This window comes from Chenopodium quinoa, unplaced genomic scaffold (assembly GCF_001683475.1).
Source record: "Chenopodium quinoa cultivar QQ74 unplaced genomic scaffold, ASM168347v1, whole genome shotgun sequence".
Taxonomy (NCBI): domain Eukaryota; kingdom Viridiplantae; phylum Streptophyta; class Magnoliopsida; order Caryophyllales; family Amaranthaceae; genus Chenopodium; species Chenopodium quinoa.
The window spans coordinates 3,515,917-3,576,864 of record NW_018745170.1 but is presented as its reverse complement, the minus strand read 5'-3'; the positions used below and the strand labels follow the sequence as shown (position 1 = coordinate 3,576,864).

The following is a 60,948-nucleotide window of genomic DNA, read 5'->3' as shown; positions in this document are numbered from 1 at the left end:
TTATTTGTTTGTTTGTTTTTTTTTTGTTTGTTTGTTTTGTTTTTGTTTTTTTTTTGATTTGTTTGTTTGTTTTTTTTTTGTTTGGTTTTGTTTTGTTTTTGTTTTTTTTTTTTGATTTGTTTTGTTTTTTTTGTTTATTTGTTTTGATTTGTTTTTGATTTTTTTTTGCTTGTGGTGTTTTATTTTGTTTTGTTTTTTTTTTGGAATTTTTTTGTTTTTGTTTGCTTGTGTTGTTTTATTTCGTTTTAATTTTTTTTGGAGGGAATTAATTTTTTTTTTTAATTAAGTTTTTTTAATGCATCTTTTATTTTGTGTTTGTTTTTGTTTTATTTTGTTTTATTTTGTTTTATTTTGTTTTGTATTTGTTTATTTTTTTTTATTATGGTTTTTTTTGTTTGTTTATTTATGTTTGATAAATTTGAAATGAAATGTGTGTTATTATTTTGTTTTTTAAATGTATTATGCGTTAAATATAAAAATGATATTTAGAAATTTAAAATTTAGAAATTGCGTTTGTGATAATTTTGTGTTAAGTGTATTAATTTAATCTTAATGTAATTATATTTATACGTTATATGTTATTGTTACAGGATTATGGTGGAGACGAAAATGATTACAGTGGGATTTTTGTACATGATGGCCTGTTCGAAGATGCTCAACAAGCGATTGATTGGGCAAAACAGGTTGCAATTAGATCAGGCTTTTGTTTAGTAGTAGCAACTCATAAATCTCAACGGGATGGTAGAATGGATCGCATTTTGAGATGCGACCGTTATCGCAAAAGAGAAGAACGAGATTTCAGTAAAGCGATTCGGTTTGACTCAAAGCGGAAAGGTTGTGGGTGTCAGTTCCGAGTTAAGGTTCGACAACATCAAAGGCGTGACGGTTGGGAAGTGAAGGGTTACGGCAAATGGGGATATCACAACCATGAGCTGATAGCATACAAAGTGGGGCATCGGTGGGGAGGGGGACCTTGCGATCAAAATCATTGGTTCGATGCGCCACTTGATCTCTTTGCCGTTGCAAACATCTACAAGTGTGCAGTCATGCATTTCGGCCTTGGTTTACATAGTCGAGCCTATTATCCATGTACAACGGTTCTGCCCTGGTGTTCGCGCGAGACCGTCACCAGACCGGTAAGGGACGTTGCTATTGGATTTCTTGGGCCGTCATACAGACATTTTATCCGATTAGACATGTCACCCGATTTTCCGGTCCCACATATCATACCGAAGTGGTATGAAATTCGTAGAGCAAGCGTGGAGGGTTGGGATGCTTTGTACCATGCTCGCGTGCAACAGTGGAACAATTTAATTGCCATGTAGTTTTTGTTGATGTACACCTACCTTTTACTATGAGGCCTTGTATTGTCAATACTATGTCATTTCTATGTGTTCATTTTTAAAAGATAATGTTTCATTTTAAAAACTAACAACAATAATTTCACAATATTACAAACTAAAAAGATAATATTGAATTTTAAAAACTAAGAACAATAATTTCAAATATTACAAACTAAAAAGATAATGTCTAATTTCAAATATCAGTAATCCCTCTGTGACGCCCACTGCCACTGCTCAAGAGTCCGTTCCAGATCGTCAATAACAGCTCTGCCTGATGCACTCGTCATGCAGTCCCTTTCCTCAAAAAGTCGGTGTCCCAACTGCATAATCTTGCCCATCCACTACACAAAACAAAAAACATGAAACGACGTATTATACATATATATATTAAAATAAGAGAACAACAAATAAAAGATGAGACGTACCGCATAAGAGGCAGTGGCAGGTGGCACATCGTCATCATCTGCGTCGTCGATGTCTTTGATCAACCTCGGGTGCGAGTGCCGGATGTACCATTCCATGTAGTGCTGGTCACACATGGCAGTCACCCCACTTGGCGGCCGCTGCAGCTCCGCCGTCCATAGGCGGGCAACCATCGGAAACTGCTCCCACATGGATATCATGTTTGCCGGCCATTGGACGACGTACTCCTTCGACGACGCAGATCGTACCGCCTTACTGGGCCATGCCGGTGGAGGTGGGACAACTTGGACAAATCCAAGCTGGCGAAGACAGCGCTGCGGCATGTACGCCTCTACGATCTCGCGATACTGAATCAGTCCGGTGTAGAGGGTCCTGGGTACCCTATTACTAGGGTTCTGGCCGAAAGGCATCCAGTTCACCTGCACATTATTTAAAATCAGTAACAGTCATAAAATAAAGCATCAGATTGTAAAAGTAGAAATAATTTAATGGGAACCGGGTCGCGGTGTGGTCGAAACGCAGGAAAATACTCGTATATCCAGGTCTGTAACAACGTCAGACATCCAGTGATACCTGCTGCATCAGCCCGGCTCGAGAATCCTAACTGGCGATACAGATACGCCAGCGTAGCCGACCCCCAAGAAAACTGGCCTACTCTGTCGGGCTCACACGCGTCAACTATGTCGCGTGGCCTGAGCTTGTTCCCGCTCTTATCCGGAAACAAGGTACACCCGAGAAGAAGAAAAACATATGCAGCCAGCTGTGTGTCCTGCGTCCTACGTGCCGTAGGGTGCAAACATCGCTGCAAGACGGCTGCGATCTTAACGCCGCCGTGATCCCACACACCAAGTGCCGATGTGTACAGCGCAGCCCTATCCACCGCCAACAGCTCCGCTAGTAAATCTGCCTGATCCGCATCAGTGACGACAAATGCTCGGTTTCCCTCCACGGGAATCCCAAGGATGGCCTCGACGTCATGCAACATGATCGTCATCTCACCGAACGGAAGGTGGAACGAGTTCGTATCCGGCTGCCATCGCTCAACGAAAGCCGTGATCAGCGTCCAGTCAATCATGTCGTGCATGGTGGCAGGAAGGTGACTCACTCTAGTGCCCCTCAATCGCCCGACCATCTCGCTCTCCTCCGGCCAAGCATCAGCCCAGCTACACAAAAACCTACAAGTCTTTTCCCGGGTTTGGCATTTCAAAATGCCTGTATCCAAAGCCCTCTCCTGGTCCTCCCAAATACGGGTAGCGATGTGTCCTAAAAAGCTAGGAATCACACTCCCGTCTATAGGTCCCCCGGCCACCTCACCCCTCACCATCCAAGAATCATTAACGGCCCTCGACCGTTTTCTGCTACCCGCAGACACAGTGGACGCAGATGATGTGCCAGATCTACTAACAAACCTACCATCTCGACCCTTACGCACATCTACCCTATGCGTCTCATACGTATCATCAAGCCTCTGACTGAATGGACCGTAATCATCATATGGTCCACTCTGATCGTCGACATCCTCATCTGCATCATCCTCGTCCTCGACCTCCTCCTCCTCGACCTCCTCCTCCTCCTCCTCATCATCATCATCATCATCTTGATCGTCCGCAGAACAGTGCACCCGTTCTCTGCGGGCCGAGGCCGAAATACCACGGGATCTAACGTGTCTGGGCCCCGAGCTCTCCATTGAGTAGATCGTACTCCTCACGACGTCAATACTCTTCCCCGCACCAGGTCCAAATTGCGATGCCTAACTCCAAGTAAATAACGAAACATAATAACGAAAACAAATTAAAAAAAGTCGAAAATAAACACAAAAGCAAATAAACAAGTCACGGAAATAAAATTATAAACATAAAAAATATAAATATATACAAGACAATATACATATAAACATAAGAAATATAAACATAAACATATACCAAAAACAAAAAATATAAACTACAAACAAAAAAAAAACAAACATAAACAAAAACAAAAACAAAAAATATTACCAAAAACAAAAAATATAAATACAAAAAAGGACGAAAATAAACACAAAAGCAAATAAACAAGTAACGGAAATAAAATTATAAACATAAAAAATAAAAATATAAACAACACAATATAAATAAAAACATAAAAAATATAAATATAAACATAAAAAAATATAAATATGAACAAAACAATATACCAAAAACAAAATATATAACCAAAAACAAAAAATATAAACAACAAACTAAAAAATGAAAAACATAAACAAAAACAAAAAATCAAAAATGCAAAGAAAAAACCAAAAACAAAAAACTAACAAAACTTAAAAAATTTAAAATTGCAAAAACTTAAAAAAAGAAGAACATCAAAATTTTAAAGAAAATTTATAAAAAAAAAAGGGAACTTATAATTTTTTTACATACAAAAATATAATTCAAAAAAAAAAATAAAAAATACATAGGAACATAAAATTAAAAATTAAAACCAGAAACAATCTTTTTTTTTAAAAAAAAATAGAACATAAAATTAAAACAAATAAAAAAACAAAATTTATAAAAAAAAAGATAAAAAAAAAAGGGAACATACAATTTAAAAAAAAGAAAAACAAATTTTAAAAAAAAAAAAAAATTCGAAAATAAAATTTAAAATTAAAAAAAAACAAAAAAAAAATTTTAAAAAAAAAAGAGAAGGAGGCGCCTAGGCAAGACGCCCGTACGGTGGTAGCGGCGCCTAGCCCAGACGCCACTACCACGGCTGTGGCGCCTAGCCTATGCGCCGCCGCCGTGGTAGTGGCGTCTGGGCTAGGCGCCGTCACCACCATACGGGCGTCTTGCCTAGGCGCTTCCTCCGTGGTGGTGGCGTCTCGCCTTGGCGCCCCACCGTCGCCGGAGGTTTTTTTTTTTAAAAAAAATTACAAAAATTTAAAAAATTACCTTCTGGCCGGCAAACCGCCTTCCGCCCACCGCCGGTGCCGCCACTTCCTTGCCGGGCCGCCTCGACATAGCTCTGGAAATAATTTAGAGAGAGAAAGTGGAAGTAGAGAGTAGAGAGAGAAATTGTGTTTTTTAGTTTGAGGGCAAAAGTGTCATTTCACTCTTATTTTGTGGGCTTTATGTAGGAATTTGCGGGCGATGTTTAACAGTTCACTTGTTTTTCTTAAAAAAAACCGTAAAAATACAGTTGATATCTCTCTTATTTTCTCTCTCTACTTTTCTCCTGTTTCTCTCTCTACTTGCTACAATTACTTCGTAACAAAGTAGTAGACTCCAACAAAACAACCAAACATTCACATTTTGCTCTACCCAAAATTTTCGCCGATCATCGTCAACGTCTATTTTTTCCGGTTTAAACCCTGATTTCGATTTCATATCCCTCTTCTCTCTCCTCTTTCATTCAATTCTTAATCTTTGTCGAGATTCAATTTTGCTTTGCTGGAAAAAGGGACGATTTTTTTTCTGATCCAAAATATTAGGGGTTTGATTTTGTATAATTCGTGTTTTTTTGTGAATTTTTTGATCTTTGGAGTTTTTCGAGGTTTTTTTTTTTTTTTTGGATTTGTGGGTTTCGCGCTTCATTGTACGGCTTTGTTTGTAACGACTTGATGGCGGATGCAAATCTCAGCATAAGGTAAAGTTTCATTATAAACCCTAATATTTGTTATTTGATTTGATTTCTTGTTATTGAGAGGTTTTGGATTGGGATAATTATTGTTTGTGGTGTGTTTGTTGAGGTTGAATTGAATTGTTGAAATTTCGAATTGATTTGATCTCAAATCTGTGAGCTTGTTTTGAAATTGTAAATTTGAATATGATTTGGGTCTGTGAGAAGAATTAATGAAATTTTCTGTGGGTTACTGTTTCATTGATTTGGAAAATGTGGGATAATTGGTTTTAATAATTAAGAAATTTGTGATTTTGTGAGTTCATTGGACGGTGAGATATCGGGAGTTTTCGATATATAGCTCAGTATTATTAATTTGCTGTCTGCTGTAGTATGGACTGCATTGAAGCTATTTATTGTAATACAAACTCGGAATCGTGGATTTATATCTCCGACATTGAGCTATATATTGTAATACAAACTCAAAGTTCTTTCTATGAATGTGGTATAGTCTGCTTGATGTATTATTTCTGTGAAATTTTAAGGGTTTATTGAATAGGATAAGTAGGGTCGTAGGGATGCTTTACAGTTGATAATGTTTCATCAAGAGTCAACTGTGGACAATATAATGATTTTTTGAAGTTGTATCGAAAAATGTAGTTTGACATGATTTGAGGGTTTGGTTAGTTAGTTACTTAAACATAAAATAAGGATATGTCTTTCATTTTAAATGAACTTGGAATTATTGAGATTTGTTAGCACAAAAGTTTTGCTGATTTTTTTCCCTCATAGAGCATGCTTTGCAAGTCCTGTTGTTGGATGTTTTGAATTGCACTTATGTTTCCCCTCTCTTCCCGGTCAATGTTTCTTTCCAATTTAAAGCTGATATTAATGATGAGTTTGTCTTTAAAATAACAAGATGCATAGAAAAGACAGCTTTTTGATTTTGAGTTTGATTTGCTTGATTGTGCCAAACACATTAAAAGATTGCTTACAGTAACATTTTCCCTACACTATAATTAATTTCTGTTTTTATATATCGGGATTTACTGTGTCATGTACTCATGTTCCACATTTTTTTAAAAAAAATTTACACTGTTCTGAATTTAGTCATTGTTATTCTGCAGGAAATAAACTGTGCTGTGAATCTGTGATCATATCTTCTTGATGATTTTTTAAAGTAATCACCATTGTACTGCAGGAGATAAGCTTTTTGAAGAAGACAACATGATGAATCAGGTAGCAATTTTTTATTAATTTTATTTTGTTTAAAGTTAGTTTTTTTTTTTTATTTGTTAGGTAACTATATCCCTTTAGCACTTCATTTTGTAATCTATTATCAGCCACTTTCGCCCAAAGATGAAAGGAACGTTTCTACCAATCCTTCTGCGGATGCAGCCATCACAGGGCCTTCAAGAAATGCCAGTGATCCTCCAAGGGCTTCAGATGCTGCTGTAGATAATAATACAAGCTACCCACCAAACAACTATGGATCTCTTGAACAAACTTACTTTTATGGAGGTTAGTTATTCATTTTCTTTTCCTGTGCTAACTGTTTGTTATTGCAATAGTTCATTATGGGCCAATAACATTTGGCTTAGTGAGTTTTGTTTTGCTTTAACTGCGAAGAGCTCTTGAAGACTCACTTGTGTCAGGTGGGATTTTTTTTTTTTTTTTGATAAGACATGCACATTAACTTTTGCTTTCATTCAGGATATGACAGTGGTGCTGGCAGTTGGAGTGGATATACGCAGTATGCTGGTGAGGGCTTGCATGTTGTACCTCCGGTGAGGCTTGATTGTTGATCTATTTCCTTCTTGTGCTTACATCTAGAATAAACTTGATTTGACTGTATTCCATGCCGTTTCCTTTCCATCTTGCTCAGGTCATTTATGGTGATAATTCATCTCTTGGATTGCACTCTCCTTATGGCTTCAATTCCCAGATGGCATATGGACAGTACTCACCTGCCAGTACGCCTGTGCCTCAGATAATGGTTGATAATCAGCTTTATTCACCACAACAAATTCCTGTTTCTCCACAATATTATCCCCAGCAAGTTGGCAGCTCGATGCCGCATATGTCAGCACCAATCCCAGTTTCTCATGCTGAGATGGTTAATCAAAAAGGTACTGTCATAATGGTCTTATTGCTAGCCGCTTGTTTTGTCACATAAAAAAGGAATTTGTTTGTGTTGATAGCTGTATTTTATTTTTTTCTTTCACAGGACACATGTCCATGAATGCTCTGCATAACCATGGTTATTACAACTTGCATGGGATGTTTGGATCTGGTGAACCTTTGTCAAGTCCTTCAAATTCCACAGATGTTGGTTGGAGAACCTTGAATTCAACTGCGTACTCTCAGCCAGTTGCTACTCTTGGCTCGTTTGACCCTACAGTTGGACAGGTTGGAGGCCTTCTTTTTTAATATTACTTTTTGTTGTCTCTACCGGGAAAATTAAAACCTAGGTCAGGTGCTTATTATGTTACATTTAGTTATGTCAGTAGTTGCTTATTAACTCTAGAATTGTCTCTTTGGTAATAAAAATAACTCTGGGGTTATCATGTTTGGTAAAAAACACAGGTTTAGTTTTTATTTTTATTCTTTAATGATACTTATTTTGTTGCTTTTAATCTAAGAAATACTTGGCTTGCTGAGTGTTGATAGCCATTCATATTAACTTTCCTCCTCATTGCTTACCTATTAAATGCAGATGGCTCAACAGAGACCATATCCTGGCTATGGATTGGTATCAGATTATGTTGGTGGACCATATCACTATGATGGTTCGTTTCAGAACTCAAATTACAGTGCCATACCTAACTCTCAATCAGGATTTAGTAATCGGAATCGTTATAGCTTTGAGAAGGCACGGAATCAAAGGGAGCAGGATTCAATGTTTGCTATCTCAGGTGATCGCAATAGAGGACCAAGGGCATCAAAGGGAAAAGGAAAGGGGACTGCTGGAAATGGCTCATTGCCTGGTGCTGATGCTGCTCCAGAAAATAACTCATTGGCTGGCATTGCTGATAGTGGTGCTTCTGCTTCTGGAGTGAATCTCGCTTCTTACAATAGTGCAGATTTTCCAACAGAGTATGAGAATGCAAAATTCTTTATAATTAAGTCTTTTAGTGAAGACAATATCCATAGAAGCATTAAATATGGAGTTTGGGCAAGTACGCCTCATGGCAATAGAAAGTTAGACGCTGCTTATCAGGAAGCAAAGGAGAAAAGCAACTGTCCTATTTTCCTTTTGTTTTCGGTAGGTTTTCCTTGACGATTAGTAAATGCCTTTTGAGCTCTGTTAATATTTTAATTTCTGCTGTGTGACAGGGATTGGAGATGCTTAAATAAGACATGCTTTTCATTTTTTAGACTTGTCCAAATGATCTTCTTGGTTGTACAGTCTTTCCCTTTGGCCCGCTGATATTTTAACTTCCAGTGCCTCGGTAATTGATATTCTAAGGGTTTTGTGTATTTCGGTGGTGTGTACCTTATGTTGCACGAGGAATGTGTGTTCCCAATGTTCATTGACGGATGTAATATCAATGCTGGTTCAGACGCAATCGTAATTGGGTAGTAATATGTAATTTGATTGCTATAGTATTGTAATATTGAAGACGTGCGTGTGGAATGTTTCATTAAGTGCTTTTTTTTTTTTTTTTTTTTTTTGTCCACTGCTATGTTGAGTTGGATACACTTACCTACTTGTTTTAATGGCTGCATCATTGTGTCTTCTTGTTTTTTTCTTGATAGAATGATAAACAATGGCAACATGTATGCCATCGTTCTTATTATGTGTTTAAGCTATTGTATCTCATGCAATTTACTGGAGCTGAAGATTCTTTAATGTTTTTTGTATAGGTTAATGCCAGTAGCCAATTTTGTGGAGTAGCAGAAATGAACGGACAAGTGGATTTCGAGAAAAATGCAGATTACTGGCAGCAAGATAGATGGACTGGGCAGTTTGCAGTTCGTTGGCATATAATTAAGGACATACCTAATAGCAAATTTCGGCACATTTTGCTAGAAAATAATGATAACAAGCCTGTTACACATAGCCGAGACTCTCAGGAGGTATTACTTTTATTCATCAATACTTGTATATGTTTTGTTCCCATTTCTTTTCTTGCAAGGCCTTTTTATATGTGTTCTTTGGAATGGGAGGAACTGAATCAACTGATTTTGGGAGTATGGGGGTGAAGGAGAGCATTGCTTAATGTGGTTTTAAAAGCTGCTTTGTTTTTACATCCTGTATTTTTTAGTTTCCTTCAAGTATTTGCTGAATTAGACTTCTGCCATTGTTGGCTTCTTGTTCCCACAGCGCTCTTGTTTACATCATGATCTGTACTAGGTTGTTGCATACAATTGTTGACTTTTCCTGCATGTTTTATTATTTTGTAGGTGAAACTTGAACAAGGCATTGAGATGCTGAAAATTTTCAAGGAATATGATGCCCAAACATCCATTCTTGATGATTTTGAATTTTATGATGAACGGGAGAAGGTATTGCAGGAAAGGAAGAATCGACAGCAAGTTAAATTGAAGCCCAGTGTTTCTGAATCTCTTCCTGATGTGGTTTTGAATAATATATCTGACAAATTAGATCAAGCTCTCCATTTAGATGAGAATTGTAAAGATGTAGTGACAACTGAGAAGAGCGGCAGCATCCAGCAAAGCAGTAAGGTGTAGTTAGTTGTGCGCATCAGCACCTGTCATGTTCTCTGAATACTGATTTTAGGCCCTTTTTCATGTTATACCCCGAAATGTCTTCTTCTCAGAAAGGTTAAAAGATCCTTTTCGTCATTGTCTGGGAGACATGGATTCCTCATGCTGGATTCCTTTCGTTACTTCCTTTTTTTCACCTCTTTCCTCCCATCTTTTTGACTTTTAAATCCTTTCATATTGAATGTACATGAGCCAGGCTGTTCAGGTATCTGCTGTGGTTGTGGCAGGAGTGTTGTACGACATGCCTGGCTCTTTTTCAAGGTGTAATTTTAGTCCCATACTAAAAAAAAAAGCTGTTTCGATTTTGTTTCCCCCCTTTTCTTTAAAATATAATTTTCATTCTGTTACTCTTTCTACTAAGTGGATTTCACAGCTTAGGTCAACATTTCCCTTTAATAGTGAGTTACTTTAAGAATTTATGTAATTGCCCAGTATTTTTTTTGGGAGTCAAATTAATAAAACATTTCTGCAAGAGCATTGAATGGTTTATACTTCATAGTACATCTTTGTATTAGTAAGATTTTTTTAGTTTTATTTTTATTTGCAGTAATTTTCAGCATGTTGTGACTTTAATATATTTGCAGTATCTTTTATAGCGGATCATTTAAACCACTCTTATTTATTAGTTTCTAAAATTTTCTTTATGCTGTTATAGACAAGTACAGAATATATAAATCAGAAATTTTCAACTTCATACACACGGTATACTTTGTTAGTTTTGTGCAGCATAAATATTTAAAGCTACCCTTTTATATACAAAAGTTATCATTTTTATAACAAAAATTTTACCCTAAAATAAATATTTTTAATGTATTAGATTTTTTTTATTTTTTTAACGGGGTATAATGTATTAGATTAATCATATTAACCTTCAAAGCATGTGTTTTTAAAAATTACACATTAAAATACAATAAAACTTATAAAAATTAGATGTTATCATAAAAATTGTTAAAATTACCCTTAAATTGACCGTCTGTTTATCTTACAATAAAATCAGTACATTTGAGTTATCGTCCTTGTTGAAACCTTAGGCCTCTCTTTAGAAACTTGATGTCACCAACCACCAAATTATCAGATGACCACCGGATGACTTGACACGCCTACTGATATCTAAAAACAGTTAACATGACTGCTTGATTGATCAACATCGCTGTGGATGTAGCAAGGTCACCCATACATAATCACATACCAATTGGGTTTGCCACTGCTGAACAACTCCCTCTTTGTCATCCTGATTTTCTTGTAACTCGGAGGAGAAATCTGTTTTCGTTTAATGTTGCATGATCTCGATTTTCATGCACATCATACACATATGTGCTCTTTGCTTCTAACATGATTTTGTCTCAAATCGCTTTGCCACGCAGGAGAGTTCTTTATTCTAACTTATTTAGATTCTAGCTTAACTTCTCTTCAATAGTTCCTAAGAAAAGGAATTTGTCCTTTTTTTTTTTTTTGGGGAGGAGGGGGGGGGGGGCGGGCATTAAGAGGACCTTTCCCTAGTACGAGAGGACCGGGAAGGACGCACCTCTGGTGTACCAGTTATCGTGCCCACGGTAAACGCTGGGTAGCCAAGTGCGGAGCGGATAACTGCGGACCATTACCCCCAGCCCCCTTGGGGGGGACCTTGCCCATGCCGAAGACGAGCTCGTCTTCAGCAGAAACCAAAGGAAGAACTACTTATCTTATTCCGTAGAGCATCGAGAGTACGGGCATTTATTTATGAAATTATGTCCTAGTCTATAAATTATGAGATTTATTCAGCCCATTGGTGCAATTCGTGCAAACCATGAAGAGACAGACGTCAACTGTACATCTCTAGTTCGAATGTCTTCCCGACCTGAAAGTCTGAAGTTGAACGGCCTTTCTTGATGGACTGGGATGAATAGGGAGCAGAAACTAGGAACTGGGCATTCACAATGACGACTTAAAAGATTGCTTTCAGAATTTGAAGTGCTTTATATTCTGTCTTCACAGCAATGTTTGATTAGCCATCAATCTGCCACGAAAAAGGACATAAATCATATTGACTGAAACTGAAGGAAAAATAACGCCAAAAAGATTAAGTGATAACAGATTACCACAAGCCTGTAAACATCGTCCAGTTTGCATGAAAGAGCTCTAACAAAGGCAGAAGCAGATCATTCAAAAATCTATGACAACTCTTTGGTGTTTGGCCTCTTCACACTTTGCAGATACCTCAAACCCGCATAATAATCTGATTCCTCCAGTGATCTACGATGAGCTCCAACCAAGTCTTTTGCTCACTCCCTTATTCTTCATCAGTTGCCTATACATCTCTGCCTCCTCCCATTGTCCATTGAAGTCCAACAAATTCGATATAGTTATATAATATCCATCATTTTCAGGATCAGCCTTGATAGCATGCTTTACAATCCTCAATCCAATCTCTACTTCATTGTGAATTTTACAAGCACTTAACAAGGTCCCCCAAAGACCGCCATCAGGTGTAATAGGCATCGACATAACTATATCTTCAGCCTCCTGCAGATTTCCTGACTTCCCGAGAAGATCTACTATACAAGCATAGTGCTTTAAAGTTGGTGTCACAAAGTAATAATGCATTTTACGGAAGTAATATCTTCCCTCTTCAGTAAGGCCTGCATGACTGCAAGCCAACAAAACACCAAGAAAGGTCAGTTCATTTGGTCTAACACTGGATTTTTCCATCTGTTTGAAGACCTCGATTGCAGATCTAGCATCTCCATGAATGCCATAACAAGAGATCATCACATTCCAAGCAATTACATCTTTATCATTCATGGAATTGAAAAGACCCCTTGCCTTCCCAAGCAGCCCACATTTCCCATACATGTCAACTAAAGCTGTTGCAAGTGAGATATTTAAATCAACACCCAATTCTCTGACGTAATTGTGAATCTTCATTCCCTTCTCTAAAGATGCTAAACGCGAGCAAGCTGACAGCACAGTGACTAATGTTGCTGTATTTGGATTTGATCCTTCAAACATCATCTGGTCAAATAGTGCTAATGCCTGAGCAAACTCTCCGGTGTAAGCATAGGCACAAATTAATGTATTCCATGTTATAATATCCCTTCGCATTCTCCCAAAGATGGTTTCCGCAATGGTTAACTTGCCACATTTTCCATACATATCTATAAGGGAATTGGAAACTGAAACATCGCCATCAAGCAGAGACTTAATAACATAGCAATGTATAGATTTTCCAAGATGAATTGTTCCCAACTGTAAACACGAAGAAATAACAGAGATTAGACTATTGGAATCACATTCAACCCTTTGATGTATCATTTCTCGGAAAAGATTCACACACTTTTTCCAAAGGCCTCCTTTCCCATATTCAAACACCATCAAGTTCCAAGTCTCTGGATTCTTCTCATGTAGTGTATCAAAGATTCGTTCTGCACTGGCTAACCTTCCAAATCTGCAATACATTGAAATCAATGCCCTGTAGACAACTTGATCCCTTACATAATTTCTCTTCATTATCAGTCCATGAAATGCCATCCCTTCATGGATCCAAATCGAATCACCTAATGATGAAAGCACACAGCTAATAATGATTTCATCCGGGTATATACCACTACCTAGCATTTGCCAAAAGAAGCCTAAGCATTCAGTTACACACTCCAGTCTAGCATAGGCAGCAATAATTGATGTCCAACAGATAAGATCCTTATCTCCAACTTCATAAAACAAATGAAAAGATTCTCCAATGGTACCCCATTTCGAATACATAGACAAAAGTGGTGATTGAACATCATGGCATAACCCATATCCAATCTTAATCGCTAACGCGTGCAAGCATTTCCCTTCCGTTAAAGCCCCTATGTTTCCACATGCTTGAAACCCTCCTTCAAGGGTTCTATAATTAGGCCTTACACTATCCTCAACTGCATTATGCATCATACAAAGACACTCCAAACCCTTGTAACTTTCACCATTCTGTAAATAACCAATTGTAAGCGCAGTCCAAGCAACAACATCTCTCACAGGCATTTCATCGAACACATTATATGCATCTTTCATACAACCACATTTCGAGTAAAAATATACAAAAGAAGATCCAACAGCAGAATTCCCACCAAAAACACCAAATTTCACAACCAGCCCATGAATCATAACCCCATAATCTAACGCCAATAACTCAGCACAAACACTAATAACCATTGGAATCGTAAAATTATTAAGTGGGGTGTTAGAAAATCGCATACCCAGAAAAAATCCAAGCGCCTTTTCATAATTCCCACAAGAAAAATGCGATTTGATGATTGAATTCCAGAGAAAAGGGTCTTTAAAACGAACTGAATCGAAGACTTTGGAGGATAAATCGGGTCTGGAAAGAGAAGCATAGAGAGAAATGAGCTTTGATGCGATGAACACATTGTTGTAATTCCCAGAAACAATGATGATTGAGTGAAATGGGAGGAGAGATTTCAAGGGCAAGGAGTAATGAGAGAGAAAGGAATCCAGACGAAGATTTATGTAGTTAGCTGATTGAGAAGTTGTGGAAGGTTGAAGGAATGTGTTGAAGAATCGCCTAAACAGATTATTTGGGTTGAATTTGAGCATGGGAAAATGAGGAATTTGTTTAGTGATTTTGATCATGTAGGCCTAACATACTTGTTATAGCTTATTTGACCAACATTAGCTTATTGACGGTTAAATAAGTTACCCTCATTTAATTTATAATCCTATCTCAACTACCTACCCTCACAATTAGATTATTGGTTATTTCACATACTCAAACAACTTATACAATTAGCTATTTACCAAAAAAATTTGTACAATCAACTAGTAAGTTAGTCAAATCAGTTAATACAATCAGTTAGTCAAAATCAGCTAACACAATCAGTGTCAGCTTTCAGTTTTTCACCAAACACTGCAAAAAAAAAATTAGGTAGCACTATCTATTGGAATAACAGTTTATGTCTATTTTAGTCATCATTTTGTGGAGCCTATGTATTCGTTTCCCCTCAACTACTTGAATTAGTTTGACATAAATGCCTTGAATTTACCTCACGGTACGACCAATGACCTTCTTTCTCCTTTATTCAATTTCCCTCCATTTTCTTTCACCTTTCGCGGGGCAAACCTCTTGTTTCATAATAACAATCTCATTTTATATTAACTTTTTCTTCAAGACTAGTTTTGTAATCACCCATTCACCCTAGCTCTTCCACTCTATCTTCATCCTCCCATTTGAAAAATATGCGACCCCTTCTACATGATGTATCATAATAGAATTTACAAGTCAAAAACATTCTTTTAGGGTTTGTTGTAGTCCATGATGTCTTAATTTAGGTAGAATGTCACAGTTGCATTTATTTGGATATTGCATAGATCAAAGAATGGTAGGATGAATTACACATTCAAAAATTTAACATTTGAACAAGATTAGACACAAAAATCCAATCAATTTCAACCCAAATCCCCCGAATAACAAAACCCCTAGATTCAATTGAAACCTTAAACCCTAAAGTGAAATCCTTAATTATGATGATTTAACGAAATTGAAAACCCTAAACCCATTAAATTAGAAATGAATTACAAACATAACTATAAAAAAAAAATTACATATTGAACTTGAATCAGGGAGAAGGTCTCCATTATTTGTGAAGCAAAATTTGTGTTCAAATAAAGCATCCCAAATCAAAATTGTTTGGTTCGAAATTCAATTGCAGCACCATATGCCAATCTAACAATAATTCTACTTAAATTTTGTGAAAATTAGGGGAGTTATCAATGTTTAATTATTATTATAGTTGTGACATTAGGAAATTTTTTGGCAGCCAATATGTCTTCTTCACAAGTTGGGATTCTTATGTTCAACTTGTGCAAGTGTAGATTTCCAAATACAAAGAGAATTTCATAGACTCATGGCAATCTAAGAAGAAAATTTTTGGCTTCATTCCAAATTATACACCTTTGAGGTTGGTCAACAAAGGTGTAAGTATTGTGACTAATGGATTGATGAGAAAATATTGGATTGGCAAAGAGATGTCACAATGCTCTTGTTGATGAGAAACATTGAATGACCTTTAAATTAAATGTCCTTAATTAAAGCTAGGTTGGCATGTGTGGAGCATAATAATAAAAGGCTAGGTGCTAAACATGACAAAGAAAAAAGAAAGTTGGTGATAAGGGTTGAAAATTTAGTCAATAAGCCTAATCTTGGACTTAGGTAAATTGACTCACAAATATTCGTATAAATTGATTACTTTTAACAAGTATACTTTCTTTCATTAACTTTTTAAGTATGTTGACATTACTATTACACTATTCACATCTACAAAAGGAAAGCCTTAATCGAACAAATTAGGGAAAAAAATGAAACAAAGGGAAAAAAAATCAATTGCAAACCTAATTAAATGAAGATCACCGACCCCAAAAACATAATCGACAGGACTATGAGAGTCGATGACCATCTGTGATTTTTTTTTTTTTGAAGAAAAATAGGATATATATTTCTTTCACAATATTTTTTTTCTTTTTTCGTAAATTTTACTAATATAAATTTGCATATATTTGATGCCAACTTATGTGTTCGTATGTGTGCTAACCAAATTGTTGCAAGTATTCGAGAATAGAGGAGTGTGACGGAGAAGAAGGTACGACATTGTTCGATTGTCCCCGAACAGAGGCTATTTGACATGTTTGCTCGATTGTCCCCGAACAAAGGCTGTTTACTCGACTGTCCTCGAATAGAGGCTGATAATATGTTTGCTCGATTGTCCTCGAACAGAGGCTGTTTGCTCGATTGTCCTCAAACAGAGGTTGTACCTGAGACCTGCACCTGCAAAATGGCATTTGCCAAAGGACTCATACAGACTGTGATTGACTCACAACTTGACCAAGCTTGACTTGACATGACATGTGTATGACTTGTGATTGTATGTGTATGTGTAAAAATTGAGTGGCAAAAATTTCCGTCATTTTTTGTCATGAGTGGAGGGTACCGACTTTCTCCCAAAAAAGAAAAACGTGAAAAATGAACTTTTCGAACTTCCCCAATAAAAAATTTTGAAAAAGTTTTTGAACTTCCCCAAAAGAAAAATTTTAGAAAAGTTTTTAGACTTCCCCAAAAGAAAAATTTTAGAAAAGTTTTTGAAGTTCCCCAAAAGAAAAAAGATGAAAAATTGGAAGAAGTTTGAGCTTCCCTGTCGAGTAGGATAAAGCAAAGCGAGGTGAATCGCATAAATATACTGCTTGTCAGATTGAATCTCTCGTCTTAAAAATAATGTGTGCATGATGAATGTCCTTAGGCCAAGAGGCTAAGGACAATTACATCATGTGACACGATCAAAAAACAATCTTGATGAACATTGCTTAGGTGTAGAAGCTAAGCATGTATACAATGGTGATTGTTGAATGTTGTCGTGCAAGATGATGAAGCATGCTCGGTGCTGAAACAAGATTTCATGATAAAGAGTTCCTAAGGGAAGGATGACATGACCATGTATGTGTTAATGAAGTGTGTGAAAGTGATACTAAAGTTAGGATACAAAGGTCGTGGTTTGTGGAAAAGATGTAAGAAGAGTGTGACTCTTTAGGCTAGGTAGGCTAATGATGTGGGTTCAAGCCCCCAAGTCTAGCTTTACATGGATAGGGATGAGCATTGGAGATCCTTTGACGCGATCATGCGTTAATATGAATGTGAATGTGGCTGCACCTCGATGTGAGGTTGCCTACGTATCTATGAGGAATCAGGCTGAATGTAGCTCTAGCCGAACTTTGCACAAGTGTATGTATACCTCAAAGAGATCTTTAAAGGTAAAAATGAGGTTAAGCTGGAGGTTGTAGAAGAAGGGATAAAAGGGTCAAGACCCGAGATAAGCCCCCCAAGATGTGTAATTGTGTATTTGAAAGTTTGAACTTTACAAGTTTTATTTTTTTTCATTTTGAGCTTTGTTTTTTGCTTTTGTATATTTTACACAACTCTTAATAATCGTCAATGTGGGAAATTCCGGATCATGCGGTCCATCACTCATTTAGCATTCATGTTTCTCAAGCACGGTACCAAGCACTCGATGAAAGACGCAATTCGAGACGTGTTCATATCAAAGACATTGGAACACTTGCCCTTAGACATTGTTTTATTATTGCTTTGCTTTGCTTTTTTTTTTTCTTTAACTTGCTTTTGAATATTACACGAATTACACACCTTCCCATCCCAAGGTTAGGTGAATTGTAGGTTGAATAAATGAGGTCAAACGTTAGACGAGGCTCAAAGTGGTTAATGAAGAAGTGGAATATATATGCAATGTGTGTGGATGGTTAAAGGGGAAATAATGGGTTGCAAAGGGTGCCTCGAATCATTGGTATACCTTATGTTTAGTACGGCAATTGATTTTTTTTTTTTTTTATTTTTTTTTTTTTGCGAATGAAAAGTGATATGATCGAGATGTAAAGGAAAAATGCTCATTTTATTAATGGAAAGGTGAACACAACACATAAAACAGATAGAAACTTTGAAATGGAAAACCTTACACTAGACATAATATGGGGAATGGAGATGAATATAAAAGAAAGAAAGCATGAAATCTTGCTCGGAGGACTCGCCGTACGCCTTGTCTTCATTACTTCTTGCCACCTAGAGGGACAGGAAGTTTGTTTGCATCAACCAAATCTTGAATAGCATCATTCAAATTCCAGCATCGCTCGATTGTGTGGCCCCTTCCTTGATGGAACTTACAGTGGGCATTGGGATTCCACTTGGCACTCCTTTCTTCAGGTTTTGGCTCTAGGAATGGTCCAATAGGTGTAATCAAGCCTTGACCGTAAACGCGATCAAAGGCGGCATTATAAGTCATTCCCAAAGGAGTGTAAGTTCTCCTTTTCTTTGCCAAGGGAGCATCAAGAGCTAACACTTCATTGAGATCGTACTAGCTTACATTGTTGGTAGTATTTTCGGGCTTAGAAGACGAAGAAGAAGGAAGGTTGTTCTTCTTGTTTTTCCAAGTGTTATTATTGTTACTACTACCAGCAGTCTTTATTAGCTCGTCCTCAATACTAATGTCAATATCGTATACAGCTTCGAAAGTGTTCAATGGCAGGAATTTGAGATGTTGCTTGTACTTGTGAGTCAAATTTTGGATAAAGAGATGAACCATCTCCTTTTCCTTTAGTGGCTCAACCATTTGCGCAGCTGTTTCTTTCCACCTACTCAGATAGGTAGTGAACCCTTCGTTTTCTTTCTTCTTAAGGATAGAGAGCTCACGTTTAGAAGTCTAGGTTTGAATGTTACACTTATAACGGTTCATGAAACTGTCACTGACATATTCCTAAGTTGCAGTGTACTTGGCATCTAGAGAATAGAACCACTATTAACAAGCATGCTCTAAAGAGAGAGGAAACACTATAGGGAAGAGTGCCACCTCTAGTCCTTTGAGAGCCATGGTTTCAAAGAAAGCCTTCAAGTGGAACAATGGGTTGTCGGTAGGCTTGAACTTTGGTATGTCAAAAGTGGAGAACTTTTGAAGAAGCCTATCTTTCACAACCAGAGTAGTGGAAGGTTGTTCCACATAAGTGATGAACTCATCAGTGATTTTGCTCATCTTATCTTTCAACGCAGCTATTCAACTAATACAAGAGTAACATTGTTTTGTTCCATGGTGGTGACCTTAGTAGTAAGGCCCTCCAACATAGAAGTGAGTACAACAATGGACTTGTTGATTTGCTCAATATATTCCTTGCTAGCCATTAGAGTGAAATGAAAGTGAACTTGGGGTGAGGGAGATGGACTTTGTGGAGACGACGGAGGTCGCTTTGGACGCCTCTTAGGTCTAAGAGGTTGTTGTGGTAGCGAACCGAACCGTACTAATCTACCCTTTCTCCTTGACCAAGTACTGTGAAATAAAACAAATTCACTTAATGGTTTGACTCATTGCTCAAAATAGGAAGACAGGGGAAAAAGATTAAATTTCGAAAACGGTTGAGAAAAAACTCCACTCATTTTCTTGTGACGGAAAAAAGGACGCATGCATGAACCTAGTATACGATCATAAACGACATGGTGCATGACTCGAGTCAAAACTAAAGTGTGTGGACTATGCTTAACTCGTGAGTGATTAGGTGATGTTATAAGACTCGTGGTATGATCGCATGACTAGACATGTAAATAGTATAAAAAATGACTAACGCGAGGAACAAAATAGCACGGAAGACCAAAACAGGACTGCCCGGACTAAAACCTGGGTACCGTGGCACGGTAATAACTATCGTGGAATGACAATCCATACCATGGTGCGGTACAGACTTTCGTGGCACAATACTTATTTCCCAGGTCTGTTTTGTGTAATTTTCCTGTTTTTCGTCAATTTTAGTGTTTGCGCTAATTACTAAGTGAGTACAGTCCGTTGGCATTTGTTAGTCATAAATTAAACAAAGTAAACCAATATCATAGAAAAAGAACGATCGTTAAGGTTAGGATTAAACAATTAAAGATGCACACATAGGGCACGTAGTCACAATGGTGCAATGAAAATCGCAACCTAAGGTCAAGTTCTATGTTCCACTATGGTTAAGTTTACTTGGATTTCAAAAGGGTACCATGGTTAAGAGTTTGGACGCGTTAGTAAGGCAGCCTCTCTTGAGGGTGTATGCCAACGGGAGGCTCCGCAAGTTCGTGATGAAATCGAAATCGACTCCATGGTTCGGGTGGATTTAAAAACTCGAATGATCCCTTATTGTCATGAATGTTTTTGGGTCGATAAAGCTTAACTCCCCCGGGGCTAAGACGTATGTAAAACACATACGGTTTTCAGAAAAAGCAAAGGAAGCTAATTACGAGAAAAAAGCAGAGCCACTGTTTTATTTTCAGGAGTGACGTGCCACGGTACAAAGTACTGCGCCATGGTACTCTGTGCAGTGCCACGACAGTCCTGCTGTTGCGCGGTACTGATTAAAATAAAATAGTGCCTTTGTTTCTTCAATCGCAATTAGGTTATTCGATTTTTCCTATGAGGCGAACCCAAATACAATGTTAAAACATCAATGCATATGCAACAATGACAAATTAATCACAGGAATACAATTCAAGAATCTTTCAAGTCTCATCCACTCATCTCAATTAAATACCGATCACTCAAATCGATAAATAATCAAGAATCCTCCCCAGTGGAGTTGCCAAATTATAGGCGTCATTCGAAGCGCGCCTACTTAAGCATGTATGAATATGCTTGGCACTCATAGGATGTGGGAATTAACATTATTATACGATTAGGGACAAAGCAAAGTAGGGAGCCGCCAACAAGTTATAAGCAACTTGTAAACCGTTCATGGATCATTATAAGGCAACCACGATAAAGGGACAACGAAAGGCAACAACGATTGACTCATGAAGGTTACACCCCGTTCATAATCCACGAAATTACTAACTTCATATGGTTCGAAACCACGAAAGGAGGATCGGGGATAATGGTACGAAGTGAGTCATGGAGTTACACTCGCCCGTATTGGCCTGTACTCGATTCTTATAGCGAAAAGCATTCCTGCGATTTCAAAGGCACACAATAAAAAGATTCAATTTGCTCCAAACTAATATTAGGCACACATAATTCTAAATATCGTGATCACTTCAATTAACAACAAGATTAAAAAAAGGAACCTAAATTAGTCGTCTAAATTATCTTATTAGGCGTGATTTGCAATTATATATTTCCTTTAGACATGCAATATGCTGATCAACAATAACAATAAAATAGTAATAACATTGGAAGCAATTTAACCATAAAAGTAATAATTTATATATGACAAACATGATAAAAATTGTTAGAAAGATATTAGGAACAAAAGGAACATGATTCCTTACTTTGATTGCGTTTGCTTGCAACTATAAAACAATAAACACATTAGTAACTTCAAGGAAAATAAATTATAAAATGGAAATTAATTCAAATGAAAGTAAAGTTGATTTGTGGCCAAACACTCAAACGGTTATACCTTTCACGCCTTGGTTTAAGTATGGAACTTCGGGTATAGTACGGATTTTGGGGAGTGCTTAAGGGATGAATAATGAAAGAATAAGGAAGGCAAGTATTTAGGCTAGTGCATAAGAGAGAGAGAGAGAGAGAGAGAGAGAGAGAGAGAGAAAGAGTATGAATTGGTGCCCCGAAACTGTGAAATCAGCCTCGTATTTACAGAAGAAATGAGAGGGGTGAGGTTCAGAACCTAGAAATGAGGCGCCGCAGCAGAATTAAGTATCGCAACAGAATTAAACGTCATGGCACGACATATCTACCGTGGCACGGTATAGTCTGTCGTGGTACAACATTTGTGTCGTGGCACGGTAGTTGTATCATAGTGCGGCAGTAAATTTTATCATTTCTAAAGGTTAGAACGCGTAAAAAGATAAAACCGGGTCAAAGAAATTGTCGTGGCACGACAAAAACTGTCGTGGTGCAGCAATTGTGTTTCTGGAATATTATTTTAAATTCATTTTTATCTTATTTTCTTTAAAAGCACGTGATAATTGGGCGCCGTTTCAGCCATTCCGGACTCATTTTAGGTTTAGGGTTTTTTTATATTTATTAATCGGGCTCAATTAATAAATAAATGAAATGGATTAAAATAGTTTGGGCTGAAATGAGAATTGGACAATGCTTGACTAAACACTTGGACTGAAAATGTGGACTGATTTGTAAACTGCGTTTGATTGAAAAGGGATTTTAAGCACTCCCGAGATTAAATACTCGACCCGACCAATAATGGCGGTGAAAGGTTGTTCATCATTGATGGGCGTTAGAACGGTCGTACATTCCACACTCAATCAAACACATTTATTAACAAACATCTTACAAACCAAGCATAATTACAAGTAAGAGTTCGGTCCACAAGGAACGGGATATGATTGCCAAAGATCTTTACACTTAAGCTAACTCGAAGTCAATTGGTGAATTGGGGTTCGTCAAGAAGACAAACAAACTATGGTTCTAAATCAATGAATTAAAGATACTAGGGAATGAGATCCACTCAACCAAGGAAAATAGGCAAACGGGGAGTAAAATAGACAAGGTATAGCGAGGACTATATGTAAAAACAACCTCATGCAATTAGAAAACAACTCACACTACTAAACTTAGATTCCTCATTAGTTTAGCAATAGATGATACATAATCAAATTACAATAAGTAATGACGTACTCAATTTACACTTCCATGTCAAATTATGCATATCATACTATCAAGCTCCTTAGTCAAGGGTAGCTAAACCTATCATGAGGAACTAACAAGCAATCTCATATAATCAATTTAATTGCAATACAAACATCAATGCTTCTCCCACATTTGCATAGTTAACCCAAAAGGTCGAGCTTCACCCAACCCCTAGCAAGAAGACTACTCACAACTCATGTTTATCAACATGCAATCAAGAATTAGGGTTCTAAATACTTCAATAATTGGGGAAAAGTGGTTAACAATTGAAATAACTATCATCCAATAAAAAATTACCAAGAACTAAGAAGATTTAAATAACATGCAAATACCAAATAAAATCTGAAATTAAAAGGAAGAAGGTTGGAGAAATTACTAATTGAAGCTTCAAATGTTGAATACAAATTGCCAAACTTTGAGAATAATTCTTGAATTTCACTAATACAATGATTTGATTTGATGAAAACTAAGCTAAATTAATCCTAAGGAATGTTTCAAACTAAGAGAGGTTTCTGAAAACTAGGCTACTGTCCTTCTTCTCCTTTTTTTTTTAAACGATCTCAAAAGGACCTTAAATAGTCCGTACAAAATTGGCTGAGATGGGGAAAAGGTCCGACCGAACTCTGGGTAGGTTCGGTCGGACTCAGGGTAGGTTCGGTCGAACCCTGTGTAGGTTCGGTCGAACCTCCCTGATCCTTGTTTGGTCGAACTTTTGAGGTTCGACCTCTCCTGCAAAATTGCTGAAAACTGGTTTGACACTGCCTTCACTGCACCCTGGAGGTTCGGTCAAACTTTTCAAAAGTTTGACCACACCAAGGTTCGACCGGACCTTTCAGAGGTTCGGCCACACCTCCTCTTGCACTTCCTTTTCTTGCTTCCTCTCCTTCCCTTTTGCTCCTCTTGCCTTTGTCCATGGCTTCCATACTTGGCCAAGGGGCCTCCCACCGTGCATAGGACCGTCACGGAACCTGCAGAAGATATCAAAGTTCACGAGAGCATGGGGATGATAAAATAATGCATAAAGATTATCAAAATAAGCGCAAATAAGCATTACTTTTCATCAACACAAAAAGAAGCCATAAGAGGATAATGAGGTGGAAAAACCTAAGAAAAATAAGAGGAAAAAGACCTAAATACTACCCCTAAGAGTGACATAAATGTCACTCATCAAAACTCCCCCACGCTAAGCCTTTGCTCGCCCTCGAGCAAAGCAAAGGAAAAAGAACAAGGGAGAAAGAATTAGTTATTCAAACATGCAAGGAACAAAAGAAAAACCGAAATTGCTTTTAGCAAAAGCAACAAGCCATTTAAACCCCAAGGTCGCGGATGAGGACGAGTTGTGATCTCGTGAGGGTTTCCAGAGAGCATACCCCACAACTCTTACAAAATTGCGTTCAAGACAAACTAAAAACAAGGGGAAGAGAAACAACAAATCCAACACAAATCATAGCCAAATCGAGCTTTTGGAGATAACAAACATGAATGAGTGTCAAACTTTCTGAGTAGTAGAAGTGAGCATGCAAGGGGATGCCGAAAGTTGATTGAAGGATAAGTTATGCTAAGCATAGAGAACTCAAACATGCACCACTCCCCCCGCATTCCATACAATCTTACCGCGTTCCCTCATCTAGGTTCAAATCCTCCCTTGGAGATAACATCAAGTGACTCCTCGAAGGAGCCGGAACAAAGATAAAACACTGCAAAATAGGGGAACCCGACATCTCACCAAGTCATGCCTTCTCCATATGCTTGAGTTCCAGCTCCCTCCACCGATTAGTGACTCAACCAACCTAGGTCAACAGGGCATTGAAAGGGTTGTAACGATGGCTAGGGGGTAAGGGTGTGGAGGAATTTGGAAATTGGTGCTTAGCCTAACCGTGAAGCAAAGGGTGATCAAGCCTCTTTTTCAAAATCAATCATCAACCAATTTTCAAACTACGTTGCCACAATCTTGAACTATAATGCCAAACACTTTTGAGCTTTCGCTTTCCTCTTACATCTATTTCACAACTCATGGCTTTTACTCTCATTGCACACACTTTTAATCTCGACGAGCTTCTTGTGCCCCCTTTTGGCTTGAATCTTCCTAATGTTAATTCTTGGCGATTTTTGTAGATTCACAATGCATCTTTTTGGCAAAAGCAAGTCCAAGAGGAAGAGGACGGGTGAATCTTCATCGTCAAATTTTCCTCCTCCACCCGGCATCTATGATCATGGCATCATCGCTCCAAACAAACACTTTTGGGATGTCTATAAAACCCTCATAGACCGTCCCATACGATCTACAAGGTTCTTCTGCGGGAACACCTTAAGAAAGCTTGGCATCATGGATGAAGTAGTCCGGCTCGCACAAAACTTTAGTTGGGGCGTGTTCATTGACCTCCACGCTCACACCTATGAGCGCGTCACATTGGAGTTCCTTGCTTCCCTCCGCAAGGAAGTCATTGAAGAAGATGATGAAGGGAATGAATCTCAAATTATTCTTCACTTTCGTATGTTCAACGAAGACCATTCCCTAACCGAGAGTGAGCTCAATGAGATCTTCCATTGGCAAGCAACCGGGATGCATCGACCTTCCGATATGACCTCAATGTGTCGCATTCCCTATAATGAACAAGAATGGTGGCAGAGCATCTCCACCAAGCCCATCTTTCGCACTAACACCGCAAAGGTCAACAACATCATCCATATTGCTTTGAGATACTTTGCCCGGCTCCTTCAGTATGCCGTATTCTTCAAGGCAAACCTCGGCTCTATGGTGAAATATGAGGTAGCTTGCCTTTACTTGGCCGACAATCCTCAGCGTTTAAAGTTCAAATGCTCCACCACTTTTATCTCGAGATTGTTGGACACTCGAGAAGCGGCTTGGTGATGAGATACACATGGGGGGCATGATCACCCTCATTGCCCTTTCTTTGAATGGTGGAGCTTACAAGGACCAAATTGATTTGCTCCCCCATGTGCTCCAAAACAAAGAAGAAGAGATGTTATGAACCATTAAAAAAAAAAAAAAAAAAAAACAGAGAGAATGTGACAAACGAAGAGTTGATGAATGAAGATGTAAGAGGAAAGCGAAAGCTCAAAAGTGTTTGGCATTATAGTTCAAGATTGTGGCAACGTAGTTTGAAAATTGGTTGATGATTGATTTTGAAAAAGAGGCTTGATCACCCTTTGCTTCACGGTTAGGCTAAGCACCAATTTCCAAATTCCTCCACACCCTTACCCCCTAGCCATCGTTACAACCCTTTCAATGCCCTGTTGACCTAGGTTGGTTGAGTCACTAATCGGTGGAGGGAGCTGGAACTCAAGCATATGGAGAAGGCATGACTTGGTGAGATGTCGGGTTCCCCTATTTTGCAGTGTTTTATCTTTGTTCCGGCTCCTTCGAGGAGTCACTTGATGTTATCTCCAAGGGCGGATTTGAACCTAGATGAGGGAACGCGGTAAGATTGTATGGAATGCGAGGGGAGTGGTGCATATTTGAGTTCTCTATGCTTAGCATAACTTATCCTTCAATCAACTTTCGGCATCCCCTTGCATGCTCACTTCTACTACTCAGAAAGTTTGACACTCATTCATGTTTGTTATCTCCAAAAGCTCGATTTGGCTATGATTTGTGTTGGATTTGTTGTTTCTCTTCCCCTTGTTTTTAGTTTGTCTTGAACGCAATTTTGTAAGAGTTGTGGGGTATGCTCTCTGGAAACCCTCACGAGATCACAACTCGTCCTCATCGGCGACCTTGGGGTTTAAATGGCTTGTTGCTTTTGCTAAAAGCAATTTCGGTTTTTCTTTTGTTCCTTGCATGTTTGAATAACTAATTCTTTCTCCCTTGTTCTTTTTCCTTTGCTTTGCTCGAGGGCGAGCAAAGGCTTAGCGTGGGGGAGTTTGATGAGTGACATTTATGTCACTCTTAGGGGTAGTATTTAGGTCTTTTTCCTCTTATTTTTCTCTTCTATCTTCACTCTCTTTTTCAAAATCTTTCTCTTTCTCAAATTCTTTTTCTTTCTCACATTCTTTCTCATTTTCATTCTCATGGTTTTGCTCTCTCTCTTGTTCAAAATCACTTTTAAAGGGAGGCTCACTCATGTTCACTTTCTCATTGTTTTCCTTAGGGACACTATCTTCCAACACTTTCCCACTCCTAGTTGATATAGCATTCACCGGTTTCTTGGGGTCAAGTCCTTGGGGTGGAAGTTTAGAAGTGCTAGCTCCCTCTTTTAAAGCATTGGCCAATTGAGAAATTTGTGTTTCAAGCATTTTGTTATGGGTCATTACTTCACTAAATTTCTTTTCACTTGAGGCCATGAAAGAATTGAACATTTTAGTTTGATTTTCCATCATTTCCTCCAAGCTAGACCTACTATGTGGTGCTTGTGCATAGTGGTTGTCTTGGGAAGCCCTATTACCTCTAACATTCAAATTGGACGTATTTTGATTAGAAGAACCTCTATTATTATTGTTGTTCCAATTGTTCCGATTATTAGAGTTTCCCCCTTGGTGAAATTGCCCTTGATTCCCATAGTTTCCTTGATTATTATGATTATGGTTACCATAACCACCTTGTTGGTTGTAGTTACCTTGGGGATTTTGGTCCCTTTGGTTCCTACTTCCCCATTGATTTTGATTATGGTAATCGTAATCATTTCCTCTTTGGTTATAGGAATTCCCCCCTTGTTCTCTTCTATTTGGTGGTAAGTATCTTTGATTGTCATTCCTATGTCTATTATCATAAGACAAGGCATTGACTTGTTCATTTTCATTTTCATTACCATCTTCGTATTGGGGTTGGGGTTGGAAATCATAACTACAAGAAGAGGTATCATGGTCATAAGACCCACAATTTTCACAAAACAAACATCCATGAGGCATGTTATTAGAAGTAGAGAGAGAAGAGTTAGAATTCATACCTCTCCCCTTAGATTGGAAGGGATGCTCTTGTGTTGAACTAGAGGTCTCTAGTTTTGCCTTAATGGACGTCATCTCCTTTCCAAGGTTGGCGATTTGGGAGGTCAAATTGTTGATGGCATTAAGGTGATCAACGGAGTAAACCGCATTTCCTCCCTTGTTTAGAGAATCTCTCTCTCCTTCTTGCCAATCCATGTGGTGCCTCACCACATCCTCAATTATCTCTATGACTTGCTCCTCCGTCTTGTTCATAATCGGGCCACCCGCTCCTGCATCCAAGCTAGTCTTTCCTTGTGGGCTCAAGCCCCCATAGAAAATTTGAAGCACTTGATATGACGGAATTCCATGATGAGGGCACTCCCTTTGATATTCCTTGTATCGTTCCCATGCTTCATAAATGGTTTCACTAGCTTTTTGAGGGAAACCTTGGATCAAAGCTCTTGCCTCGGCCGTCTTCTTTTGGGAATAGAATCTTCCTAAGAAAGTCGTGGTGACCTCGTCCCAAGTTCTCAAGGAGTTAGGCCTCACCTCCTTCTCAAGCCATTCAAGAGCTCTTCCTATCAAAGAAAAAGGAAACAACTTTAGTCTCACAAACTCTTGAGTTACCCCATTTACCTTGATCGTGTTACAATATTTTTCGAACTCGTTCAAGTGTGCAAGAGGGCTCTCATGTTTTGCTCCACTATATTGCCTCCTTTCAATCAAATTAATCATTGTGGGCCGAATCTCGAAGTCATTGGCTTGAGTAACGGGTGGAGCAATGCCGCTTGAAGCTCTATAAGCTCCCGGAGTTCCCAACTCCTTTAAAGGTCTTTGAGGTGGTGGTTCTGCGTCACCCATTTGATCTCGATCCTCCTCGAAATTGGTCTCTCTAGCTGGGGGAGTAGTAAACGGCCTAGAACCGGCTCTTTTTCTCCTTCTATAAGTTTTCTCAATCTCGGGATCGTAAGGTACCAAGATCCTGTTATGAGTTCTGCGCATACACTCTCAACAAACGCAATTAGTACCAAGGCTACAAGTGTAGCCAAAAAGAGACAATCTTTTTGAAAATTTTTTTATGGTGAACTAGACTCAAGTAATCAATTAGCTATCAACAACACCGTTCCCCGGCCACGGCGCCATTTTGATGGGCGTTAGAACGGTCGTACATTCCACACTCAATCAAACACATTTATTAACAAACACCTTACAAACCAAGCATAATGACAAGTAAGAGTTCGGTCCACAAGGAACGGGATATGATTGCCAAAGATCTTTACACTTAAGCTAACTCGAAGTCAATTGGTGAATTGGGGTTCGTCAAGAAGACAAACAAACTATGGTTCTAAATCAATGAATTAAAGATACTAGGGAATGAGATCCACTCAACCAAGGAAAATAGGCAAACGGGGAGTAAAATAGACAAGGTATAGCGAGGACTATATGTAAAATCAACCTCATGCAATTAGAAAACAACTCACACTACTAAACTTAGATTCCTCATTAGTTTAGCAATAGATGATACATAATCAAATTACAATAAGTAATGACGTACTCAATTTACACTTCCATGTCAAATTATGCATATCATACTATCAAGCTCCTTAGTCAAGGGTAGCTAAACCTATCATGAGGAACTAACAAGCAATCTCATATAATCAATTTAATTGCAATACAAACATCAATGCTTCTCCCACATTTGCATAGTTAACCCAAAAGGTCGAGCTTCACCCAACCCCTAGCAAGAAGACTACTCACAACTCATGTTTATCAACATGCAATCAAGAATTAGGGTTCTAAATACTTCAATAATTGGGGAAAAGTGGTTAACAATTGAAATAACTATCATCCAATAAAAAATTACCAAGAACTAAGAAGATTTAAATAACATGCAAATACCAAATAAAATCTGAAATTAAAAGGAAGAAGGTTGGAGAAATTACTAATTGAAGCTTCAAATGTTGAATACAAATTGCCAAACTTTGAGAATAATTCTTGAATTTCACTAATACAATGATTTGATTTGATGAAAACTAAGCTAAATTAATCCTAAGGAATGTTTCAAACTAAGAGAGGTTTCTGAAAACTAGGCTACTGTCCTTCTTCTCCTTTTTTTTTAAACGATCTCAAAAGGACCTTAAATAGTCCGTACAAAATTGGCTGAGATGGGGAAAAGGTCCGACCGAACTCAGGGTAGGTTCGGTCGGACTCAGGGTAGGTTCGGTCGAACCCTGTGTAGGTTCGGTCGAACCTCCCTGATCCTTGTTTGGTCGAACTTTTGAGGTTCGACCTCTCCTGCAAAATTGCTGAAAACTGGTTTGACACTGCCTTCACTGCACCCTGGAGGTTCGGTCAAACTTTTCAAAAGTTTGACCACACCAAGGTTCGACCGGACCTTTCAGAGGTTCGGCCACACCTCCTCTTGCACTTCCTTTTCTTGCTTCCTCTCCTTCCCTTTTGCTCCTCTTGCCTTTGTCCATGGCTTCCATACTTGGCCAAGGGGCCTCCCACCGTGCATAGGACCGTCACGGAACCTGCAGAAGATATCAAAGTTCACGAGAGCATGGGGATGATAAAATAATGCATAAAGATTATCAAAATAAGCGCAAATAAGCATTACTTTTCATCAACACAAAAAGAAGCCATAAGAGGATAATGAGGTGGAAAAACCTAAGAAAAATAAGAGGAAAAAGACCTAAATACTACCCCTAAGAGTGACATAAATGTCACTCATCAATCATCAGGTTTGGTTTTGGGGAGACATTTTTAGATGTCTACAGACCGAGGGAGTTATTATTATTACTACTATTACTACTACTACTACTACTACTACTGTAAGATCAAAATCAAATTATTTTTCTTCATTAAAGCCACGATCGTTGAATAGATCTTGCACTGTGATACATCCTTCACACATATCGCTTGAATAAATAACATGGTAGAATAAGATAAATTTTTTTTTATAAACCCTATGTAATACCTTGGAAATTTCCTTCTCTTAAAACTCCCTTTATACCCTTAATAAAACTCATTTTAGGAAATAACCAAAATATTACCGCCACCGTGATCACGGCTAAGCCTTTTCAAAGTCACATAACGGAAGTGTTAAATCAAAATAAACTTTTAAAAACAAATAACTTGAGTTCACAACCTCAAAACTAAAATAAATTAAAACATCCACAAGTTGGAAACAATGTAAATGAAAGGAATGGTGTCCTTCCAACAAGTGTATTCTTCCGATAAAGGGTTCAGAATTATTACAAGGCTAATTCTTCAGTAAGATCAAGTGATCGGAATGCCTAGGTGGAGGCCGCTTCCGATCAGTAATATCAATGTGCAATTGATGTTACAGCTTAATCTTAACTGAACCCTTCGGATCGAACCCAATCGAATCACCGATCCGAGACGACGAATTAATCCGAAAGGATTTAATGAGTCGACAGAGTTTTACGAATACAGACGTCGGACATCGAGCCTAGGGCGTCGAGACCGAGCGTCGCAAAATCACAATTGACAAGAATGAGCGTAGCCATAGCTAGGCTAGGCTAGGCTAGCTCATCATAGGCACTAGGCGCGCCATAGCAGCCCTAGCATCATGCCTAGGCGCTATCGCAGCCTTAGCGTGATGGCTAGGCACCATGGCTGGCTATCGCTAGCACCAGGCGCGCCAACACAGCCCTGGCATCATGCCTAGGCGCTATCACAGCCCTAGCATGATGCTGGGCGCCATCGCAGCCCATCGCAAGCCAATGAGCATCACTAGGCGCACCATGCGTGCCCTAGGATGGCTGGGCACCATCGCAGCCCAGGAAGCATCACTAGGCGCACCATGCGTGCCCTAGGATGGCCTGGTGCCGTAGCGGCCCTAGCACAATGCTGGGCGCATGGCAGGACCACACGCACCAAGCACAGCTAGTGCTAGGCACTGGCGCATGCGTGGTGCGTGGTGCTTGGGCGAGGCATGTGCGTGCATGATGCATGGTGCATGGCCGAGGCTGATGCGTGTGGCTGTGCGAATGTGTGCGAGGGGGCTAGCAAGCTAGCAACGTCAAGCCAAGCATGCGTGGCTTGCTAGTAGCACGCATGCTAGGCATTGCGTGCGAGAGGGGCTGATGCGTGGCGCGCATGGTGTGCGAGTGTGATGCGTCTGGCTGGCGAAGCGAGAGGCCATCATGCGTGGCTCGCTAGCAGCATGCATGCTGGGCCATACGAGCATATGGTGCAGTGATGATGCATGAGATGCTGACACCAGCGCCAGCACGTACCAGCAAGCACCAGCGCTACTGCTGGGCTTGTGCTAGCATGCTGGGCTAGCTGGCAGCTGGCCAACAACCTTGGGTGATGCGATTTTGTGAGGGTGGGGACCAAGGCTTTGGGAAAGCCTTGGGGAGCAAGGCATTGGTCCCCCCACCTCTCCATGGTCCTCACCTAATGCTCTCTCTCCCTTTGACACTTGTCGAATTGTGATTGCATTTATTTATTAATTTATTTTAGAAATAAATTAATTAGCAAATTAAACATTCTCCCACATTGGTTGGGGAATGAAATACAAGGGTTCATTTCCCTATAAATACCAAGCTTGGGTATTGGGAAATGAACAACCTTGAGTGGAATTAAAAAGGCAACTCTAAGAAAGAGTAAACCTTTGATTCGTAAAACTCATAGTCATTTTTGTCCGGGTCTTGACTAACCTTCAAGACTTAGGACGCTCGGGTCGAGTCGAGGGTACGATCCGTCGGAGATCTCGTCTTTTCGGGATTTTGAAGTAAGAGCTCTTTAGGAGCGAAGCACACGTCAAAGGTATAATTCTTGTTCTTAATCTTGTTTGATTAAGTTTATTATGTTTGTTAATTGCTTTAATTAAGGGGCGGGTCTTGGTGGGTTTCCTTCCGCGTAGTGTCGGGTCACTACGAAACCCTACAGTAAATATGGCCCTTCAAAAACCAAGTTAAAACAATTCATCAACAACGTTAGTCCAACATAAAACATCAATCAACTAAAAATATAAATCTAAGAAAGCATAACAATAACTCTCTGCATTCATCCCATCATGCTCTTCATGCTTTGAGTACCTGTCACTTTCTCTTTATTTCAACCCATCTACTCACCATATAAAGTGGGTCATAGTAGAGCCAATTCAAAGAAAAGTCAAATACAAACACAAAAGTATATATGAATCAACAAAATCTAAGTACATATGCACCTATAAACTAGCACACTAACGTGATCATCCTAACAATAATAATTAAAACATGCTCTCCATACAACTCACAAGTCAACTTACCTTTGACTCATAACTAACAATATTAATTATTATTGAATAGTTTTGGATAACGCATCGAATGGGTTTCTTCCTTACCTAGTTCTTTATAAAATTGGGCTTCCAACTAGGGAGCTACCCAAGTTAGCACCTACTATGTCACATAAGTGACGGAATTCCAGCCCAATAATAAAAGAAAGTACTGCGTCCTGTACTCCTGTAGAAGCTATGATCAAATATAAAGTCACATAACTCCCCCCATATGTTCATACTCAAGTTAAGGTATATACGTTTCAAGAGTTTGGTGCATATCTTCTTACACTTTACGTGATTTACCAATTAGACATGTGATAACTTCAACCAATTAATCAGGAATACAACACAACAATCATCCATACATTCTTCCATTTCATTCTTAAATTAATTAGTGATCACATACAATTTGTTTTAATTAAGGTTCCTTGCCTAGTTTTGTGCACCACTATTACTACCTTGGTTCATAAAATGCACTAATAAACCTTCTTGACTCAACCTCCACTTACGCGAGTGGGTAATTAAATAAACTAACTTCTTGACTCAACTCCATTAATACATGGGTGAGAATAAAAATCATAGATCTTGCTCGATAATTATAATCTTAGGTCCTTTAAACATATAGGAGCCTTGCTTATTAATTTCATGCTTCCTTGATACTTGAAAATAAAACATAATTCCATGATTCATATATAATTCAACTTGTATCATGCATCAAATAACATGTTCAAATGCTTGCATAAGAATTCATAATCAACCAACAACAATTCCAAGCATTTATCAACCAAACATGTCACTTATTCATCACCTGATACATACTTTAAATTCCTATCATGATACTACGCATACACAATTAGTTTTACGCGCATACGTACCTTGAATAACGCCTAAACTCAGCCACACTCGCTAGAAGTCACCTAGCTCGAAACTTCCTATAATTAAAAATACATAACCACAATTACTTCACTGTTCTCACAAATTTCCAGCAACTATTATATGATTAAAATCTCACTAATTAACCCAATTTAATGGTTTAAAAGGCTTAAAATATTTTCTTTAAGTGTGTACTTAAAACTCCTTCAAAAAGACTTACTTTTGATGACTTAAATAAAATTCCAGGATACTTATTTTATATAAAACAACACTAATAAATCAGAAAATCATATTTAAATCATTAAAACCCTTTTTCCTTTTATGGGTAATCAAACCCTAATATAATAATTAAAAAGTAGTGTGTATAATAAATTTTCAGCATTAATTAAGGGCTTAAAGCTCACTAAAAATATCTTTCAATCGCGAATTTATCAACTACAACAAAAAAGGATCAAATCCTAATCATAAGCTTCCCAAATTCTAGGGTTTGTAAATTGGGGTTTTAAATCAATATAAAATCTGAAAATTACAACAATAATTGAACAACACCAATTATCCAAAAACAACATCAAATCATAATTAAAATCATGCCTCACCATTAAAATCAACAAGCTTTAAAATTAAAATAGGAGAGAAAAGAGTATTTTTTTTCTTTAATACCAAAATCGCAAGAAGAGAGAGAAGTGGAGGTGGACGGCCGCCGCTGGGGCCGCTGCTGGTCGTCGACTGGTGGCCGGTGGTGGTCGCCGCCGGTGGTTGTCGCCAGTCATCGTGAGGAGGAGGGAGAGAGACGTGAGAAAGAGAAAGAAAATAGGGAAAAAGAAGAGGGAGAAAAAAGAGGAGAAAACTTTTGTGGTTTTTATGAAATCTGACAAATTGATTTTGAGTGGAAAATCCTTGAACTTTTGGGGTATTTATATCCCCTTTTAAAACCAAAATCATTATTTACAACCTTGCCATTACTAAATCTTTTCAAAATCTCCTTTGGGGCTAGTTTGTTAGGCCTTTAAAATTCTCTTTATTCCCAACAAGCTAGTCCAATGTTTTAAATCATGTCAACCCAATTTGAAATGCTTTGTTGCCCCAGTTAATTGCTCATCTTAATTATCCACACTTGTTTGGTAATTAAATAATTAATTCCATTAAAATAAAATTAGTCATTTTAAGTTATAAATAAAATATATAACTTATATATATAAAATAATATAGAAATACGGGGTGTTACACCCTAACCCACGATAATTCCCTAAGAGAAATAAACAACTACATCGACAACCAACAAGTCCACCATAGGGATCAGAGACTACAACATCTACACTACACGTATAGGTCTATTGAAATTACAAAGAAAATGGGTCGAAAATAGTCCAATTTTCGGCTTAACGGCCAAAAAAAAAAAAAAAAGGCTAGAGCAGATGAGGAGGTGAGAGGAGAAAGGAAGCGAGTGTTTTTTGAAAGAATATTTAGTGTTTTTTTTTTTTTTTCGACATCAACATAACACAAACAAATTACAAAAGAATAAAAGAATAGCTAATTAAATATAGCGACTATCATTCGTAAGCAGATGTGCCCTTTGCACATGAGAATTTTACAACATTGAAAGCCCAACCATAGCTTCTTAATTTCCTGCGTAGTCTAGAAGATGTTTATATCATTTATATCCTCCTTTCGTAAGAAAGTGACCAAATTCATTGAGTCAAAATATAAGAAGACCTTTGAGAAGCCTATTATTGAGCACTATTTCAAGGCCTCAAGACATGCTTGAGCCTTTGCAGAAACATGGCGGTCCTTGTATCTGTGTGTTTAAAAATTCCTAACGAAGGTAAGTCCAGCTTTTTAAAATCCTGTAGACTTTGTAAAGCTTCTTCAATATTCCTATTCAAAGTACTAATTCCACCATTGTCTCCATTGAAAAGTACTGGTTTCTTGTGACCTAGAGGCCCCACAGTGTTGCAATTAAGGTATTTATTGTTGTACTATGAATTTCATACCAACTATAAAATAAACAGAATATAAGTTTGAATCCATTTCCTTAGAGAGATAGAAATGGAGTCATTGGTTGTATGGTTATTGGTTACGTGGGCATTACTCCAAGAAAAATTAGCCAAATTACATAATCTAGAGATGTGTTACGAATTCTCATCCTCCAATCCACAATAATCACACAATGCATTTATTTGCATTCCTCTTTGAACGAGTTTCACTTTCATAGGGATGGCATCATAAAAGATTTTCCATATGAACATACTCCGGCCATTTTGAGGGATTATTAAGTCTCCATAAGATTTTTAAAAAAAAATCAGAAGTTTCCTTTCGATGACCTGAATTTTGAGTTCGTTTAAGCATTTGCTGAGAGAAAACCATACCCAGTTTTGACTATAAAATTCCAGATGAATGATTAGGCCAGTACATGAAATCATCGTTCCTTTCCTTTGGTAATTACATCCCTAAGATCGCCTTTGCACTATCCCATTCAAACGTTTCTCTCACTAACGTATGTAGTATCTTAGAAATCTGTATTTTGATCAATAAAGCCTTTAACCTTCCATCTCAAACTCTCACATAAAGTTTGATTAGACTTCACCGCCGGACTTTCCCATTAACCCATTTACTGCTGCAACCTGGAACATTATCACCACTCTCAATCTTCCAAGCAAATCATGGAAGGAACCGACTTACTACCTTTTGGAAATTTTTACGAGCATAAGAAAATGAACTTAGCGACTATAATTTAGCATTGAAAACTTTAGAGGCAAGAAGTTTGGGGGTTTTTTATGCATCTTAAGTACGTTTTTAAAGAGAAGAGTATGTATCATTAACCATGCTAGTAGCTCAAATCCCTAAACCACCCAACCTTTTGGTAACTGTATAAATTATTTTTAAACCCAATGAAAACCCTTTTCTCCTCTTGTAGCCCACCAAAATCTGGTTATAATTGAGTCTATCTTTTTCCAGCTTGAGTGATTTCAAACATGAGACGAGATATTCATTAGAACATAGTTTATAAGTACCAATTTTGCAAATTGATAACCTACACGTAAACCAAGTAAGGATTTTGGTCTTGACCTTCTCCACAAGGAAATTAAAATTTTCCGATTTCTTTCCTGAAATATCAATTGTATTCCCCAAATGTGTTCCCATAGTTTGCACTCTAAGAATACAAAGAATATCCTTAAACTCACTTACTAGATCTTGGAAAAAACACGGACTAAATTTAATGAAGATTTTTAACAATTTACTAGTTGTCTTGAGACTAACCCAAACCTAGCTAGTATATCACGGATATTGGTGCAAAAGGTTTGTCTATTTTGAAAAAGAACATAGCATCATCCGCAAAAAATAAATGTGAAATTTTTGGGGCTCTTCTTTCAATTTTAATAACACTAAATTATTGTTTGATTTGTTCAGCTAATAATAACATTCTCGACAAAACATCCATACAAAACACAGGAAGATATAGGGTGATTATGGATCACCTTGGCAAAGGCAACAATGTGGCTTAAAGCCTTGTGTTGTTTTCCGTTAACAATAGCCTTGAAGGTGACGATAGAGACCCATTGTGAAATCCAATGGACTAGCGAGGGGAGCAACCATAAGCTTGTCCAATCTACACGGTCATAAGATTTTGACATCAACTTTAATAGCTGCCAAGAATTTTTTCGTATTTATAATGTTAAAAAGCTCTTATGATACGTAGACATTATCTTCTATAGCGCCAATTAGTTTGACAAAGGGAATTAATATATCGATGATTGATGTATTTTTTGTGAAAACTACTTTATCCAAAAAAAAAAAAAAAACACAAAAACAACCTTATATTTTAGAAAAATGGTACATAAAACCTTAAGGGCTACATATAAAGAGCTAAAAGTAAAAAACATAAATAAAACAAAACATTTATACACCGTTCAAATTGTGATTTTGGCATAGCTTCTAAATCAAAAATATCAATTTCTAGAATGTATTAGGCTATGTTAAATTCACAATATTTTTACTAATCTTTTTTTTTTTTTTTTTTTTTTGGTGTTCCACCCGGTTCACCCTTTGGGATAATCCGGATTTCGGGATCAATTCTGGGTGGTTAGGTTCCAATCCCCTCCCAATTGTTGTTGCGGGGGATCGAACACGCGGTCCTCTCTATCAAGTGTAGACCCAATCACCACTACACCAACAGCCAATTGGTATATTTTTACTAATCTGATATGATTACTTATTCTTTCTGATCTAATAATGATCTGATTTAATTGTTTAGTGGCCTAAATTTAACCTCATAGGTATGTAATATGCTAATGTATAATTTTCATAATTTTTCATCACAAAAATTTACGATAATTAGTGATAAAAAATCGTAAATAAAGTGATAAAATCTAATATGAACTTGTATTTTTGGAATTTGATTACATACACTCTTAAATGCTTTCAGTATCCCTAAGATAGTAAGACTACACCACTAATACCGGTACATAGCATTACTCTTTAATTTATATCAAGATAACTTTATACCCTTATTTGTTTGAAGAGAGAAAAAATAAATAAATAAATAAAATAATAAAAATAAAAAAAAAAAAAGTCTCTTATAATTAATGTGCATCCTTTCTTGTTTTAGAGTTTGTGTTATCATCAACTTATTGGAGAGAGAAAATTCCAATGATATTCTTAAGAAGACAGACAAATAGTTTAAATTATAAGTCTGTCAGCGATGTTTGTGCAAAGAAGACAATCATCAAACAACTACTCTGAGTCTTTGACTGGTAGATTCCTGGTGTTGTATGGAATATAAGAAAAAACACATCATTTCCAAGACAAAACTTTACCATAATCAGGCAATGCAATGCAATTAATTTAAGGAACTAAGAATGATAATATGAAATTTTCCCTCCTTTTTATCATCAAAACAATTAAACTAGATAAACATCATAGCAAGAGCGAGGGCGCATGTATAAATACAGATCACATATCTTCTCTTCCTCCTACTAAGGGCAACCATAGAAATCCATTTGAATTATAATTAAAGGAAAAAAAAAGAAAAAAAAAATAAGAAACAAAAAAAGGAAAAAAAAAAAGCAGAAAACCCAGAAGTTCTCGACTTTTATCTTGATTTTTCCACCTTTTTTTTCTAAGCTGAATGTAAGAAAATCATATCCTGATAGATACACGGTTAAGTAAAACAACCTTTCCCTGCAAGACTTTGGCTGTACCAAATCCTTTAACCCCCCACAAATCTGTCTATCCCTTTTGTTCCTCTCCTGTCTCGTCTTTAACTTTTTCTTTCTCTTCCTCTGCATTAATCTGCAGTCATAGGTTGTGTAATGCAGCACCTGAAACGTGCCTTACGAACGGTGGTCATGATCTCGGTCTCTGCATGCTCGAGCATCTTCACCACATCTGAGAAGGGCGGCCTCACATCAGGATTGGGGTCCCAACAACGGGTCATGATCTCAGCAAGAACAGGCAAGCAGTCAGCTGGGATGATTGGGCGGACGCCCTTGTTGACCACGGCAAATGCTGCCTGAACAGCAGTCATATTCTGGAATGGGAGCATGCCTGTAATCAGCTCCCAAAGGACTATTCCAAAACTGTACACGTCAACCTTCTGTGTGTAAGGCCTATGCTGGATCATTTCACTGCAGAAGGAAAATAATAGTGCAGTCAAGAAGATCTCCAAGCAAAGCAGAAAAGAATAGATGTCAAGCACAGCAAGTGAACATACCTAACCTAAGGCCACAGAGATGAAACATACAAGAGACAGAGAGAAATATAATCAACCTCAACTAAAACATTACACCTCAACACAACAGAGGAAAATTTCAGTAAATAACAAAGCAAAGAGTTTTCCTACTACTGAAACTTTTCCCAATCCTCAATCAACTTTTATGTTTAGCCAGCTGAGGCTGAGAAACGCACAACAGTTGTGAAATAAGCATAATTCTTATACAAGTGATTAGAGCTAATAACTGTTCCTGATGTCTTATATAGCCAACAGAATCTGTAACTAAATATAAATAGAGTCTATGTCGAACCAGTCTCCCGACCCCCTAACCCCTTTAGAATTGTTATTATCCTCTATTCCCCTACAATAACACCTAAACAGCTCCATTTTTAAAACGACGCATCAGCCAAACCACAAATGAAAATCGCGTGACACGAGCTTATATAGAAACAACTACAATTACATACAATTTATGATTTCAGGATACTGCCAGAGAAATACTGCACAACTTATAATCCCTGGATAGATTTGTTTGAATTTGAGAGAAGCACGTTGAACCCTGATTATGAAAGTTTAATTTGAGATAATATTCAAGTAAACTAATTTCATAAAGACCATTGTTCAAAGTCAATATTACAGCAGTGTCTTGGGCTACAAATCAATCAGAAAGATCAAAAGCCAGCCAATGGTTAGCCAGGTCATAACTACCGAGTACAAAGAACAGATAAGTGTTCTAATAGGACCAAGCAAACGAAGAAGCTTTTAAAAAAGGCATAATAATTAATTTTAAAAAATACATATATTGCTCAAAGAACCCAAAGCATGCTCCTTACTATTCCAAACACAACAAATTCCACATTAAATTTGGAGTTAAATTCAAAAGTATCTTAAAGAAGAAGATAACCAAAGTCATTCTAGTTAGGCTGACTACACTAGAAATCTTTAATGTTTAATGCAGTAAGTTGCTTCTAGTAATAGAAAATATCAGTTGAGTGTAGGCTAGAAAGTTCTTCCTAGAAGCCACCACTTATGGTGTACAAGTTATCTATTGGATGATAATCATCCTCCCCCCATTATGCAACACTCATAAAAGATAGAAACAAAGCCACCTTATAGGTTATCTATTGTATCATAAACCTCTCATCCTTCCCCCTTCATGTACGCACATAAACGATAGAAATAAAGACACCTTGCAGAACAATTGGACAACCATAAATCAACAAATCATAGTAGAACTAAGTCAGTTACAAAAAAATAATTGATGAAAGCAAGACTGAACAGTTGGGGGGGGAGGGGGAAGGAATACCTGGTATGAAATAGGATTATAAAGGATATATAAAATATAGAGGCAAAGTAATGTTGGGGATTAGGAGTCAAGTAAACAGACTTAAGCAAGAAAATTGAATAGAGCACGTAAGTATATCATAGCTTAATAGGAAAGAAATACAGCAGTTAACAAGAGCCAGGAATCTTACGGAGCCATCCAGCGGTATGTTCCAGTCTCTGGAGTCATTCCTTCAGTCTGAACCTCAATCCTAGCAACTCCAAAGTCCGCAATTTTTATGGATTTATCAGCAAAAATCAACAGGTTATCAGACTTTAAGTCCCTGTGGATCAGTCCAAGCCGGTGGACATACTCCATCCCTCTAGCCACATCCAAAGCCTGCTTAACAGCCAATTTCAAAGGCACTGATCTGTTATGCCTCTTTGTCAAGAATTGTCGAACCGAACCTCCCTTTGCATATTCAGTAACAATACACCAGACCATGGGTTTTCGGCAGGCTCCAATGAACCGAACAATATTTGGATGCTTCAATGTAGCAAGCATCATAACTTCTTGCTGAAATTGTTGCTCCATCAGCTGGGCCCTATCCTGATCATTCTCTGGCCTCTCCAAAATTTTTATAGCAACCTCCTCGCCTTCATAAGTGCCCCTGTAAAGCTTCCCAAAAGCTCCCTGTGCAAATGCATCACCCATGTTAAGCTTCCTCAAGTCGATGGTCCACTCCTCAAAATTCTCTAGGCCCTCAGTTGGGTAATTAGTATCCATAAGAGCTTGAGCAAGTGCATCATCACTTAAAGCATGGGTTACCCTTCCTCGATGATTATTGCTTCCAGCAACTGAATAATTATCTTTGACACGCTTCAATCCTTGATGACCCAACATACGAGTGTGTGAATCATTAGAACCCACACTGCTATTATCAACAGACATTGCAATAGATCCCCCACCATTACTCGCTGCCAAGCTTGCATAACTGTCAATCGACATGTTGGAATTCTCACCAACTCCAAGCTTGTAGAAGTCATAAAATTTGTTATCATTGTTGTTAATGCCTATGATCCCAGTAAACTTCGAAGCTTCCAACATCTTGTTCCCCCAATCAGAGAAGCAAGCTCTGAATCTATCTAATTCCTCAGCATCAGCACGCCAAATCTAAAACACTCCCAGCCGAAGCCCTACATAAAAGCATCCACAGCAATTTTCAAGCAGAATCAATAACAAGCCGAATAAATACACGTAAACGATAACAAGTTCTATGATTCCTAATCAAAACCATAAACCGCAAAAACCCATACAAATTAAATGAACTAATCATAACTTAAATTACACACAAGATGAATAAGAGCACAATCAACCGGAAAACCGCCTCGAATCAACTAAAAATCAACCTAATCAGCTAACAAATCAACATAATTAGATCAATCAAACACCAGAAGACGTAAATGGGCAAAATTTCACAAGATAGAATTCCACTCCAATCATTAAATTTCATCTAGAAGGAAAGAATCATGGCACAATCTTCTCCAATAGGTAATAACAATCATAAATAATCAATCACATTTCTCCAAACAAAAAAGGGTAAAAACAGTATTAATTAACCTACTAAAAATCAAAACCCTAGTTACTCACCCAGTTTCCCTTCACTTCCATCTCCCTCAAAACACAACAACACCCAACTCAATACCCTTTTCCACCACCATAACCAAACAATCATAAACCCTAAAAAACCAAAACAAATTCAAGCAAAAAACCCCCAAACTTTTCCGATGACAAAAATTCAACAAACACCCAGAAAACGCGTGAATTCCAGGTTACAGTTACAAAAGCAAAAATCAATTAAAAAAAAACACCCAATTCAAACCCTAAATTAGAACAATCAAAAACACAAAAACACAAAAAAAAAAAAAAAAAAAAAAAAAAAAAAAAAAACACTAAAAACAAGAGGAAAATTCCATGATCTGAACCTCAAAATTGACCAAAAACGCGTCGATCGAACCAAAATTTTGACCAGCTGACTTACGCCGATTTCAAAGCTTGAACCAAAAATTAAACGATTAAACCATAAGAGATCAAGCTGAAGCTCGAGGAGAGAGAAGATCGTGATAGCAGTCAAGCAAGAGAAGACCCAGAAAGAGGAGAGAGAAAGTAGAGAGAGAAAATGAAGAGAGAGAAAGAGAGAAGATGAATGAATGAAGAAAAAAAAAGGGAATTACAGTCTCTTTTTCTTCTAGTAGTATAGTAGTAGTAGTAGTAGCTTGTCTTTTATTAATTTTAATTTTTATTTATTTTTTTATTTGGCGTGTTTAACTGATTAACTAGAAGTTTTTTGGCTGTGAGAAATGGGAGTGTGAAGGACAAATGAGGGAATGACATGTGGAGGTTGAGTGGGGTTATAAGAGATTATGACCGTTGATTTAAAGTTGGTGATGATGATTTGATGATGTTGTTGGTGAGTCTGCGGTCTTCCTCGGGAAAAAGATATTGCCGTTCTTTTTGGCGTTTTTTTTTTTTTTATTATAATTGTAATAATATAAATATAAATATTTATAAATGAATGATACCAGTAATAGAATTAATATGTAAGGGAAGACATAACACACGTAAGCGTGTGGCTTTTGTTTTTTTTTTTACAGGAAGAATAATATGCTTGCTATCAAAAATTCAAAATTAGGGTGTATAAAATAGGAAGGTATAGAACAATATGCTCTATCTACCCATTTATTTACCATATATGTGCATAGTAATTGAGTTTCGCAATTCGTGATTCTTACCATAAGATTATACTGAGTATATTTTTAAGATACGTAATATCTACAATTTATAAAAAAGGAAACTGTGTCTATGGAGAAAAGACAGCTCTATGTATTGTCAAAGAGAAAGGACATCTCTGTGTATCATTTGACAAGTTTAGTTTTAACTTCTCTATCTAACTTTGCTCTTGTTCTCAGTGATCTTATTTTTGATATTTTAATGCATTACTTCCTCATTCAATATGTGTTGATAGTGAAATTGTTAATGATTATCATAAACTTAAGAGACATGTCATTTACATATAGTTTGAACAAATTGTATTTGAAAAAAAAATAAATAAATAAATAAAAAAAAAACTTCATATATTATTTGAGCAACCATAATGTTAGCTACTTTTTCCATTGTCAATTGAATTTTGTGATGTTCACACACTAATTCCTCATTAATTGTGTTTAGGGTGAAGGGTACAAAAGACTATAATTTATCTTAAGAAACACGTCATCCATAATTTAAGAAAGCGTACTGGACTTGAAAAGAAAAGGTGGTTACATGTATTGCTCACGTGAATGCAGATTTGCCTTCTTTGTCCTACGCTATTCCCTTTTTTTAGTAGATTTACCTCATACTGCACAAACAACATCTTCATTCAATACATGTTAATGATAAAATTAATTTGCAATATTCACTGTTAGAGTTGGTCGGTTAATTAAGATTCATTCGTTCTCTGTTAGAGTTTGTTAGTTATATGATTCATCTCTTCTCTATCAGAGTTTGTCGGTTAAGATTTGATTTCATCATTAGTTTCCTATCAAAGTTTGTCGGTTAAGATTTGATTAATTTCATAATTAGCTATCTATTAAAGTTTGTCAGTTAAGAGACGAATTCATCATTTGTTTTCCGTTATGGTTTGTCAGTTAAGATTTCATTATTGTTTTCCTTTTAGTTTAATTTTGTAATCTGGTAATTGATTATTACTATTATTGGAAATTAAAGGTGAAATGTGTGCTTATTAAGTGTTCATATTGTAGATTTTGCTACGCTTGACTGATTTATATTTATTGCATTTGTTAATTAGTTTTGTCTATGTAAATTATGTAATATTTTTCATTTATATTTTTAATCGTACTTCAAAAGAAATTTACTTTCTTGGTATTATATTCAATGAATTTGCTTTCCAAATTTAATTTAAGATAACAAACTATATGTATGGAAAGAAAAGACGTATCCTTGAATTGTTCGAGTGACTATAGTTTACCTTATTTTCCCTATTCTCCTCCCATTTTCAATATATTTTTTATGTTTACACTCAACTTCCTTATTCGTTATGCTTTAAAGTAAAGAAACACGCAATCTATTGTTTAATTTAAGAAAGTACTAGTATATTGCACTTGAAAAAATAAAGATAATTTCATTATGTGTTGAGTAGTTGTGTTTTCGCTTCTATTTTTTTATTTTTTATTTTAAAAAAACCTTGCTTCTTCAAATGTGCTAAGGGTGGAATTCACTTAATTTTATACTCGAAACTTAGGAGCGAGACACATAATGTATTTAAAGAAAACATATTGTGCAGGAATAAAATAAAAAAATAAATAAAAAATAAAAGACATATTTGTGTGTATTGTTCAAGTGATTGTAGTTTGAGCTTTTTTGTCTAAATCTTACTACAATTAAGTAGATATTAATAACTTTATCATTCAATACATGCTAGAAATGTGATACAGGGTATATATCCTTTTTAGATAGTATATACTTCTATACTAAATATCTAAAAGAACAATCCAATTCGCCACATGTCCTCTCCTTTAAACTTTCCTTACAATCCTTTTTACTTCTTGGCCCTTTATCCTCACCATCTTTCAAAGCTCTTCAATATATAACCTTCAATTTAATTCAATAAAATTAATTCTCTTAATCTTAATCCTTTTTCTCTTCCTCTCCCTCTATCTTTCAATTTCAACTTAATTGAATTCGACATTTATTTATTGATCCCTAGTGAATTGCTATTCGTCGTTCTCAATTTACAGGGTGACGCTCCCATTTTAGGAGGAAATGACTTTTTTGCCCTTATGTGAATTTGGCCTATATGGCTCCACCACCTTGTCACTTGGCATAAAAAAATCCCGAGCCCACCACTTGGTTTAAAAAAATCCCGAGCCCACCACTTGGATTTAGAAAATCACGCGCCCCCAAAAATCCCGAGCTCACCACCAAAAATCTTAAACCGTTTACCAGAGAAAAATAAGCAAGGTGTAGCGACTGGTCTTGGACGATGAACGACGGCGACGATCGTACGCCTGAGGCTTCGTCGGAAGAATTTGTATGTCGCTGAATTTTTTTTTTTTTTTTGTGAAGTGGACATCCGCCCAAATATTCCGGAAATATAAAGGAGGATCCAGGAGATCCGGAAATTTCAGGCGGATCCACCTTTATATTTCCAGAATATTTGGGCGGATGTCTTTTTTTTGCTTATTGTACGTTATTGCTTAATATTATTATTATTATTATTATTATTATTATTATTATTATTATTATTATTATTATTATTATTATTTTCATGGTTATTATTATTATTATTATTATTGTTATTATTATGATTATTGTTGTTGTTGTTTTTGTTATTATTGTAAAATTATTATGATTATTGTTATTGTTGTTTTTGTTATTGTTGTTGTTGTTACGATGATTATTATTATTATTATTATTATTATTATTATTATTATAATTATTATTACTATTATTATTATTATTATTATTATTGTTATTGTTATTATTGTGATTATTATTATTGTTATTATTATTATTATTATTATTATTGTTATTATTAATATTATTATTGTTATTATTATTATTATTATTATTATTAATATTATTCTTAAAATACTAAGCTTGGCGTGTTTTTTTATGTTTGTCATTTATGTTTATAGGATTCGGAGGTTGAAGAAGGCGGTGACGTTGTGAATTACATGGCAAATTTTGTGATAGACACGGTTTTTCGAACGTTTGAGGATGCAGTTAAATGGGCGGATGTTGTTGCCATAAATCTGGGATTTATTCTGGTGAATCGTCTTTCAAAAAAACCAGAGATGGTCGACCATTTCGGTATTTGAGATGTGATCGGGGACGCAGGAGTAAGCCGAGAGATCTTGAGAACGCAATTCGGAAGGACACAAAAACCAAAGCCAATGGTTGTCCTTTCTACATTAAGATATACTACGAGTTCATCACCGACAGTTGGATTATCCGGGCGAAAAATGATGAAAGTGGGACCCACAACCATCCAATGATTGCGTATCTAGAGGGGCATCGTAAAATTAGTGGGTTGAGACCAGATGCGAAGCAGGTTGTGCGTGACATGACGAAGTCTAAGGTTGCACCGCATAACATCATGGCGACTATTGCCGAGCAGTTTCCTGATGGTCATCCAAACATCAGACACATCTACAACAGCCGGAATGACTTGAGATCGGAGATTTCTGACGGGAGAGGAGTTGTTCAGCAATTTCTACATTTGGCGAGACAGAGTTAGTATCTTTACTAGGTCATGTCTGATGATGAAGGCGTTTTACAGCACGCCTTTATGGCGCACCCAGTCACGGTAGAAATCTTTCGGACGTAACCATATGTGATCGGTATGGATTCCACTTACAAGACTAACCGATATGGGATGTCGTTCTTTGAGATAGTTGGTGTGACACCGAAAAATCAGAATTTCCTCGTTGCTTACGTGTTCATGCGCAACGAGTGCACGACAAGCTATCGATGGGTGTTGTAGAGATTGAGAGACTTGATTGGGTATAATAAGGAACCGTCGGTTCTCTTGTCAGACCTTGAGCTTAGGCTATGTGCGGCCTTGAGGTAAGTGTTTCTAGGGACCCCGCACTTACTTTGTCGATGGCACATTAACAAAGATGTGGAGGCTCGGGTCACTGCTATGTTCAAAAACAAGAAGATCGGTGCGCAATTCAAAAATGGGAAATGGAAACGTATCATGGATGCTGCAACCGAGGAGAATTATGATGTTGTTGTAGATACAATGAAAGATAGGTGGGCAAGTTATCCAGCGGTGATACAATATGTTGAGAGAACATGGCTTTGTCATAAAACGAAGTTTGTGACATTTTGGACAAACCAAGTTCTTCATCTAGGCAACACCAGCACTTGTAGAGTTGAGAGCCAACATTCGGTCGTGAAGATGTGGTTTGAATCCTCGACAGGTTTGTTGTTTGGATGTTGTAGTTCATGTATGTATTTTGTTGTAGTTATTTTTGTTATAAATCGTAACGGTTGTTTTGTAATGTGCAGGTTCTTTGGATACCGTATGGGCTCGAGTTCATTGCCACATTGGTAATCAGATCATTGTAATTCGAAGGTTTGGAGGCTTCTAGGTCGAAGATAGGTCAGAAGTACCGACAATTGCCACTGTCATGTATTAACGACAAGGTGTCTCAGCATTGTTTGAAGGTTCTCGATGACGAGACGAAAAGGATGAGGGAGCTGAGCTATCAGGTGTATGAGCGATGTGGATGTGCAATGCGTGTGACCCACGGTTTGCCCTGTGCTTTCCAGATACAGTTCTCTCTAACTGCAGGGACAGGCTTGTATATCAGGAAAATTCACCCGTTCTGGAAGACCTTGGTTATCGGTGATGGTGATGATGGACCAGTGTTCGGTAATGACTCGGCCGAGGACGCTGCACATTTTCGTTCTCTGATGGATGAGGTAATCGGTAGTGATCCTGCTGTTCTTCAAAACGTATCTCACATCATTGAAGAAGAACTGCATCCGGATCACTCTGACCTCGGAGATCCTACTGTAAACCAGGTTCGTGGTCGACGAAGAAACAATGATACAAGACGTGATCCTTGTTATTTTGAACATGTGAACCGCCAGAACACTGCACGTAGTGCACGCCAAATAGGTAAGATTGACTATTGTGATTTTCACGTATTTCATTATTTACTGTACTAATAACTGAACCCTAAATTTGTGCAGAAGATCCATGTGACATTAGCCAAAGTCGTTATCGACACATGCTTCCAAGACCGATGTTGCCTTACATTACAGGATGGAAGGATGTCATCGGCGATGGTAACTGCGGCTTTCTTTGTGTGGCCGAGTTCTTCTTCGGTGATCAAGGACGATGGTATGACGCTCGAGAAACAATAGAAAATGAGGTCCTTGGTTATCCAACCCTGTACGAGAGGATTTACGGGCTTGGAAGACTTGGGATCAATGTGGAGCGAATAAGATGGGACAGTGGGGCGGTTGATTCGCGTCATTGGGTGACTGCAATTCAAGATTTATTTCCTATTGCTAATTGGTTCAACACAATGTTTATTATTCTTGGTGTTGGCACCGTACCAACCTGCTACTACCCATGCCTCACGATTTTTCCGTTGCGGGCACGAAGGGGGGTCACTGCACCTGAACGAGAGTTTGTGATCGCTACAGTTGGGGGCTCACATTTTATCTGTATTGACCTTGCACCAGATTCATCTCTTCCCCCGATTGCAGGTTGGTGGACTGAGAACCACGAGCCAAGTGTTGACGGTTGGGATCAGCGTTATGCTGCTAGAAGGAACATGTGGGATGCGTTAATTAGATAATGAACGCATTTATGTACATTCATTTATTGTGAACAGTTGTAGATATGTAAAGTGTAAATATGTAAAGTGTAAATAAAAATTCTGAATTAAACAAAGTTTCAACTAAAACCACACAAAAACAATAGTCCAATTCTTAAAATACATGCCGAATGTAGAGTAAATAAACGAAATGCGTACAACTAAAAAAAAAAACTAATAAACAGGGAATTCACAACCCCATCATCGCCCTCCAATCAGCTCGTAGCGCCTCAGCCATTGCTCTCGTATCACGCGACAAGCTCGGATACTCCTCCAGTGTCCTGTTGATAACCTCCATGGACCAACCCATCCACTGCAATAAAAAAAAACAACATATGAAACAAATTGGATGTATTTGTAGTGATAATTATAGTACCAAAAAACACAAGTACTTACGTAATCCATGTTAGTTCTCTCTGGCAGTGCGCGACTCCCATGTGATGCGCAACTAGAGAAACACGAGGATGAGCATCTTTTCGTGATAGAAGCGTAAGACAACCAGCGATAGAATTAGCATCTTTTCGTGATGCTGTACCCAACTGCCGATACATATATGCTAGCACGGCAGAACCCCAGGAGTACTCACTAATCTGAACATCCTCAACAAAAAGCTCGTTGAGGGAGGAAGGATGAGTACAATTACCACTCTTGTCCAAAAACAGACATCCGCCAAGTACTAACCACAAGTACGCCCTGTAATGGACACTGAAGGGCCTCTGTGCCTCCAAGGTCGACTCCATTATCCTCTCAGTGAGCACCCCACTACCCTGCCATACAGTTTTAGTACCGCCCTTCTCATTTAGCTCTTCCGCGGTCATATCCATGGTAATCGAGCACGCGTCCCGTAAAACGTCCGTGCTAGGAGTAGTGGAAACCATGGAACCATCGACACGAAGCCCTAGAATATGATACATATCATGTAGCATGATCGTGATCTCCCCAAATGGCATGTGAAACGTGTTCGTGTCTGGCTGCCATCTCTCAACAAAAGCAGAAATCAGGGGCCAGTCAAATCGCCTGAACATGATCCTGGGTAAGTGAGATAGACCACTGCCATCAATCAGTTCCAGGTGCTCCTGCGGAAGACGAGCGCACCAGTTACCCAATTCAGTACACAACTGTGTCCTGCTCAAACACCGCAGAACATTTCGCTCCTGCCCACCCCATAAATATACAGCCACGTGACCCCCAAAACTAGGAATAATAGTACCATCCTCAGGCCCACCTAGCATCGGCTCCTGTACTACCCACGTCTCTGATAAGCTGGTAGAAGGTTGACCTGGCTCACTACTACCAACAAATCCCCCATGCTGAGCCCTATACACGGTACGATAATCCTGAGGGTCGTACTCTGAATCTCGACTAGCATGACTAGCTCGCTCGTCATCCTCATTGTCAGATGAAGGCACTTTACCCGACGAGTACATGGGGGCGCTCCCATCTGACTGGTGCTCCCCCGACCAAGTACCAGCAGACCCGTACTGCTGCTCATGATGAAACGGTGCCTCCGAAGGTCCTGCACCACCTAACTCCCTCCTAACTGATGCATTCAAACGTCTTGATCTTGCATGTTGAGCGCCCGAACCCTCAATCTGCATTAAATAAGTACAAAAATCAGATTTCATTAATACTTACACACACAACTATGATATCAAAGTTGAATCACTAATATTCAAATTCAAAAATATCATTTCAAAACTATAATAAACCAAATCAAATAAACAATAATAACAACATTACCAAGGATCAATTATAACTAATAATAATAATTTGACAACAATAACAATAAACCAAATCAAAACAATAATAAACCACAAAATCGACAACATTACAACACAACAACAACAACAACAATAATAACAACAATGGTAATAACAACAACAACAATAATTTCAATCCATTTTTTTTATAACATTTTAATCACGAAAAAATTACATAACAACAATACATAACAATAACAACAAAAACAATATAATTATATTAGTTAAAAAAAAACATATCAATAATCACGAGGAAAAAAAATTCCAAAATAAATAAAAACCATAATACATAATAATTACACATAACAATAACAATAAAAACAATTAAAATTATATTACTCAAAAAAAATTTACATATCTTAATCACGCGGAATTTTTTTTTCTGAAATTAATAAAAAACATATACATAACAAAAACAATAAAATTATATTACTCAAAAATAATAAAAAAAAATACTTAATCACGAAAAACAGGAAAACAAAAAAAAAAAAAAACAAATCGACCAAAATTTTTTTTCAGAAAACCCAGACTTCCGCCTGAAAAATCCGGAAGTCTGGGGAAACTTCCGGAAATTTTAGGCGGAAGTACCACATACGCCTGAAATTTCCGGATTTTTCAGGCGAAAGTCTTGGTTTTACGAAACTTTTTTTTTTCAAAATCAGAAACAATTAACAACAACCAACCTGCTCGCCGCCACTAACGCCGCCCCCACGACCACCGTATGCCAACCTAATGCGTCGCCGGTCCGCCATACCCGGATTCAACCTTTGATTGGTGTTCGTTGTTCTTTGTTTGATTTTCAAAGTTTGGGGTTTTTTTTGAAAAAAAAGTTTCTGATTTTTTTTTTTTAAATTTCTGACTTATTTTTTTTTTTTAAAATTTCTGACTTTTTTTTAGAGTGAGAAAATTTTAGAGAGAGAGTGTATGGGTTGTGAAATGACTTGTGAGTTTCGAAAGTGAATTTCCCGAGTATTTATATACGAGGGGCAAATTAGGAAATTCAAGTAAAAAATGCGAGCGTCACCTTGTAATTTGGGAACGACGTTTAATAACACCCGATCCCTATCATCTTCCCCTAACCCTTTCTCCTAACATTAATTCCAAATAAAAATTCTTTCACATCACCTAAGCTCCAAAAGGTAAAAAAAGAAAAAGAAAAAAAAAAACCAAACAAATAGATATAGATAGATAAATATCTTTAAAATGCTATGCAAAATTGCTGCTATGATGAAGATGACGATTGATAATGTAATACCCTGGAAATTTCCTCCTTTTAAAACTCCTTTTTTACTATTAGTAAAACTCATTTTAGAAAATAACCAAAAAAAAAGGAAATGGAGCAAGTAATAAAATACGGTCCGTAAAAGAAAAGTGGAGCAAGTAATAAAATACGGAGGGAGTATAAAAGTATGGTTACTTGGGATTTAATTATCAGTAGGAAAAGAAATGTAGTATTAAAAAAGTAGTGTAAGTGGAGTTGATAGAAATAGTAATATTAAAGTAATTGTAGGTCCTTACCAAATAAGGAAATAATGCAATTATTATTAAATGTATGAAAAAGGAATTGGAAGTGTTGTGATTTTTATGAAACGATCGGAGTAATGACCAAACTTTAATGCTTGTTCAATTCATAGAGGTGTATATGAACTAAGCCGAGTATTGCCGTGGTTATGTTCATGTTCATTTAACTTAGGCGAGTCCATGCACAATCTCGAGCTTTCATAGGGAAACATGAACAAGCTTAAATTGAGCTAGAACCAGAGTAGGTTATTGACCGTCTCTGTTTATTTACACTCGTAATTGTTCAATTAATAATATTATAGATATATATCACATATTAATCAACATCAGACCAACTCCAATGACAAACTAATTGTCAAATTAGATTTGTATGTAACATATATTTTTTAACTAGTTACATAAAGTTTCATACTAGTTTGCTATTTTTCTTAAAGAATTTTGTTGAATGATGATAATTGAAATTACTTTCATATAGAAATATTTTTTAAAAAAGGTATTTTAATATTTCAAAGTATTAACCTTTAATAGTAATGGTAAAAATCTACGGTTAAACAACCGTAGAGCTTAGGGTACCCAAAGAGGCGGGTACCTGGGTTTGCGAGTAGTTAATTACTCGGCCCATGACCTGACCCGGGAAATCCGGGTATCCGTTAATCGGATACCCGAATTTCTCGGGTCGGGTCAGAGGATACCCTATCAAAATATTATAAAAATAATTGCAAATTTATTAAGCTTAATGTTTGCTTTTGAAAGCAACAAAAAAATACTTCTAAAAAACTAATCAAAGAGAACAAAATTCAACCAAGGAATTAGAAGAAATTGAGAAAGAGAAAAGAGTTACAACCCCAAATAATACACTTTATAATACAAAATCTATAACTAATATAACCATTATAAAAATGAAAAGGAATTACTGTTGCTTATGAACAATAGTATGTGGTGTTATTACATGGACACCCTTGAATTTAATGGATTTCTGAAATTGCCCTTTTTTGCCAAATGCATTTTGTATAACAGCTGTAATTGAGAGTACAAATCTTTCTTCAGGTCTTTCTTTAACTGGCAGCTAAGGTAGCCTATTCCTTATAGGATTCGCTTTTGATTTTGGGGCTTTTGTTGGTTTTGGTCGAGCTGGTTTTGTTTGAGTCTTCTATTTTGGTGGATGATGAGGTTTGGAAGGGAATTGTCTTTGACTGACGTTCTGTCTGAGAATGGCTGGTATATTTTTCCTTCCTTGTTCTTATTTCCATTTTCGATTTGTAGGTTAGGATCGTTTTTTGGGATTAGCTGGTTGTATAAGCTACTTAGGAGTATAATTTGTTGGTTTGGGTTGCTATATTACATTGCAGGTTAGGCTTTGGTGTTTTTTTTTTTTTTATTTATTTTTTATTTATTTTTTTATTATTAGGTTAGGAGTATAATTAGTTTTTGACGGTTCTTAAATTGGATTTTTGATTAGTAGGTTAGGAGTATGATTTGTTTTTGATGGTTCTTGGATTGGAATAGCTTACTTGGGCACTACTTCACTGTCCTTTTAAAAGAATAAGAAAAGACTTGGGGATTACTTTGTTGTACTTACGGGCTGTTTGGTAAGTGGGATTATGGGTTGGGAATGGGAATAATAATCCCTAATCTTTATAAACCCACGTTTGGTTGGTGGGAATTATGATATAAAATGGGAATGGGCTTGGGAATAATTAGCTTGTATTCCCTACATTTTATTACTTGGGGGGCAGGTAATATTTTGGGGGGAATTCACTAAATTATTAAAAAGACAATACTACCCCTTCTTTTGTGACATATATTTACACTTTTTTAATATGCAAAGAGTAATCTTGTAAATTATGCTTTTAATCCTTCTATTATTCCCACATACCAAACATAGGATTTAAAATTTCTCAATCTTATTTCCAAAATATGCCAAACAAGGGATTGGGATTATCTCATGAATTCCCACCTATTAATTCCCATTCCCACTCCCACCCTATATTCCCCAAATTCCCATTCCCAATTGCCAAACGCCCCGTTAGTCTGTGACATATAGTATTATATAATATTATAGTTGGCTTTTAGTGTGGGTGCACTTGTTTATCATTGTCTATATATAGAGTGAAAGGGTGTTCTTCTTTTTTGATATACCAAAATATTCATGCCCAGTGACAATTTCTCTATGGTTGTGGGTGATCTGAGATTGCTTTGCAGAGGTATTTGTTTCAAAGTTGTTACTTTGTTTTAGATGACTTTATATTGCCTATTGTACAAACTTGCTTTATGTATATATATTCTGGACTACATTTTTCGGATTCCTTGACAAACCGAACATCAAACAATGAATCTACTACTGTATATTGTAATAAATTGCCTTTAAAGATTTGATTTTCGCTGATTAAATGGTCATGATAACGCTTTCGATCACAATGTTGTGTGCCATTGTGCCTCTGTTAATTTAGTCGGGGTGATTACAATTGTGTTGCACAGTCTAGAAATTTCTGATAACATTTAACGGCTTAATTTGATTGGGCTAACTGGTTTTTTTCAATGTTGAAAGTGTTGTAAAAAGGGAAAAACAAAAAAATCATAGTTAGTTTTACATGTTCATAGCTCAATTCTCTTTGGGATTACAGGTTTGTTGATAGCATTTTTTGTGGTGTTGCTGTTGAAGTTCTGTTTGTTGTGTTGAACTTACAAGACCTATTAAGGTTATTCCTATGACTCTTTTTATGCAACGGGTGTCATATTCAAATTACAATGCTTTTAAGGTGCTAGTTTCCTGTTGATTAGAGTTTATGTTGGCCTGTTATATGGAAGCATCTTGTTTTTTTTATGTACATTGACCTTTCGGGTTTACAAGAAATGATTCTGGTTTTGGCTTTAATAGTGATTGTAGGTTTTCAGGCTCAGCTGATGTGCAGTTACTGTCCCAGTGTTATATGTAGTGTTACTGTTTCCCCTTTCTAGTCTTCCTTCTGTGATTAGGCAACCCTTTTTTTTAGAGTTTTGTTACAGATTTTGTTAAGTGTTGTAGATAGGGTTTAGTGGTGTTGTTTAGGAGAGAAGCACATGTCCTGTTCTGAATAATTTTTGTCCAGAACATCGATTTTGCCATTATAGGTTATGGCCAGATGATCAAACAAAGACTTTGTTCTTTTTCAGCCTCTTTTGGAAAAGATTATTGCTTGGCTGCAGTTTCCATCTCCGGTCTATGGATTCATAGATACTGCTAAGAACAATGTCTTTGTACGGGTTAATAGGCCAAATTCCCGCGCAAAGTTCATTTTCTATGGTGGAGATTCCAGTTCGATAGAAGAGTCTCGCAAAAAAGCGGCTCACAAGGCTGTGACATATTTGACAATGGTTGCATGTCTGCCCTTTTTAATGACAAGGCCTTATAGCCGCCCTCTGCTAGACATAGAGTTTCTTGGTGCTTACAATTGATTTACATCTTGGGACGGAATAACATATGGAATTATACTTAATCAGTGTTCTTTTTGCTAATTTAGCTGAGTCACGTCTAAATAGGTAAATTGTTTGGGATTATAGGTTCTTAAGGCTGATATGAATGCCAAGATAACAGAACATGTCCTTTGTGCAGTGAATCAGAATCAAGAACAGTTGCCTCTTGTAAGAAAGCTCCTACACAACGTCATGCAAAAAGTAAATGGCTATAGAAATAATAAACATTTTAGAGCTAACTATCATGATAGGTAGCAATTAGCTTATATGCTTGTTTGCTCTTTTTTTTTGTGTTTTTTTTAGATCTTCTTGGTGCTGCTATAGATCAACAATTACCGACAGAGCCTTTCAGACGTTCTGTGCCTTGCTACTGTACTAAATGTGGTGCAAATTTTTTTTATGTTTGAGTCCCTGCATTTTTGCTGTGGGAATGGAGAAATTGAAATAGCTGCAAATGAGTTTCCTCCTGAACTTGCCTACTTATTCACTTTAAAGGAAGAAGTTGCTGTGCACTTTCGAAAGTATGCTAGATTATACAATAATCTGTTTGCGTACAGTTCTCTTAGGGGTCATTTTAATGCAAACAGCTACAAAGGCATTTATGTATTCAAATTGCATGGCCAAATGTATCATTTTGTTCCAGATTTATTGCCTGATGATAGTAGTCCCAAATACCTATACTTCTATGATGGACAACATGAAGCGAAAAATAGGTTGGGTTGTTTTCCTGAAGTAAGGGAGGATTTTATTAGTATCCTTATGCATGTATCACAACAAAATCCTTATGCTGTGTTTTTCCGGTCTTTAAGAGACAGATCCATTAATACGGACAAAGAATTGTTCTTAACCAAAACCCAATACTTGATCAACGTGTTTATAATGCACCTGATGTTGATGATGTTGTTGTAATCTAGCTAGAAAATGCTTCATCTAGCCAAATCTAAGTTCCTCATATATTAGTAACTGGAAGATCCAATGAATCTCACCAAATCTATCATAATTATGGTTGTTATGATCCACTTCAATACCCTTTGTTATTTCCTCGAGGAGAATGTGGCAGATTCGATTGCAGATCCTATAATGTCTTGTGTTATTCATACTGCTGAAGATTTATTAAACCAGGAAGAAACACGTAGACATTTTATACTCTATATGCCTTATTACCTATTTTTTACATGTACCACACATTCTTTGCAGTTGTGACATATTTTTGGTTTTTTCTTATACAGGTGCAAAGAGAAAGAATACTAAAGCAGACAAGTTTATTTCTCCTAGGGAATATTGTGCTTATAAGCTGCAAATTCGGCCTAATAACATGTTACTACGAGCAGGTAGATGCTTTCAGCAATACATAGTCGATATGTATGTAAAGATTGAAAATACGAGGCTTGGTTACTTTCAAAACAATCAGGAAATAATAAGAGCTGATCTATAAAAAGGTATTTTAGAATCACTGGATTTTGGGGAAATTGTTGCTTATAATGTTGGTCGTAGAGTAATCTTACCTCTAACTTATATTAGTGGCCCCCGGGATATGAAGAAGCGGTACCTAAATGCTATGGCTTTAGTGCAGCAATTTGGTAAGCCAGATTTTTTTGTAACAATTACATGTAACACTAATTGGCCAGAAATAAAAGCCGAGCTAGCTACTGGTGAGACAGCATAAGACATACCTGATTTAGTTGCTAGAATTTTTAGAGCGAAATTACTTGCACTGAAAAAAGAAATCATGGAAAAAAAAGTTTTGCAGGAGTTGCTGCAATGGTATATGTAGTTGAGTTTCAGAAAAGAGGTTTTCCACATGCCCATTTTTTAATTATTCTAAAACCAAGATACAAGCTGAAGTGTCATGGTGACTATGATAGGTTTGTTTGTTCTGAAATACCTCTTGAAACTAATGTCAATTTAAGGAGAATCGCGTTGGCGCATATGATGCATGGTCCTTGTGGTTTATTGAATCCACAATGTCCATGTATGCGCAAAGATGGCCTAAAAAATGAAGTTACAAGAATAAGTATCCTAAACAAATTTGCAATGAGACAACTAACAATAAAGATGGTTATCCTATTTATCGGAGGAGTGAAACTGGGGAAAAGGTAACCATAAGGAATACACAGCTAGATAACCAGTGGGTTAATCCTTGTAATCCTTATCTTTCTTTGTTATTTGATTTCAATTGAATGTTGAAGTATGTTCAACAATTAAAGTAGTAAAGTACCTATACAAGTATGTATACAAGGGTCATGATAGAATTTCATACAATGTAGTGCCTTCTAACAGTGAGCCTGTAAATGAGATTGAACAATATCAATCAGGGAGGTGGGTATCTCCTTGTGAATCTGCATGGAGAATATTCAACTTTGATTTGTTTGAAATGTATCCTGCGGTTCTACCTTTACAGGTCCATTTACCTAATATGCAAACTGTTCATGTTCGCCCTCATGAAAGGCTTTGTTTTGTTGTTTCAGATTCTAAACGGTCAAGAACTCAGCTAACTGAATTTTTTACACTGAATGCTGCTTCTGAAGATGGACTAGGATACTTGTATGGTGAATTTGGTGAGCATTTCACATGAGATTAGAGTGCTAAAGAATAGAATCAAAGAGTTCAGAACAGGATTTCAGTTAGGAGATTAGCATTCGTCTTCCTTGCAGAGGGTGAACGGTTCTTCCTTAGACTGTTATTGCTAAATGTGAGAAATCCTAAGTCATTTGAAGATTTGCAAATTGTCAATGGTTGTCTTTATCCGACTTTTCAGGGAGCTGCTATAAAGCTTGGACTTATAGAAGATGATGATGCAGCTAATTTAACATTGTCTGAAGCCTGTGCGACTCATATTCCTGCTGCCTTACGCCTTTTTTTTGCAACAGTTCTTATGTTTTGTCAACCAAGTGATCCTGGTGCTTTATGGGTTAACTATTTTACCCTTTTCTTGTTGAAGAATTTCTCACAAATTTCCAAATCACCTGCTCAAAGTGCAACAACTTACTGTCAGAGCAGTAGAGTAGCACCTTGAAGCCATGGGAAAATCTCTTGTTTTTTTTTGGGGCTAGACCTTTTAAATTCCCAGGTTAATGATGAGTTCAGACGTACAAAAGACATTCTAGATGCCCTTGGTGCACCAATCCCAGAGGAATGCTTAAGTTGTCGTTCTAAGCTGAACTCTGCATAGAATGCTGCTTTTGTGTGTATAATGGAACATGTCATGCAGCAAAAGGGCAGAGCTTATTTTTTATTGATGGCCCCGGAGGTACAGGAAAAACTTTCCTGTATAATGCTTTATATGCAGATTACGACTAATGAACAAGATTGTTTTACCTACAGCTACATCAGGAATTGCTGCAGCAAACATTCCTTCGGGTAGAACTTCTCATTCATGATTTAAAATTCCAATAGACAGTGAAGCTTCTTTAGCTTGCATGTTCCAAAACAGGGTAATTTAGCAGCAATGTTAAGGAAAATTACATTGATAATATGGGACAAGGCTTCAATGACTATGAAGCAAAATCTTAAATCTTCAAATCTTTTGTTACAGGATATATATGGGAATATTATGACATTTGGAGGAAAGGTTATTGTTTTTGGAGGGGATTTCAGGCAGGTTTTACTAGTGGTTCCTCAGAATACTATGAAGGAAGCAGTAGAAACAAGCATTGTTACTTCTAATCTGTGGCCAAAGTTCATCAAATTTAGGTTGACAGAAAACATTAGAGCAAGAGAAGATCACGTGTATTCTGCTTTTCTGCTTGATTTGGGCAATGGAAAACTACTAGAAACAGAAAATGCCTTTATCGAGTTACCAGAAGAGATTGTACAGTGCACCAACAATTTAACAGAATTAGTAGCTACCATTATAGAAAAAACATTTTCAGAAGTTGTTCAAGGGCAGTTTGATTGTCAGGTTTTCACCAGAAAAGCAATTTTGAAACCCATGAATGAAGATGTGGATTCTATTAACACATTCATGATTGAGAAATTTCCTGGACAAGCTGTTACATACAAGAGTTTTGATGCCATGCTGAATGATACATGTAGTATATATCCTACATAATTTATCAACAAACTATGTCCCGGTGGAATGAGTCCTCATGAGCTTGTCTTGAAGGAAAGTTGTCCTGTTATACTGTTAAGAAATTTGCTCCCTTCTTCAGGTTTATGCAATGGCACAAGGCTAATTTGTAAGAAATTTTTCCCAAATATCATTCAGTGTGTTATATCAGTTGGCTATTATAAAGGAGAAGAGGTATTCATACACAGAGTCAACTTAAGACCTTCTACCTCTGTCAACTATCCATTTTTGTTTGAAAGGAAACAATTCCCAATCAAGTTAAGCATTGCAATGACAATCAACAAGTCTCAAGGGCAAATTATTAGCCAAATATCCATTCATCTTCCACGGCCATGCTTTTCACATGGACAACTTTACGTTGCATTATCACGGGCCAAGAAAGAAAAAGATGTCTGTGTTTTTACAACAAAAGCTACAAACCAGTGTTTTGCAAATGCTGTTAAGAATGTAGTGTCTTATGAGCTTTTACGGCTAGCAGGTATCATTGAAAATGATACAGAG

The 60,948-nt window shown here is 37.1% G+C and overlaps 8 protein-coding genes across 11 annotated transcripts in view; 4 read left to right on the top strand and 4 right to left on the bottom strand.

The window, feature by feature from the left end:
• Window positions 1-1,508: 1,508 nt before the first annotated feature.
• On the bottom strand, window positions 1,509-2,126 carry LOC110710247. Its single transcript, XM_021888520.1, has 2 exons — window positions 1,769-2,126; window positions 1,509-1,684 (listed from the first exon to the last, which is right to left on the bottom strand). The coding sequence occupies exons 1-2, from the start codon at window positions 2,087-2,089 to the stop codon at window positions 1,544-1,546; spliced, it is 462 nt and encodes a 153-aa protein (XP_021744212.1). The 5' UTR covers window positions 2,090-2,126; the 3' UTR covers window positions 1,509-1,543.
• A 2,801-nt stretch (window positions 2,127-4,927) lies between these two features.
• On the top strand, window positions 4,928-10,566 carry LOC110710481 (YTH domain-containing family protein 2-like). 2 transcript variants are annotated; one of them, XM_021888793.1, is made up of 9 exons: window positions 4,928-5,366; window positions 6,541-6,578; window positions 6,683-6,860; window positions 7,053-7,126; window positions 7,225-7,468; window positions 7,567-7,748; window positions 8,056-8,604; window positions 9,207-9,419; window positions 9,747-10,566. In XM_021888793.1, exons 2-9 carry the CDS (start codon window positions 6,567-6,569, stop codon window positions 10,032-10,034), a joined length of 1,740 nt encoding a protein of 579 aa, XP_021744485.1. In that variant the 5' UTR covers window positions 4,928-5,366; window positions 6,541-6,566; the 3' UTR covers window positions 10,035-10,566. The 2 variants fall into 2 exon arrangements, with proteins under 2 accessions (XP_021744485.1, XP_021744484.1); XM_021888792.1 differs by having other exon boundaries at window positions 6,467-6,578.
• A 956-nt stretch (window positions 10,567-11,522) lies between these two features.
• On the bottom strand, window positions 11,523-15,256 carry LOC110710312 (pentatricopeptide repeat-containing protein At4g39952, mitochondrial-like). Its single transcript, XM_021888596.1, has 2 exons — window positions 12,149-15,256; window positions 11,523-12,066 (listed from the first exon to the last, which is right to left on the bottom strand). The coding sequence occupies exon 1, from the start codon at window positions 14,676-14,678 to the stop codon at window positions 12,303-12,305; it is 2,376 nt and encodes a 791-aa protein (XP_021744288.1). The 5' UTR covers window positions 14,679-15,256; the 3' UTR covers window positions 11,523-12,066; window positions 12,149-12,302.
• A 23,875-nt stretch (window positions 15,257-39,131) lies between these two features.
• LOC110710353 (serine/threonine-protein kinase HT1-like) lies at window positions 39,132-43,489 on the bottom strand. Of its 2 annotated transcripts, none has more exons than XM_021888641.1 (3): window positions 43,290-43,489; window positions 41,460-42,444; window positions 39,132-39,898 (listed from the first exon to the last, which is right to left on the bottom strand). In XM_021888641.1, the coding sequence occupies exons 2-3, from the start codon at window positions 42,353-42,355 to the stop codon at window positions 39,559-39,561; spliced, it is 1,236 nt and encodes a 411-aa protein (XP_021744333.1). In that variant the 5' UTR covers window positions 42,356-42,444; window positions 43,290-43,489; the 3' UTR covers window positions 39,132-39,558. The 2 variants fall into 2 exon arrangements, with proteins under 2 accessions (XP_021744333.1, XP_021744332.1); XM_021888640.1 differs by having other exon boundaries at window positions 43,234-43,488.
• A 3,547-nt stretch (window positions 43,490-47,036) lies between these two features.
• Window positions 47,037-47,546, top strand: LOC110710427. The gene has a single exon (XM_021888720.1). The coding sequence runs from the start codon at window positions 47,037-47,039 to the stop codon at window positions 47,544-47,546; it is 510 nt and encodes a 169-aa protein (XP_021744412.1).
• A 462-nt stretch (window positions 47,547-48,008) lies between these two features.
• Window positions 48,009-49,626, top strand: LOC110710426. The gene is made up of 4 exons (XM_021888719.1): window positions 48,009-48,234; window positions 48,323-48,378; window positions 48,482-48,938; window positions 49,013-49,626. Exons 1-4 carry the CDS (start codon window positions 48,009-48,011, stop codon window positions 49,624-49,626), a joined length of 1,353 nt encoding a protein of 450 aa, XP_021744411.1.
• A 208-nt stretch (window positions 49,627-49,834) lies between these two features.
• On the bottom strand, window positions 49,835-52,156 carry LOC110710425 (protein MAIN-LIKE 1-like). Its single transcript, XM_021888718.1, has 3 exons — window positions 52,088-52,156; window positions 50,103-51,236; window positions 49,835-49,957 (listed from the first exon to the last, which is right to left on the bottom strand). The coding sequence occupies exons 1-3, from the start codon at window positions 52,154-52,156 to the stop codon at window positions 49,835-49,837; spliced, it is 1,326 nt and encodes a 441-aa protein (XP_021744410.1).
• Window positions 52,157-53,775: 1,619 nt separating this feature from the next.
• Window positions 53,776-60,948, top strand: part of LOC110710340 — a 7,330-nt gene continuing 157 nt past the window's right edge. Inside the window, exons 1-3 of one of the 2 annotated variants that reach the window (XM_021888624.1) lie at window positions 53,776-54,143; window positions 57,608-57,709; window positions 58,847-60,948. The exon at window positions 58,847-60,948 is cut by the window's right edge and continues 157 nt beyond it. In XM_021888624.1, the coding sequence (XP_021744316.1) occupies window positions 59,827-60,429 (603 nt within the window). In that variant the 5' untranslated portion in view covers window positions 53,776-54,143; window positions 57,608-57,709; window positions 58,847-59,826 and the 3' untranslated portion in view covers window positions 60,430-60,948. Of the gene's footprint in view, window positions 54,144-57,607; window positions 57,818-58,846 lie in introns of both variants that reach the window. The other variant, XM_021888623.1, reaches the window with a different exon arrangement.

Coding starts and splice junctions, on each gene's coding strand:
- LOC110710247 (XM_021888520.1), bottom strand. CDS start 2,089: ATGCCGCAGCGCTGTCTTCGCCAGCTTGGATTTGTCCAAGTTGTCCCA. Junction 1,685..1,768: donor CTGCCACTGCCTCTTATGCG/GTACGTCTCATC, acceptor TGTTTTGTGTAG/TGGATGGGCAAGATTATGCA.
- LOC110710481 (XM_021888793.1), top strand. Junction 7,127..7,224: donor GCTTGCATGTTGTACCTCCG/GTGAGGCTTGAT, acceptor CATCTTGCTCAG/GTCATTTATGGTGATAATTC. Junction 7,469..7,566: donor TGAGATGGTTAATCAAAAAG/GTACTGTCATAA, acceptor TTTCTTTCACAG/GACACATGTCCATGAATGCT.
- LOC110710312 (XM_021888596.1), bottom strand. CDS start 14,678: ATGATCAAAATCACTAAACAAATTCCTCATTTTCCCATGCTCAAATTC.
- LOC110710353 (XM_021888641.1), bottom strand. CDS start 42,355: ATGTTGGAAGCTTCGAAGTTTACTGGGATCATAGGCATTAACAACAAT. Junction 39,899..41,459: donor ACATACCGCTGGATGGCTCC/GTAAGATTCCTG, acceptor TTCCTTCTGCAG/TGAAATGATCCAGCATAGGC.
- LOC110710427 (XM_021888720.1), top strand. CDS start 47,037: ATGGGCGGATGTTGTTGCCATAAATCTGGGATTTATTCTGGTGAATCG.
- LOC110710426 (XM_021888719.1), top strand. CDS start 48,009: ATGGATGCTGCAACCGAGGAGAATTATGATGTTGTTGTAGATACAATG. Junction 48,235..48,322: donor GTGGTTTGAATCCTCGACAG/GTTTGTTGTTTG, acceptor TGTAATGTGCAG/GTTCTTTGGATACCGTATGG. Junction 48,939..49,012: donor ACGTAGTGCACGCCAAATAG/GTAAGATTGACT, acceptor AAATTTGTGCAG/AAGATCCATGTGACATTAGC.
- LOC110710425 (XM_021888718.1), bottom strand. CDS start 52,156: ATGGCGGACCGGCGACGCATTAGGTTGGCATACGGTGGTCGTGGGGGC. Junction 51,237..52,087: donor GCGTTAGTGGCGGCGAGCAG/GTTGGTTGTTGT, acceptor TATTTAATGCAG/ATTGAGGGTTCGGGCGCTCA. Junction 49,958..50,102: donor GAAAAGATGCTCATCCTCGT/GTTTCTCTAGTT, acceptor TTTTTATTGCAG/TGGATGGGTTGGTCCATGGA.